At 44.0% G+C, this 65,408-nt stretch overlaps 1 protein-coding gene across 1 annotated transcript; it reads right to left on the bottom strand.

Moving 5' to 3' along the window:
- Positions 1 to 426: 426 nt before the first annotated feature.
- On the bottom strand, positions 427 to 29,698 carry C2H8orf74 (chromosome 2 C8orf74 homolog). Its single transcript, XM_047719880.1, has 4 exons — positions 29,613 to 29,698; positions 27,950 to 28,142; positions 3,157 to 3,560; positions 427 to 798 (listed from the first exon to the last, which is right to left on the bottom strand). The coding sequence occupies exons 1-4, from the start codon at positions 29,658 to 29,660 to the stop codon at positions 559 to 561; spliced, it is 885 nt and encodes a 294-aa protein (XP_047575836.1). The 5' UTR covers positions 29,661 to 29,698; the 3' UTR covers positions 427 to 558.
- Between the last annotated feature and the right edge of the window lie 35,710 nt (positions 29,699 to 65,408).

Genomic DNA, 65,408 nt, shown 5'->3' on the forward strand with positions numbered 1-65,408 from the left:
GTGATGTAGGTTCTCACAAAAGGAAGAGTTTTGCATAGGTTCTAGGCAGCTCCAGGTCTTCTAGCAGAGAGACTGGCATGTGCATAACAGACTGTGGGCTGTCAGTCCTGTTGTACAAACTGCAGAATGGAAACAGAATCCTAGGTCCTGTTCCCACTCTAGCCAGAGAACCACTGTGTTAGCTGGAATTCCTTCCTGGTGTCTGGTGTCACCCTCACTCTTATCCACTTAAACCTACTGGTGGTGGTTCTATCTTTAGCATCTAAACTCAGCCTTAGTTAACAAGTGATGTTTGCCTGCCCATGCAACACAAATTCTGTGCTCAGCAGAGTAAGACAGCTTTCTTCCACCACGCAGGAAAAATCCTTTTGGGTTGGATTTTCATGGGGTAGAGGATAGAGGAAGACAGAAGAGGAAATCTGAGGACTGTTGTTTTATTTCTTTTAATTGCTAGAAACCTCTGATCTACTGGGTGCTGAGCACATCACATAATACTTCCAAAATTGTCAACGGCTTTTCCTCAGTCAGTGTCTTCAGTCAATGGACACCAATGGCTTTCTACTTCTTCTTTGCTTTTGCTTTCTTTCCTTTATTTACTTTATTGAACTTAAGAGATTCATCTTGCCCTTGCTGGCCAGTGATTGCAAGTGGGGAAGGAATAGGAGCATTGAGGTTCAAAGTCTTCTTCTGAAGTTTCAGATCCAAAATATCAAAAGTTATTTGTATCTCATACTGCAGCAGCTCCTTCAGGCATTCGATCTGGATGTGAATGGCCTCACTGATGAGATTTTCTAACTCCTGGAAGAAACGGAACATGGCTGGTGATCAGGGCCCTAGGAAAGGCTGAGGCCATCTGCAGATACAGTCCCCCCACAGGATCCAATGCTGAACACATCAGCTCCTTTTTCTGTATTCTAGAACTTTCCATTTCTCCCATGAGCTCTCTTGGCCACCATTCTCCACCCTACTCTGTGCTCTGAGAGTCTGACTTATAAAGGCTGTCTCAACTGGCTACCTTATCCCTCTGGTTTTAGGCTGAATTCAGCCAATGGGAGGCGCTGGTAGGAGATCCGAGGCTGGAAAGAGAATGAAGTCTCTCGCCTCCCTCCCAGTCTGCTGTGGGTTGGCCCTGACTCTGATCCTCTCCTTACACTACACCTCCTGTCCCATAGCCCTGTCCCATAGCTCTCTTTTTGGACTTTCTTCCCTTCTCGCTTCAGGACTACTATAGTAATAACCCTATTTGAGTGGGTCCTTTATTAATAATATTGTTCTAGGTCTATAGGCCAGTCCCATATTCCCATACCTTCTGATCAATGCGTGTTCCATTTGGATACTATGCCCCTTTCCTATCCTCCTGCCCTCATCTCATTTTTACATCTTGAAGTTCTAGTAGCAGGCTTCATCAGAAGGACAGAGCAAGTTGCTCAGAGAGTGGGCCTGTCCCTCAACCAGCCAGTCATGGAAAGAATAGAAACTCAGCCACCATCTACCATATTAAACAGGAGACACTACCTGTCATCTCAATCAGGACTATGGCATCATGGAATCCTGGAGACATGGACCATGTAACTGTGTTTCTCCAAATTCCCCGTTTGAACAACCAAACTGTAGAGGAGAATTCGTGCTTGTCTGGAGGGGACATACTTGGAGTATCTGATTGCCTAGAAGATATCTCTTTGCAATCTCATATTTTAACTTAAAAATTCATGTAAAATCTGACATTTGCCCTGTACTATCTCCTTGATTGTTTTTATATAAAAATAATATTCTTCCCCTAAGTCTGTGGGAAGGATCATGCTCCAAGAAGATGTATCATGTTTATCCTATGGTCTCCAGCTCAGACACAAGACTAAAGGCACACAGTGGAGGGGACTCTAGTCCATGAGCTCTACCAGGCAGGGACCAACAGCAAAGTAATGAGGGCTGGCAGGGGAGGTGGGAGGGGCAAAGAAGGACAACTGTGTGAACAAGAAGAAGCAAGAGTGTGAGGGAAGGCAGCCCCTCACATTTCTGGCCTTGTCCACATGTTCTAGAGTAAGGTCCCCCAGAGCGGGTGGAGACAAGCTGTTGCTTAGGATCTGCTGTGTTCTTGTTTGCTGGACATCTTAATGCTCTAAGATTGCATGGCAGCCTGACGTGTTATTTCTCTGGAAGACTTGACTTAACCTTAGAAGAGTAACATTTATTCTGTTGTGCTAATTTCTCTTTAAAGATTTTCCCCATATTTTATATATATTTAAGGGAATATTTCATAGGGCCATTCACTCTTTGGCTGATGATTTAGAGACCTTTTGAAATATATAGGCTCTGGGACTCTCTACCTCCACCTCAGCCCCAATCTCCCCAACACATATACACAATTGTGTATACACATACGAGGACAATTGTCTGTGTTTACAGATGATGTGACAGTGATGATATAAGTGCCTATGTCTAGATTAAAAAATGAATTTGGACTCTTCCAGACCCTTAAGAAGTTGGTGGCCCTGGGGCCATGCTAGTTACCATTAGTAAAGAGCTGATCATTGAGCCTCTGGCTCCTGGAGCCTCGGTGGTCTTAAGAGTGGTCAACAAAGGAGCCCAATTTCTTAGATCCATGCCAGACTCTTCTAGATTCTCTCTGACCCCCTAGCCCCACCCCTTTGCCTATCTCAGCATATCACCCACTTGGGCTATCCCCAGTGGCCCTTCCTGTATCATCTTCCCCCACTACGAGGCCTCAAAGAATGAAGAGCACTGAGAGAATCTGTGGTGATTCAGAGCCTAGGGTCTTCTTTAGTGGAATCTGTCACTGATGAATGTTGCAGTGGAAAGAACTTGGACTTTGGGGTCAGCCAAGCCTTAGCCTAAATGTAAACTCTACCCCTTGCTAGCTTGGTGACCCTGGATGAGTCCATTAAATTCCCTGAGCTCCACTCCTCTCATTACTAAAATGGGTACATGAATTACATCTCACAGATTGTTTCATGAAACATGCACACAAAACCTGTGGCCCATGTTCAGTGACTGTCTGTCCCCTTCTGCCCCATCCCATGTGTGCAGACAATGGGGTCCTCTCTGTGAGTCTGACTCCAGCCACCATGTTTTCTTGATAGGAATGGGCATTTGTATGTGACAGGTGAACATCTTTCCATCTCGCAGGCACAGCCTTACCTCTCTCTTCAGAACCCGACTGGGCTGCTCAGGCACCGCCGAGAACGTTCTCTGTAGCTTATGCTCTTGCTCCAGGTGCAACGCCTCCTTTAGGAGCAACATATTCGTGCGTTTCTGCACCTCAGCCATATTGAGTTCTGCCATCTGCTGCTCAAGCTGCCAGATGTCCCTGTCCATGCCCTCAGTCAGAGGGAGGGGATGGGGTGGCGCACACACTTCCAGGTGTGTGACAGTCAGGTTGACCTCCTGGTCCTGGCCCAGGACATACTGGTAGAGTTTGTAGTGGCGGATAAAAGTGTTGTGGAAGTAGTCACAGAGGGCCAGCAGGTGGGTGGTGTTGAACTGCCCCTGGTAATCTCTGAGCTTGTTCCCCAGAATTGTCACAGCCTCAGTGATGGAGCAACCTGCAAGCACAGAGAGGCCAGGCATTAAGTGTGAACAGAGGTAGAGCTGCATTGATAGCTCAGTATCCAGACCCTATGAACGTAGAGCCCACATCCTACCAGCTATTCTATATTACCATTTATTAGCTCTTAAAAACTATGGAGTGTATCACATTTTCCCTTTTGTCTTAGCTTCTAGGAAGCTCAGTGCCTATTTTATGCAATAGCTTATATTTATCTCATTTTATATGGTTATCTCACTCTTTACCTATATTTTGACTTTTAACTCTCATTTTTTTTTAAAGATTTTATTTATTTATTTGACAGAGAGAGAGAGATCACAAGTAGGCAGAGAGGCAGGCAGAGAGAGGAGGAAGCAGGCTCATTGCTGAGCAGAGAGCCCAATGCGGGGCTCGATCCCAGGACCCTGAGATCATGACCTGAGCTGAAGGCAGAGGCTTAACCCACTGAGCCACCCAGGCGCCCCTTAACTCTCATTTTAAAGGTTTACTTCAGCTGTGCTTTATATTGTTTCCACTTCAAAGCCCTCAGAAAGGAGATGAGGGTGTAAAAAAGGGATTCTGGTAAGAGTGGAGCATGAGATGACAAGAGACAGATGTCCAGGCAATCATTATGCTGTAGATGTGTGTCACAGAGTTAGGCAAATATTGTTTCTACCATGCAAAATTCTGCTCTGGAGTTACACCATAGGCAATGCCTTTCCTGAGCAAACCTCTTCTCTCATCTCCTCCCATTCACTCCTTTTTCTCACAACTCCATCAAAAGGTTGGTGTAGTGTTGTGGTTAAGGAGGTAGGACTCTTTGCAGCATATGATTGGATCTTAACACAGAGGGTGGTTCAGTAAATGGTCATTGCTAAGTGAGATGTAAGACCTGGTGAGCAGACATTAGGCAGAGAAAAAGACAAGGGAGAGAGAAAGAGCATGCCCTGGTGTAAGCATACCTGGGTCCTCACACAGATGCCTTCCCTGAAGTGCATTGTAAACTCAGTCAAGTGTCTCTTGTTCCCTGATTCAGTGTCTATGTACGACATATGGACATATGTCTATGGGAGCTTGGGCCAACTGACCACCAAGTCACATGCTTTTGGGGATTCCACAGTTTTATCCACTGAAGATAGAGACCAAGTGTTGGATGCAGGGAGCCTGGCTTTACTCCTGGAGTGGAGGTCCAACGTGTGTAGATCCCTTTCCTTGTCTTTCCTGTGTGAGCTCCCCATGGGGTCCTGGAAGAGTCTCTCACCTTTCCAGCCAGGGGTCTTCATGTTCTTTTAGGAGAGGCAGTCTCAGTCTTGTCCACATGGTTTTTGTAAAGTCCTCCTCACCCCACCCCCACTGTATGTTCATTTTGGCTCCTCACTCTTGGCTCTGTATGAGAATATTTACTTTAAATCTACCCAGAATACTAAGATGGTAAGGCATCACTGTTTTAGAAAAATAGTAGTAGATAAAGCACTACTCCACTTTGAGCCTCGTTAGAATGTGCTGGGAAGTGTTACTTGGATGTAGACTTCAGTCTCCTGCAAAAGGGATGAAGAGGGACCTCTCCCCTGTGCAGAATTGAAGGTTGTCGGGCTGTGTTTTCCCCTTCTTTCAAGGCAAATAAGCAGGTTCAGAGGCCCAAGAGAGTGCTTCTGTTCCAGAGTGGTATAGAGGGAAGGTTTGGAGGCCTGAGACAGCTCTGTCACTTGCTAGCTATAACACTTGGGTCTTCATTCCCACAGATATAAAATGGGATAATTATATTTAGTTGATAGGATTATTATGAGAATCAAATGGGATGATATGTCCAAGTGCCTTGCACAAAGCCTGCTACATGGTAGGAATTAATAAATGCTGTAGGAAAAGAAGAGTTTGTTTCTGCCCTCTGGGAAAAGTCTCTTCTAACCACATCTATAATTCCTTCCTTCTATCTCTCCATCTATTCATCCACCCACCCATCCATCCATCAATCTGTCCATCCATCCATCCACTCATCCATCCATCCATCCATCATCCATTCATCCATCCATTTGTCCATCCATCCATCATCCATCCACTCATCCACCCACGCACCTACACATCCATCCAAGATTAATTTGTCAACTGTTACTGAGTGCTTATTAATACTAAGCTCTATGCTAGGTCTGGCAGTACTATGACAAGACACATTCCTTGCCTTCAAAGTGCTCACAGGAGAGACACATAAGTAAATGTTACATGTATAAAGAGAAACAGAATCATATGAAGAGGAATGTTCAGCTGAGGACAGGGATTCCCCCCTGAGAAGATAATGCATGAGGTACACCTCAGAGACTTAGTGAGACTGAGCCAGTAAAGACAGTAAGAGGGGCACTTCATGGGTACAGCTGAGTGAGAGCATTGGGGCAAGAAGCTGCATGGCATGAGTGGAGAATAAGACTGGGTTTGTTGTTGGCACTTAGAGATGGAGGCAGCATATGGCAAGCATTGAGTGGAGAAGTAGGTGGGAAACAGATGGGAGGGCCTTGGAGGCTACATTCAGAATCCAAATATTTGCACTGTAGGCAGTGCAGGGTCAGCACAGTGTTGTAGGCAGGTTGTACACATGGCTACGGTTGCCTTGAATTAGATCGCATTGATGGTCATGTGGTGCTGGTGCATGGTGTGGCCCAGTCCAGATGAGAGTTACTGTGGCCTGAGAATGCCAGGTTAGCAGGTATGGGCAGGAGAAGATTTGAGTGGCAGGACTGATGATCAGATGTGGAGTGTGGTAGCAACCTGCACAACTCCCACGTGCTCACTCTGGGACAGTTGGAGGGTGGCAGGGCCACCAATAGAATATGTTATAGGTGAGACATTTACCTCTGACATGACCTCTGCCCTCAGAGAGCTTCCAGTTTGTAGAAAAGGGGACAATTACACAAATGCTTAGCCCCTAGCACAGGACTTTGTGCACAGTAGGAGCCGATGAGTACCTAGCGAGTAAATGGACAAATTCTGATGCTAAGTGCGGTGACAGAACTGTTCATTTAACCACCCAGCAAGTATTAGGGGCCTTCCATGTGTCAAGAGCTCATCTGGCTTCCAGAGAGGCAATGAAGGCCTAGGGAGGAAATACACAGAGTATAACCCTCCTCAGAGCTACACAGGTTGGCTGCGCACAGAATAGGAAGAAGTGACTTTGTCAGGGAAGGTGGGGAGCAATTCTCTGAGGAGGTGATGAAAGAGATGAGATGAGCAGTGTCAGAGGAGTTACTTGGCAAAGAGAGGTAGGAAAGAGTGAAGCAAGCAGGGGTAACATTGTGTACAAAGGCCCTGTGGTTGAAGAAAGCATGGCCTATTTGAGGAACTAAAAGGCTGGGGATGAGGGGTTGGCAGGCTAGAAGGCAGCTGGTAAAAGATGAGGTTGGATTCTAGATGATGTTGGGAGATGGGCAGTGGCCTGGAGGTGCTGGACCTCCTAAGCCCCTATGGGAGGAATTTGGTCTTCAGTCCTTAATAGTGGTATTGTTAAAACAATGCCCCTTCCACAACATGGTCAGATCATGATCCTCCTCCTTCTCCCTCTCCCTCGGCTCCTGCCTGGCACACTGGCTTTTCCCTATTTTTCCACCATACTCTGTATACCCTTGTGCCAGGCCTTGGCCTAGGATGCCCTCTCTGGCTGTGGACGTACTCCTCACTCCCAGGATGCCAGCTTCCCACAGACCCCTCCTGGGCCACTCCATCCCCACCCCATTTTCCCTATAAACTAGTTATTTACTGTATGAAGCAAAAGTGAAAGAGCTGAGATGCCCTTCAACAGACAAATGGATAAAGAAGATGTGGTCCATATATACAGTGGAATATTATGCAGCCCTCAGAAAGGATGAATACCCAGCTTTTGCATCTATTTGGATGGGACTTGGAGGAGATAATACTGAGTGAAATAAGTCAGGCAGAGAAAGCCAATTGTCATATGGTTTCACTTACTTGTGAAACATAAGGAATAGCATGGAGGACATTAGGAGAAAGAAGGGAAAAATGAAGGGGGGAGATTAGAGGGGAAGATGAACCATGAGAGACTGTAGACTCTGAGAAACAAACTGAGGGTTTTAGAGGGGAGAGAGGTGGGGGGATGTGTTGGCCCAGTGATGTTAAGGAGGGAACGTATTGCATGGAGCACTGGGTGTTATGTGTAAAACAATGAGTCTTGGAACACTACATCAAAATCTAATGAATTGTTGGAGAGGATGTGGAGAAAGGGGAACCCTCTTACACTGTTGGTGTGAATGTAAGTTGGTGCAGCCACTTTGGAAAACAGTGTGGAGATTCCTCAAAAAATTAAATAAAGAGCTACCCCATGACCCTGCAATTGCACTACTGGGTATTTACCCCAAAGATATAGATGTAGTGAAAAGAAGAGCCATATGTATCCTAATGTTCATAGCAGCAATGGCCACAGTCACCAAACTGTGGAAAGAGACAAGAGGTCTTTCAATAGACGAATGGATAAAGAAGATATGGTCCATATATGCAATGGAATATTACGCCTCCATCAGAAAAGATGAATACCCAACTTTTGTATCAACATGGACAGGACTGGAGGAGATAATACTGAGTGAAATAATTCAAGCAGAAAGAGTCTATCATATGGTTTCACTTGTGGAGTATAAGGCATAACTTGAAGGATGTTAGGAGAAGGAAAGGAAAAGTGAAAATGGGGGACGTTGTAGGGGGAGATGAAGCCAGAGACTGTGGACTCTGAGAAACAAACTGAGGATTTTAGAGGAGAGGAGGGTATGTGGACAGGTGAACCTGGTGGTGGATATTAAGGAGGGCATGTATTGCAAGGAGCACTGGGTGTTGTGCATAAACAACGAAACTTGGAACACTGAAAAAATAAAATTACATAAAAAAAAAGAATGATGTACTGTATGGTGACTAACAGAACATAATAAAAAATAAAAAATAAAATAAAATACCCCCCAAAAGCTCTAAGTTTACTGAAAATAACTAAAACAATTAATTTTGTAAATTTTTTGTCAAAGAAATGGCACTTTTGCATGACATTTTAAGATTTGAAGCATTGTTATTATCATTATGTATATATATAAATTGCTTCTTTGAACATGTAATTTGATAATCACAATTTACATAAATAAATAAATTACATTAAAATTACTTAGAAGGTACAGTTGTAATGTTAATTTAGATGTTGACAGATTTTTATGTTTTATTTAAAAATTTTTTTATTGTTATGTTAGTCACCATAGAATTCTTCATTAGTTTTTGATTCAGTGTTCCAAGTTTTATTGGTTTTAAATTTTTTAAAGATTTATTTATTTATTTATTATTAGAGAGAGAGAGAGAGCATGAGTGGGGAGATAGGGAGGGGCAGATGGCAAGGGAAAGAGAAAATCCCCAAGCAGACTCTCCACTGAATATAGAACCAGATATGGGGCTCAAACCCAACCATGAGATCATGACTTGAGCCAAAATTAAGAGTCAGACACTTAACCAACTGACCCACCTAGGTGCTCCCACCCATTGACACCTTTTAAATTTTGAATTTAATTTAAAAATTTTAGTCACCTTTTAAAATTTTTTTAAAAATTTTTAAATTAAAATTCAATTAGCCAAGGTTTAGTACACCCCATTAGTTTTTGATATATATAATGTTTGGTGACTCATTAGTTTAACTCTAAATTAAATACAAAGAATAAGGTTTATATATATATAAAGCAGATGTACCTACAATATGTAATCAGAATATTTATGATGTTAAAACTTAAAAGGGGTGGATCATTAAGGAAAAATGTCTAAAATGCGTCCTCGGTATGACCCAGTGACTCCACTTTGGAGTATATATCCAAAGAAATGAAATCAGGAACTTGAAGAGCTATCTGTACTCCCTTGTTCATGGCAGCATTATTCACATTAGCCAAGACACTAAGTGTCTGTCGATGGATGAATGGTTAAAGATATTGTGAGATAGATAGATATAGAATATAGAGAGAGAATTCTATGTCTATAATATATATCTCTATGTAGAATATATATAAAGAATATCTATCTATATACATAGAATATTACTCAATCTTAAAAAAGAAGGAAATCCTGTCATTCCCAGCAACATTGAGGGACCTGGAGGACATTATGCTAATTGAAATGAGCAAGATACAGAAAGACAAATGCTGCATCATCCCACTTACATGTGAAATCTAAAAAAAGTGAAACAGAGTAGAATGACGGTTTCCAAGGACTGGGGGGAGGGGAAAATGGGGAGATGTTGGTCAAGGAGCATAAAGTTCTAGTTATGCAGGATGAATAAGTTCTGTAGATCTTCTGTACGGGATAGTGCCAAGAGCTAGCAATACTGTTTGCATATTTGAAAATAGCCAAGAGAGTAGATCTTAAATATTCTCACTGCACATAAAAGTGGTAACTGTGTGAAATAACTAATTAGCCTAATTGTGGTAATCATTTAAATATTTGTAAATATTTTTGTCAGTAATACCTCAATAAGGCTTGGGGTATTTCCCACAGAAAATATTCAGAAAATAAATAAAACAGCTTCTAGGGAAATGGATAATGCTTTAGTGTGCTGCAGTGTGTAAGGCCCTTTTTCTCCATTTTCTGTTTTGATTCTCAGAGCCTCTCACCTGTGTCACAGAGCCCCAGCAGGCCCTGGAACAATGGCCCATGTGTTCCTTGGCCCATCTCCTGTGCTGGGAACTATCTGTCCAGGCAGATGATCCTGGTGACCCCTTCATTCCTGAACTTGTGTCCCAGGTCCTCAGTGGGGAGGGGGGCGCGGGGCCAGTTGGAGCCCTGTGTTCCATAATCACTTGGAGCTTTCCAAAAATACACACACACACACACACACACACACACTCCACAAACCCCAGCCACACATACACACATCTCAAAAAAGGAAGTGCTGACCCAAGAGGGCTAGCTTGGGAATGACTGTTCCTCAGTTATGAGCCAGATTGAGCCCAAGAAACTCAGACACTGACATGCAGGCAGTCATGAAATTCTCACCTGGTAAAGGATAAAGCCAAAGCCCCCAGATGCCCCATTCTGCTAAGCGACCTTTACACACGGCACCTGTCTTCAGGACTTCAGTCCCCTCACCTGTCACATGGCCACTAGGTCCCTTCCTGCATAGATATAAGCTTTGTGCTGCTCGGATCCGGTGGGGCTGTCATTCTATTCTTTTTTTTTTTTTTTTTTTTGGTTTTGGAGAGGGCATGGAATATGACACAGAATATATAAGTCTCCATTTTTAAAAAACTTTTATTTATTTGACAGAGATCACAAGTAGGCAGAGAGGCAAGCAGAGAGAGGGAGGAGGAAGCAGGCTCCCTGCTGAGCAGAGAGCCTGATGTGGGGCTTGATCTCAGGACCCTGAGACCATGACCTGAGCCGAAGGCAGAGGCTTTAACCCACTGAGCCACGCAGGTGCCCCATCCATTTTTTAAAATAGTACTCCTGTACATTACATAATGACATGACAAGAGTTGAAGACTCCTCTAAAAGAAACATGCAAGCAAGTACCCCAGTGGAGGCAAACCCAGGCCCTGCAGTGTGGCAAGGAGGAAGGGGAAACATGAGGAGATGGGGTGGGTGCTTGCATGAGGAAGGCATCTTGATGCAGGATACTGGGGGCCAGGAGTCATGGAGGGCTTCCTACAAAAAGGATACTGGGAGCCCAGAGTGGAAGAATGGGGAGGTTGGCAGGAGATGGTGGGGAAGGGCACTCCTGGAGAAGGGACCACAGGGATAAAGGCCGGACGCAAGTAGGGTACAGCATGGGCATGTGCATGATCCACATGGCTCAGAGTTTCTGGGAGGAAAAGCCGGAGTCTGGGGGACTTGCCTGGGGGAACAGAAGGGCTTTGTGTCTTCAGTTTGCAAAGGGCAAGCTTGTGTATGTCACAGGAAAAAGCTGGACTTCAAAACAGAAGCTGGGCTCCTCAACCAGAATTTGTGGACCCCAAGGATGGGCCACGAGGCTGACTAGCACTTCTAAAATTGCATCCAGAATTTCACATGCATTTCCCCCCGCCGGGGGAGTGTGTGCAAAGAAAGAACCATCACATTTCTGAAAGGAAATGAACTGTGGCTGAGAGCTGCAGAGCCACTCAGAGGTCTGAAGACGGGAAGGGAGAGGTCAGCTGGGCATTTCAGAAGTGTGGCAGTGATGTGCAGAGGATGGCAGGTACGATCAGTAAAGGAATCTCAGAGGCTGGGGGACCAGGGTGAGGTCATTGGTTTCTGATCATCAAAGCCAGACTCCAGATTGGTGTAGCGGTGACTGAAATTCACGAGGTGAGTCATTGCATCTTCTCTGAGCTCCACGCAGCCAAAAGAACATCCTGGCAAGTGCCCTTTCTCTCCTCCAGCCTGGTCTGGAGTACATGGGGCTGGGATCACTTGCATCTTCCAGACGTGTGGTTGGCCACAACTGCCTGGTTTGTCAAGGCCGGCCCCTGGTCTTCTTTATTCAGCTCCCGGCACAGAGCCCAGATTTGAATCAAGAAGTCTGAGGGCCAGGGTACCTGGGTGTCTCAGTAGGTTAAGACTCTCCCTTCAGCTCAGGTCATGATCCCAGGGTCCTTGGATTAAGCCCTGCCTCTGTCGGGCTCCCTGCCTAGTGGGGAGCCTGCTTCTCCCTCTCCCTCTGCAGCTCCCTCTGCTTGTGCTCGCTCATGCTCTCTCCCTCCCTCCTTCTCTCTCAAATAAATAAATAAATTCTTTAAAAAAAAACAAGAGGTCTGAAGGTCCAGTCATGTTGAATGACCTCAGCAAATGCTGGCAAGTGCTCCCAGCTACCTGTCATCCTTGCAGGTGCCCTCTTATGGGCATAACTATGGCCTTAGTCTTAAGGTCGTAAAACCCAAGTATGGACCTCCTCCATGGTCACAGGAGAAGGAGTCCCTGGGCTGGATTTTAACTTCCAGCCCCAAGACTCTTTTGACCAGCTCTGGTTTTCAGCAAAGATCATCCCAAGCTGGCTCAGGAGACACACTTTCTTGGCCCTCAGACCATTCTCCATTTGCTGCAGGTTGAGGAGGTTCTGATGACTCAGAAAGCCAAGGATTAAGTCTCAGAGAGAAGCCTCTAGCTGCCAGGGAGACAGATCTGTACGTGCAAGTTGCTCTTCAAAAACAGGGAGGGGCCTTCATTTGCATTGGCTGCTGGGAACTTCCTGAAGACGGTCCCCAAGCCCCTGGAGGCCAGCACCTGCATGGGGATGGAGGCACAGCAGTGGAGGAGAGCAATAAACTGGGAAAGAGCGGGGGTGGGGTGAAAACACCAGATGCTCCAGAATTAGGGCAAAAAGCCACTGGGCTTGGACTAGTCACTGTGGGTGTCCTCCTCCCAGTGCCCCTCATATGTGGAGTTTGAGGCTGGGTAAAAGCAAGGGAGATGTGCCACGTCCCAGAAGGGTTGGGAACAGTGAAGAGGTGCTGCTCCTTCTGGGTGGGAGTGAGGGGGAGGATCCAGGTGCCACCAGTGCCCCCTGACAAACCAGTTTGTTTGCCCCTGCCTTGGCTCAAAGGGGAGGAGCCAAGTCAGGCTGCAGCCTGGATGGCTTACCTTTTTGAGCACCGACGGGGCTGGCATGGGACAGTGGGAAGCAGACAAAAGCACAGGACACACATCTCCACCCTCATCCTGCATCCTCGAATGCTGTCCCCTGCCCATCTCTCTGCTCATGGTAAGGTTCTGCCAAACTCATTTATACCAGGTGCCAACGACAGTGACAGCTCAGAAGACAGGGTATGCTTTCCTTGAGGGAGCAGAGGACTCTTGTTCGGGGAGTTCCCACTGGGTCATCTCAGTCTCCACCCAATCCCTCCCAGCTCTGTGAGACAAGTGTAGGCACTTTACCATGAGAGAAACTGAGGCTCAAGGAGTAAAGAAATTTGCTTAAGGTCACATAGCTGGTGGGGTGGGGAAGTCAGAATTCAAAGCCCAGCCTGACCCACCACCCACTTTCAACCAGCCATGGGCTCTCTCTGTAGACCCTTGGAGGTGGACACTGGAAGGAGCCCCCAATCCTCTCTGTCATGGTTTTCCAAAGGATGTTCTGCAATCTGTATTACATAGAAATGAACGCTCTGCAGCCAGAGACCTTGAAGACCAAAAGAAATTAAATGGAGCCCTTAATTTGCTGGTGGGCTCAGCGAATGGCCAAAAATGGTAGAGTATAGGCAATATTGCTCAAATTTATTTGAGGCAAATGCTCTCTCAGACCAAGGAGCACATTTTGACAGCTATTGGACTAGTCTAGTCCTCTCATGCTAGAGATGGGAAACTGAGACTCCTTTCTGCCTCCATGAGTCTGACTGCTCTAGATACCTCACACAAATACAATCCTACAGGACATGGCCTTTTGTAGCTGGCTTATGTCACTTAGCATAATGTCCTCAAAAGTTATCTAGAATTTCGGGGTGCCTGGGTGGCTCAGTAGGTTAAAGCCTCTGCCTTCGGCTCAGGTCATGATCCTAGGGTCCTGGGATCGAGCCCCGCATCAAGCCCCGCATAGGGCTCTCTGCTCAGCAGGGAGCCTGCTTCCTCCTCTCTCTGTGCCTGCCTCTCAGCCTACTTGTGATCTCTGTCTGTCAAATAAATAAATAAAATCTTAAAAAAAAAAGTTATCTAGAATTTCCTCCCTTTGTCAGGCCAAGTGACATTTCATTTTATGTATGCATTCCATTTTGTTTATCCATTCACATGCTGACGGACATGTAAATCCATATGGATGGGTTGCTTCTGCCTTTTGGCCATTGTGAACAAAGCTGCCATGAACATGGGAGGACACATATCTGTTCAAGTCCCTGTTTTCAGTTCTTTGAGTGGGGGGTGGGGTTAGACCCAGAAATGGCATTGCTAGGTCACATGGCAATACTATGTTTAATTTTTTGAGGAACCTCCCTACTATTCTCCTGCCTAATAGGTGCTTTGCTTTTGTTTTTAAGATAAAACAATAGTCACATTACAGAAAAAAACTACCCCAACAGCAGGATTAGAAAGACTTTGTTGACCTTGTAACTATTTCCTCATGGTTCACTCTCCTGGGATCAAAGGGCAAATACAGAGCCAAGTATTTTAGGTTGTCATGGGCTTTTGTCAGAACTCCTCTTTGCCACAGGTGGTCCCCCAACCTCATCTGCTTAGCACAGGCACCCCCTCACTGTTCCTCACCCCCATTCCTCAAGAAGTTGACTTTTTTCATTAAAAAGGAAGGTTTTTTATTTTTAAGTTTTTATTTAAATTCTAGTTAGTTAACATAGGTTGTTATATTAGTTTCAGGTGTGCAATATATTGAATCAACACTTCTATATATCACCCAGTGCTCAGTGCTCATCACAAGTGCCCTCCTTAATCCCCGTCCCCTATTTTATCCAAACCCCACCTACCTCCCCACCGATAACCATGAGTTTGTTTTCTATAGTTAGGAGTCTGTATAAGAAGTTTGCAAGCTTAATGCTGAAGAACTTTGGCAGGAAGAACAGAATCTGGGGCCAGAAGATCTCAAGGTTAGTGATGGTTCTGCCCTTTACTGTGTGATAATTTGTAAGTTACCTAACCTCTCTGAACCTCAGCTGCCTCATTTTGAAATGGGTACAGAGTAGCCACCCATCTACAATTGCTGTGAACATTAAAGGGATGATCTATGAGGAGAGCTCAGCACATAAGGAAGGCTCCATCCCCTCACACAGTGCCCTGGCAATGTTTGCTGGAGAATGGCTGTGTGAGGGGTGGATTGGACTGATTCAGGGAGGAGGCTTTGGAGGACGAACAGAAGTCTTCAGGCAGAAGGTTCAAAGCAACCCATTTCAATTCAGCAGCAGGAGGAACATTCTAGAAGCAAGAGCTTTATTAAAGGAGCAGTCTAGACTTGAGGAGTGAGGAGGTTTTTGGCTGGTGAGAGGATTTTTGAATAATGTGTGTGTGGTGGTGTTGGTGCGGCTGAAGTCAGGTGATCTCTTGGGTTCCTTTTTGATTGAGCTGACAGTCTTACAGCCACATCTAAGGGCACTGTGGGCCAAGCCCTGCAGCTGTCCCAAGTTTAGTGAAGGGAATCCTGACTTTGAATCTTCATCATCATCCTTGTTGTCATCATCCCTGAGTTGAAAATGACTAAGTAATCCCATGGCCTCAGGGACACGGAACTGTACCTAGACTAAAAACAGGCTATTCCATCCCCAGGCCTTGTCCCCGCTGATGTCCAGCTGGCTAGGGAAGGACATGGGAAGTTAGAGGTAGAGCATGAGCTCACTCCAAAGGGCCAGAGGTCAGGTTTGAGGGCACCAGTACGACCCGCCCACGCACAGGTGTCACATATGGGCCAGAACACATTAGCCAAAGGACATAGCTCCTCTTCTTAGCTGGGCCTGCACCACCCACCACCTTGGAGCCATCCTACTGAGGGGCAGGATCCCAGTCACATGCTGTAACTCCAGGTGACCCAGTTAGGAGCCCCACCCCCAGGTGTTCCACACCTTGTTCTTCCAGGTGCTCAGCTCTTCCTGCATGCCAGCAGTCTCATTCCACTTACCATGGGGTGCTCTCCCGGGTTTCATGCTTCTTAGACTCTCATGTAGCCCATGTACAGATCCCTTCAGTCAAGATGGAAGGTCACATGGCAGGACATGTGCTCTGCTGTCAGACGGACCTGGATTCAAATCCCAACTCCATCTACTGGAGGTGTGACCTGGGCCAAGTTATTTCAACTCTTCGGGCCTCAATTCCTCATCATTAAAATGATGTCTGTGATGCAAGATCACAGTGAGGCTTATAGATGTTACATGGGAAAATGCCAGGATCATAGAGTCCTCACTGTTCTTCCCTCTGCAGGGTGTATGTCCCTCAGGGAAGGCTGGGGGAGGTTTCTATGGCACAGTCTTGATTTCTGGCCTAACAGTCTCACGAGAGCTGTGACCTTAGTGTATGGGCTGAATTAACAGCATGTCCCCCGTAATTCATATGTTGAAATCCTAACCCCTGTGCCTCTAGACAGGATTGAACTTGGAAATAGAATCTTTGAAAGAGATAATTCAGGTTAAATGACGTCATGTGGATAGCCCTAATTCAATATGACTGGTGTCCTTGTGAAAATAGGACATTAGGACACACACACACACACACACACACACACACACACACACACACAGGAAAGGTCATGTGATACGCACAGGGAGAAGGTGACCATCTAAAAGCCAAGGAGAGAGGCCTCAGAGAGGCCTCAGAAGAAACCAACCCTGCCAATACCTCGATCTCGACTTCCTGCCTCCAGAATTGGGAGACAATAAATGTCTGTTGTTGAAACTGCCCAGTCTGTGGTACTTTGTTATGACAGCCCCAGCAGACTGACAGACTCACGGAGGTAGCTCTGAAAGGGCAATTGCCCATTTGTCCCAAGAAATGCTCTCTCAAGATTTCAATCAATGGCCTTTGTGGAAGCTTCCACTCTCCAGCAACAAATAAGTTGTCACCAAAGGCTCCTCCTCCAGGTCTAATGGGAGAGACATGGGGTTCAGGCCACCCTGGAGAAGGCTGCTGGACAAGCTACTTTCCAAGTCGAGTGAAAGTGCATTTTTTCTCAGCTTGTGCTAGTCCTGAATCACTGGAGGCTCCCTGACATGGGTTGGGGTACTCAGGGGGCTGGTGGTGTAGACCCTGGGCAAGGCCATAAGTGTTCTGGTAGGAAGTGCTTGCATAGGTTACCTTGGGGAAATAATGCCTCCTGCTAGCCCCAGGTTTCTGGAGACAAGTGGTATGGCTGCCTTCAATCCTATGTCTGCCAAGATGACATTTCCTGGAGAATCAGGAGTGGCCATGGATGGAACTACCAACAGGGGGCTATGACTGACTGAGCACTCACCGGCCTATCTCATGCTTCCACCAACTTATCATCAAGGCCCACTTCCTCAAAGCCCCAGGAAATGGGGCCAAACCAGAAGGAAAGAGGTTCTTCTAGCCCAGATGTGTAAGGAAAGCATCAGAGGGTGAAGTCTGAGGCAAGATAGGCTGTTCCCCTCACCCCTCACCTGCTGCAATGCGTCAGTCAAAGATAGGATGTATGGGCCTTCTGGGTACCCCAAATCTCTGCCACTCCCAGATGCAAAGTTGGACACCTCAAGGGTTCCGATATGCCCCAATACCTCTCTCTTCTCCTTTCCCAGAGACTCAACAGGGTGTGCAAAATATGCCCACTTCCTGCGATTTCTTCCCATTAAGACAGAGCAGCAGCTTGTTGTTTCTCTGTGCTGGGCCCGGTGACTTCCCTCCAGGCCCATGGAGACAGCAGGATGGGATCTGCCCAGGGCTTCCTGTAGGCTGGCAGTGGAGGTGAGGTCCACAGGACTCTCTCTTTTGGCCTGGGGTTGAGACTGGATCATCCTGGTGAGACATTTGCCAGGACAGAATCAGCTTGTGCTTTTGAATAAAGGGCAGCTCTTTCCCTCCTGGTAGCAAGGCCCGAATGGGCCAGGAAATAAGCCAGGCTGGCAGCTGTCCTGTCAAAGCTTTGAATCACTGTTGTACAAACATGAGCTTCCTTAAATACTATCAGCCAGATTTGTTATCTAGTATGCAAACAGAATTCAACCATCCTTAGCCTCAAATTAACAACAACAACAACAACAACAACAAGAAATCCCTGGAGAAGTTCCCTTCTGAGAAGAGTGACAGTCTCCTGTGGACATTAGTCGAAACAGAAGCTTGCATGTGAGCTGGCCAGCCAGGGGGACCCCACAGTCTGCATCCTGCACCTCTCCACCTGTGATGGGTGGGACGTAGATCCCTGAGCAGGGGCAGGGTGGGATGTGAGATGGGAAGCACTACAACTCTTTCCGGACCTGACCTGCTGTCTTGACAGCTCTTCCTGTCCCTTGCTGCTTGGATCCCCTAACAAGGGTAGTGAACAGATGCCTTCCCCCTTATGCTTTTGGGCAGTGGCACTTCTTCACACGTGTGCCCAAGGGCAGGTCATGGGTGTGGGGTGGCTCCATTAGGCACTGGGCTTGAGGTTGTCTGGACCTCCATTCTGCTGGCCTGTGACTGGAATACATCTGCAGTCCTGCTTGCAAGGTGAGGGGAAGACAAGAAATTTTGCAGACAGTAAGCCCTCTGAGGGATGTCAAGCAGCAGCTTCTAGTCCTGGACAGCCAGCACCTTCTGTTCATTCCATCTCCCGCCTGTGTGTCATGGGCACATGGGAGTTAACATTTATTGAGCATTTACTATGTGCCTGTCACTGTGCTATACATCTAGCAGGCCCTGTCTCATTTAATCTTCCCAACTACACTAGGAGTTAGAACTATTATGACCCTCATTTTAGAGCTGAGGAAATGAAGGTACAGACAGGTACAGTAACTTTCCAAGGTTACACAGTAATAAGTGGTGGAGGTGGAATTTCAACCCAAATCTTCTGACTGCGGAGTTTAGTGCTAATCCCCCTGACATCACCTGGACACACAACACTCAAGACAGTCACCCTGGACAAGTCAAGCACCCTAACCTCCTCTCTGCCTACAGGAAATATCATCTCCAGGGGTACCAATGGTTGGTTAATTAATTTTTTTCAGGTAGCACCTACTGTGTGCCACATGCTGCATTTGGCATGGGGGCACAGATAGAGGGAGAAAAGTGAAGTGGGTATAGACCCCTCTCCAGGAGATCCAGCCTCCTCAGGGTCTAGCCTTTCTTGCTGTCTAACCATGGCTCTTTGGGGGAAGAGTTTAGATCTGAATAGATAAAGAAGGAGGATACCTCCATGGACACAGGGTTTGAGAAGAATGAGGCAGCCACTGCTGGTGGCAGTGGCGGGGATGATTGCATGCATGTGCGTGCCCAGAGAGGATACAGCTGCAGAAATCCAGTTATGAAGTGTTGAGGACCTTGGGAAGGTGTGGCCATGGCTAGGAGAGAGGAGGCCAAACTTGGGCCTGATGTGGGAGGGTCTGAGACTGGCTCTGGGTGGCAAAGTCTGGGGACCTGGAGAGTGAGGGGATGGAATAGGGTGTGGGAGTGTGAGAGGCCCTGGGCTCTAAGATCAGCACAAGGGGCATCTCAGAGGTGATGCACAGGGCCTCGGCTGGGGCAGGTTGAACAGAGAGAACATTTGGAAACACCCTCCAGCAGATGGGGCTGATGTCGTGTCCCCCTTTGTCCACCTGGACATTGGCTCAGTTGGCCCCCACTGGCATTGTGTCCTGGATTAGGAGGGGAATCTACCCAGAGCTGGTAAGCACAAGAAGGAGCAAAGGGTACATGGACCAACTCCTTAGAGAATGTGGTCTAGACCTGGGTAGTGTGGCTCAAACAACACCAGGCGGTAGAGAAAGAATAGATTAAGGTCGGGTTGGGAATTGGGTTGAGTGGGAACAGAGCTAAGTAAGCAAAGACAGGGGTTTTGGGAACAAAGCCAAGAGGAGCAAACCAGGTACGTTCAATGAACAGTGCTATAGGGTTGCTTCCTGCTGCAGTGGTAAGACCTACACTTCTGGATGGACAACAGACCCCATGGGAGTGCCTGAAATCCCTGAGGAATGGGTATTATAATAATAATGGCTAACCAACTGCACATTCACAGGGCTTCCTTGTACCGGTCACTGTTCCAAGTGTTTTACATAAATGAACTCATCTAATCCTTGCAAGGATCCCATGAAGTTGGTGAGATTCCTGTCCTCCTCTTGTCCCTACAGTCATCTGAAGCAGAGAGAGGTTAAGGGATCCTCACAGGGTCACACAGCAAGGAAATGGCAGAACCAGGACTTGAACCAGGGCACCAGGAATGTTGAAGACCAGTCCAGCTTGAGACTGGTGTTGACTATAAAATGAGGAGGACACTCCCATGGAAGAAGGAAGCTTCAGCTGAAATTCTATCCCCTATCTCGGGAGAACTGATGAGCTTGTTCATGCTCTTGCAAGTGTCCCTGTACTGGATTTCCGAGAAGCTGTGTGGGTATGGCACGGAGGTCATCTGGGCCAGCCTGACCATCCTCAGGAGCAACAGGCATCATCCTGAATGGCACCATGGGGGACCTAAAATGAGCAGGACCTAGCTCAGGACGCCTGGTTCTAGAGTGGCTCCATATCCATGGGTGCTCCCACCACAACCCACTGTCACTCCCTGCAAATCACAGCCAGCACGTGGTATTACTCCCAAGAGTCAGCTCAAACAATGAGTCTGTTACCTGTGAGCGGAGCTGGGAACAGTCTTGCCTGCCTCTTTCTCGCCTCCCCACTTCCCAAACAAGTCTGCCAGTTTCCTTTACTTCCTTGGACTGCCTCTGGCTGAAGTGCCAGCCCCTTTGCACTCAGCCCATTGTCCTGCCCCACTCCCTGTGATGCAGGGTCAGCTGCGTTAGTGCTGGCGTCTGAGGAGAAAGGGCCTCAGATGATCTCTGCTGCCCTCGGGAGGAAGCTGATGCTGCTTCTGAACCTGTGGAGGCTGATCTGTCCTGGGTGCTGCATCCAAGTGCATGCAGCCATTTCTGATCATGCCATCTCTGAATCACATCATTCTCTCAAGTCTTCTGTCTTTGTCCCTATGGTCCCCTCCTAAGAATAATGGCTAACTCTCACTGAGTCCTTACTAGGCACCAAATTCACATTATGAGCTTTATGTATATAACCTCATTTAATCCTTAAAACAATCCCAGGAAGTGGGTATTCTTGCTTTTCCCATTTTCTAGATCTGTAACCAGAGGCTTGGAGGTGATGTGACTTGCCAAGGACCATATATCCAGTAAGGGACTGACATAAGATTGGAATGTTCCCTTTGGGTGCTGAGCCTTCTGATGGATTCTGATTTCAGTGAGTCAAATTTCAGGCATGAGAGGCCCACCCAAGAGCTTGTTTCTATTCTGTGTTTGTACCAACCATGTTTCTCAAATTTGGGGATAATTTAAAGGTAAGAGAAAGAACTCATAAACTGGAGAGCCCAGGATCAAGATTTAGAAGATGTCAGGAGGAAGGAAAGATGGCCAACACTGACAAGATGGAATCAGCGGGAATAATTGTGAAGTCTTGCATGAATAATCAAAATTGCCATTGCACAAGGGCAGGATGGGAAAAGTGGTTCCCATGTGGGACTGCCTGCCCTATATAAATCAATGTGACTTTGATGTTGATTAAGTAAACTTACCCATAGGCTATATAAACAGGAGCATCATCACCAGGACAGAGGAGGCGATAAAATCCCTAATCACTTCACTGATCAAATTGCAGGCTGTTTTGTGTTTGGATTTGGATGATATATTTTAAGAACAATATTGGCAATCACAAGTATGCCCTGCGAAGGGCAGGAAAGAAGATGGCAGTGGTGGGGAGTTAGGGGGAAAGGGTCTATGGAAATGATTTCATATTAAGAAAGACAAAAGTGACTGGGGATTTCTAGTCTAAACGTAAAGACATGATAGTCACATTTTATAAAGCAAATGAAATATCTGCCGGTCCTGCATTCTGGTTCTAGAGGACAGACTTTGATCATTTGAGTAAAAGGTGCAGAAGACAGATGTAGCTAAATATAAAGAGGAACTTCCAAATAAGAGGAGTGGTTGTACAATAGAATGAATTGTTTCAAAAGGAGAGAGCACCCTATAGCTTGGAGGGTGTCGGCAGAGGCTGGAAGAACCTTGTTGGCTGGTTGAAGGGGCTCCCCGCAGTAGAGGGAATTAAGTTCCTGGATCACCAAATGTCCTTCCAACTGCACGGTTTTAGAAATCCACAAGGCATAGCTAGGCTGTGCTGGCAAGTTATGCAATAACCAGAAATGCTGAAAGCACCAGTATGAGCTAATCTACCAAGTCTGAAGTTTGGTTTGCATCATCATTGACTGACTTTCACAGACTCAGCTTATGGAAGTCTCTGATGGAAACTTGAAAGAGCCCGAGTTCCCACCTGCTTGGGGCTGACATTCTTCTTCCTGCTCGTCAGTGTTTGTTCTGGCCATGAGCCACTACAGAGCTCAGCTGACAGGCTTGAACTCTGATACCTGTGCACTGCTGTGAGCAGCAGGGAACAGGACCAAGAGGGATACCAGGAAGGCTGCAGGGATGAGGGCTGAGTGGGGGGTTGGGTGGGATACAGTTACCAAGGATCTCTGAAGTCAGCCCAGAAGCAGGGCCATGTCTGGCTTAAGCCTTCAGACCGGGATCACTGGTTTGGAGGAGAGAAGGTAAGGAAGGGTACATGAGCAGTTTAATAAAAAGTCTAATCCACGTGCATATAAGATGTGTGATTCAGTGCCAGCCCCTAAATAGCTTGAAACGGAGGAGTGATGGGATTTTATTTGTGTCTGAACAAAATCACCATGCTGTTCAGTGAAAAGATGCAGTACGAGATTTGAAAACTGTGGGTTGGTCAAGAGATGGAGGTGGGTTAGAAACAGTGGTGGACAAGGAGCTGGTGAAAAGTAAGATTAAGGAGGGACATAGAGTTACTGTTGCTGGGACTGGTGGGTGAACTCTGGGCACATAAGGAATGGGGATATCATGTATGAAGGACAGGGTGTCTTGTGTCCTATTTGCTTGGCAGTGGTTGGAGGCCTTGGACAGAAGTCCAGCAGAGGACCTCAAATATGCCACATGTTAAAAAAATATTATACTGAGGGTCACCTGGGTGGCTCAGTGGGTTAAAGCCTCTGCCTTCGGCTCAGGTCATGATCTCAGGGCCCTGGGATTGAGCCCCACATTGGGCTCTCTGCTCGGCAGAAAGCCTGCTTCCCCCCCCCCCCCGCCTGCCTCTTTGCCTACTTGTGATATCTCTCTCTCTCTGTCAAATAAATAAATAAAATCTTTTTAAAAATATTATACTGAAAAAAATTTCAAAATAAAGAAATACAGAAAAGTTTCAAAAAGAGTATATAATCAAGGCAGTATGGTATCGGCAAAAGAATAGACGAACAGGGCAGACACAAGAGAGATCCCAGAAACAGACCCACACAAATATATGTGACTGATATTTAACAGAGGAGCAAAGGCAATATGATGGAGCCAAGATAATCTTTTCAACAAATAGTGCTGGAACAACTGGACATCCACATGTATAAAAATGGAATCTAGATACAGATCTCATACCTTTCCCAATAATTAACTCAAAATGGATCATAGGTCTAAATCTAAAATATAGTACTATTAAACCTCTAGAAGATAACATATATAAAAAACGTAGATGATCTTGGGTTTGGTGATGACTATTATAGATACAACACAAAGACATAGTCTATGAAAGAAGAGCTGGTAATTTGGACTTCTTTAAAATTTAAATTTTCTGCAAAAGACATTGTCAAGAAAAATAAGACAAGCCACAGACTGGGAGAAAATATTTGCAAAAGACATACCTGATAAAGGACTGTTATCTAACACAGACCAAGAACTTTAGAAATTCAACAAAAAGAAAACACCCTGCTTGAAAAATGGGTAAAAAACTTAATAGACACTTCATCAAAGAAGTTATATATGGATCTGTCTATCTATCTAGATGTCAAACAAGCATACGAAAAGGTGATCATTATTATATGTCTTCAGGAACATGCAAGATATCACTACACAGTTATTAGAATGGCTGAAGGTGAGAAAACGGACACTTACTACCAAATACTGGTGAGGATGTGGGGCAGTAGGAATTTTCATTCATTGCTGGTGGGAATGCAAAATGGCATAGCTACTCTGGAAGACAGTTTGGCAGTCTCCAGCAACACTAAACACATTCCTACCTTACAATCAAGCAGTCTCATTCCTTGTTATTTACCCAAAGGAGTTGAAAACTTATGTCCACATAAAAACCTGCACACAGATATTTATTGCAGCTCTAAATTGTCAAAATCCGTGAGCAATCAAGAAGTCCTTCAGTAGATTGAATGGATGCATAAACCTGGGTGCATCCAGACAATGGAATATTATTCAATCCTAAGAAGAAATGAGCTATCAAATCATGTAAAGACACGAAGGATACTTAAATGTATGTTACTAAGTGAAAGAATGCAATATGAAAAGACTATGACTTTTAACTGGAAAAGGCAAGAGTATGGAGATGGTAAAAAAAACTGTGGTTGCCAGGGATTGGCAGAGAAGGAGGAATTAATAGATGGACCACAGAAGATTTCTAGGGCAGTGAAATTACTCTGTGTGATACTTTCATGGTGAATACATGTCTCTATACATTAACTGAAATCCATAGACTGCACAAAACCAAGGATGAACCCTAATATAAACTACGAACTTTGGCTGATAATGATCTGTCAAGGTAGATTCATCAGTTGTAATAAATCTTCCACTCTGATGGGGTACATTGACAGTGGGGTGGCTGTGCATATGTGGGACGGGGTTTCTGTGGGAAATCTCTATACTTTCTGCTCTATTTTGCAGTGAGCCCAAAGCTGTGCTAAGAAATAGTCTACTAAAAAATAGCATAACTGAAGCCATAAAGCTCCTGCAAGAAAACAGGAGGAAACCTCCTTGACATGGGTCATTACCATGATTTTTTTTTTTTTTTGGATATAACACCTAAAGTATAAGCAACAAAAGCAAAAATAAACAAGTGTGTCTACATCAGAGTAAAAAGCTTCTGCACAGCGAAAGTAATTATCAAGAAAATGAAAAGGCATCTTATGAAATAGGAGAAAATATTTGCAGAACACATATCTGATAGGTGTTAATACAGTGAACTCATACAACTCAATAGCAAAACCCCATATAATCTAATCAAATGGATAATGGACCTAAATAGGCATTTTCCCAGAGAAGATATTCAAATGCCCGATATGTCCATGAAAACAACTTCTATATCACTCATCACCAGGGAAATGCAAATCAAAACCACAGTGAGATACCTCCTCACACATGTTAGAATGCCAGTATCAAAAAGACAAGAAATAAAGTTGGTGAGGATGTGGAGAAAAGGGAACCCTCATGCACTATTGGTGGGAATGAAAACTGGTGCAGCTACTGTGGAAAACAGTGTGGAGGTTCTTCCAAAAATTAAAAATAGAATTGCCATATGAACCACTTCTGGGCATATATGCAAAGGAAGTGATATTGCTATCTTGGGGGCGGGCGCCTGAGTGGCTCAGTCGTAAAGTGTCTGCCTTCGGCTCCCGTCATGATCCCAAGGTCCTGGGATTGAGCCCCACACTGGGCTCCCTGCTCAGCGGGAAGCCTGCTTCTCCTTCTCCCACTCCCCTTGGTTGTGTTCCTGCTCTCACTGTCTCTCTCTGTCAAATAAAAAAATAAATAAAGTCCTTAAAAAAATCGCCATCTTGAATTGATATCAGTACCTGCATGTTCCCTCCGGCATTATTCACAACAGCCAAGACATGTAAACAACCTACAGTCCATCAATGGATGAATGGATAAAGAAAATATGATATTTTGGCAGCAGCTCTTCCTGCCCATGGGTCCTGTCCCTATGCTTTAATAAACCAACATTTTGCACCAAAAAAAAAAAAATATGATATTTTTCAGCCATAAAAATATTACTCAGCTATAAAAAAGAACCTTGTGCAACAGTGTGGATAAACCAAAAGGGTATCAAGACAAATACTGTATGATCTCACAAGCGGAATTAAAAAGAAAAAAAAAAAAAACTGAACTCATGGAAATGAAACAGACTGGTGGTTGCCAGAGGTGGGTGGGCAAAAAGGATGAAGGTGTTCAAACAGTACACACTTCCAATTATAAGATAATTAAGCCCTGGGAATTAATGTACAGCATGGTGACTGTAGTTAACATAATTCTGTTGTATATTTGAAAGGTGTTAAGAGAGTAGATCTTAAACATTTTCACCACAAGAAAAAAACTGTCACTATGTGAGGTGATGGATGTTAACTCACCTTACTTTGGTAATCATTTTGCAATATGTTCATATGTCACATCATTATGCCACACACCTTAAACTTATACGATGGTATATGTCAATTATATCTCAATAAAACTGGAAAAACATAGTACAAAGAAATTTTCCCCAAACTACTTAAAGAATAAGCAGCCCACAAAATGCCCCATCATCAGATTGTTTTCATGTACATTACCTAACACAGGGCATTCATAACCACACTCATCAGAATCAGGAGATTTCCCTTGACACAGCACTATTGCTTAATCTCCAGACCTCATTTGCATCTTCCCCGTTGTCCCCTTTTTACATCCTTTACATCCTTTTTACTCTGATGTAAAGACCCAAACTGAGGCCACATGTCAAGTTTAGTGGCCACATCTCTGTGTCTTTTCAGTTTAAAACAGCTCCTCTGTCTTACCTTGGCTCTCAGGACCTTAATATTTTTGAAGCTCACAGGAGAGGGACTTTGTTCAGTGCCACTAATTCAGTGTTTACTTGTGATTAGATCATGTTTTGAGTCCTTCCTAGAACCATCACTGAAGGATGCTGGGTTCTCCTTTTGCATTCTACCAGGTGGAACATGATTCACAATGTGTACTTTTACTGATGATGTTGACTGGATCATTTGATGAAGGAGATGTCTGCCAGGCTCCCTCACATAGAAGTATTCTTTTCCCCTTTATAATCAGCAAGAATGTTGTGGGGAGGAAATATGTAAATATCCCATTTCTCATCAAGCATTCAGCCACTGGTTTTAGCATTTATTAGTGACTCTTGGCTGAGTGTTACAATGATGGTGGCCCAAGAGGGGCTGTTTCAGATATTTGCTTAATGAATGAATCTGCTGCTCACAGCCCAAGAGATAGATGGGTGTGATCACATTCCCTTGTGCACTAGAGTCCCAGGGGGCGATGGCTCTTCTCATGAAGCCAGGGCAGTGGTGGGAGAGATGCTCCCTCTTTAAACTCACTTGACTGCTTTTACCCCATCCCTGCCAACAAGCTGATGCCTGTAAAGAATTTCTCCAAGACATTCAGCAGACCAAAACCTGATATGTGGAACAATTTGCTGTCCTTCAGGAATGCAATGGGGAATCAGTGAAGGGTTTTAAACAGAGGAGTCACATGTTTATGTAAGTAAAAACAAAATGAAACCAAACAGAAGGTATGAATCATGGACCCTACTCCCTTCCCCAAAATAAAACCTGACTCCTCTCTGAGCCTACTCTCAGCCAGCTGACCCAGTGGTATTGATCTGATAATGAGAGTCACACTAAAGTGTAAATGACTGACCAAGAGACAAACACCCTGACTTTTATGTGAACAGCTTGGAGTAGTGCAAAATTTTCAGCCAGAGAGATGGAGTGAAAAGACCCAGGAAGGACATTCAGTTTGCTTTGCTTTCCAGAAACCTAGACAGGAATATTATCTATGAGCATGTGAGGATACTAAATGTTGGAGGAAGAAAGGAAGGGGCTTCCAGTTCCTCAGAGGATTCCTGAGACTATGGACCTTGGTGGTGGGTGGGGGGACTTTGACCCCTATTCCCCAGAAAGCCTCTCTGACTCCTGCTCCAGATGTCCCATACCTTTGGTTTCCTTGAGCAGCTCTTCTGTGAACTTGACCACCTTGGTCACTTCCACCCATGGGAAGCCTTTGCCTACGGCAAAGATGATGCTTTCGTAGAGGGTATCCAGCAGAATGCTTCGGCGGGAGTCTCTCACTTCATCAAACTCCTCCCAGTTCAGCAGTCTCCGTAGGTGTTCCCTACCTTTTGGTTTCTGCAGGGCATGATATGAGGGATGGTGGGTGAGACTGAGGAATCAAGATGCCAACCTCATTGAGCAAAACACTACTGGGTCTTCAGGGCTCCCCATCATCCCGAAGAGTAACCAGGAATGTAGGTATGCCTGGGCAGAATTATGCTTTTATTTCTGGACAGCTTTTCCTCTCCTTTCTGGGAATGTGTTCTTTTTTCTAACACCTCTCCTTCCTCTGAGAGTTCTCGTGCTAGACACTGTAGCTTTCAGGCTTGTATGCCTCCAGCAGGCTTCAAGTCCTGATTTAGTGTCCCTCCTCCTCTTCCTGAAGACAAAATTTGACTTCTCTCTGTATCTATTCTCAACTAGCTGTCCTGGAGGTATTGATCTGATAATGAAATTTATGCTAAGGTGTAAATGACTGCAAAGAGGCTTGGTGAGGCTATGCTGTAGGAGAAGGAATGTGTCTTACTTAGTGAAAATTCAGGCATTTTAGTAGACTAGTGCTGGGGTGGGGGGGAGCTTGATCAGAGTCCTAACTGTAAGAACCCAATTCACCTGAGAGTTTGTCTTGCTTTTCCAGAAAGGTTCCTGTAGAAAGTCAACAGATGTAGGAGAAGCAAGTGCCTTTTAAAGACGGGGTAAGTCAAGGTGCAGCATGAAGTAGAGACCCACCAAAAATGGGAGTGTTGCAGCTCTGGCTGGGGGAATCAGAGCTCCCTGGGAGATCTCCAGCTGCTGGTGAGAGCACATGCCCCAGGATGGGGAGGGAGACCCCACCAAAAGCCTTTACCTGGTGCCTGCCCATCAGCTCATGGCTGCAGGTCAGAAGCTGATCTGTGCTTGGGGTCCTCTTGCCTGATCTCTAGAGCAGTGCCCTGAGACACCTCTGTGGACAGCCCTTTTCTGTAAGGAGCTTGCAGAGAACTCCAGGTCCTGCACTTGGTCCTCATTACTCCAAAAGGCCATCCCCATTTGCTCATGTCTTTTGGCCTCAGAATTGGCTCTGAGAAATCAACAAAATCTGCCCTCTCCCGGCATTAAAGAAAGAACCCTCTCCAGTCCCCACCCCACAACCACACACACACAACCACACACATTGACATACAAGCCCAAAGGGCTCACAGGGCCCTGAGTTTATCTGGTGAGAGGTGGCATCCCATGGTAACAAGCCCCAGGGACCTCCCTGGCCCTCCTCAGAGTAGAGGGAGGTACAGTGTCTTTGTGCTCGTCTCCTCCATTGCTCCAGCCAGGCTCTGTTCCTGTAGGCTGGGAAAACAACCTCCAAGCTCCAAAGGCTGCTAAAACTTTGGCCTGGCATTCCAGCTGACACAAACTGATTGGGGGGCTCACAGGTGGTGTGCTAGGAAAGGAGTCATGTCCAAGGTAGACACCTTGAGGAAGAACCATCAAGGGGCCACTTCTCACACACACAACACACCATTTTACCAATCTGAGCAAACTCTTTTAAAAGCTGTCTTTTCTCTTCACCTGAAATTGGAAGACTTTTTTTACTCCCTGTGGTGTTAAGAGTGCCATGGCCCCTGCATCCAGTTGCTAGGAGACCTAGCCAGGACTGACTCAGAGTTTCTGGAACCCTGGAGGTGAGTGTGCCAGCTTTGTGAGGTCATGAAGACCTGCTTTGAGGTGGCTTTTTCCAGGCTTCTTTCCTCATGGCCCCTCCTCTCCAACTGAGTTCTGGGTTTCATTCCCCCACACCTGTTTCAGGGGTCTTGATCCATTTCCTACAATGTCCAACCTCTCCTTCACAGGAGGTGAGCTTTCTCATGCTTTCCTGTGAACACTCACAAATGTCCCCCCTCCTACATCTCCTTTATCCCAAGTCCCCCCACTTCTCTCCTTCCTTTCACAGTCAAGGATTTGTCTCCATGTTTTCATGGAGTTGTTGTCTTCATGTCTTCATTGACTTTCCTCCAATCAAGATCTGGTTTTAGATTCATTCTTCTTGGCTGGCCAGTAGTATCTGTGACTCCCAGTTTCCTGCATCCTGACTTCTCTTCAGGGTGCAGAAAAAAGGTTTGTAGGGGTGTCCCCTAGTTCAGTGCCCAAGCAGCCACAGCCAAGATGAGTAGGGATTGAGTCTCTTCTCTTGGGGTTGGTAGTTGTGCCATCTGATCATGGGGCTGCCTCCATTGGTACCTTCCCAGACTTCATTGTCTCTTTTGGTTTGGGCCTGGCAAGGGAATTTCTGGCCTGAAGTGAGAGCTCACAGGTCATAGCTCTACCCTGTGCCAGAGAAGAAGTAAGAGCTCCCAAGTTTCCAGCATCCACCACTTTAACATTAAAGGTCATTATTCTTATCAGACCCATGGCTTCATCAAGCTGGGTGGGTTTCATAACCCACCTTTCCTACCCTCATGGACTTCAGGACCCTTGCTACCTTTTCTTCCATGAGGTAGAACTTGGTTAGGACCACTTAGTTACACTCCTGCAAATTACTAGGGACAAAGGGATGGGGAAGTGGTGCCCTTCTTTCCCATGAGGCCCTCAGGCTCCTCATGCCAACTTACCCATTCTCTTTTCAGCAACCCTTGCATTCTTGTTTATCTCATGGAGGGTATCCCTTTTCAATGTGTGGTTCCTTCATAATGGATCCCTTTTCATCATCATCATCCTTGGCTGATGCTTCTTGACTTCATTTCATTTCATTTCTTTTTTTGTTTGTTTTATTTAAATTCAAGTTAGTTAATATATAGTGTATTATTAATTTAAGGATAGAATTTAGGGATTCATCAATTGCATATAATACCCAGTGCTCAATTACACCAAGTGCCCTCTTTAATGCCCATCACCCAATTACCCCATTCTTCCACCCTCCATGAACTGTTTTCTCCCAAAGGATCTCTCTATCCTTCTCCTCGCCGCCTTCTCTGAAGACTTCTCTTCCTCTATTTTTTCCTTACATGTTGGTGCTGTCCATTGCTCTATCTAACCCTGTTATCCTTCTAAGCCACATATTCTTTTTAAAAACTCTAGTATGGTAGCACTTAACACAAGATCTACCCTCAATACATTGTTAAGTGCATAAGACAGTCTTGTTAACTATAGGCAGTATGTTGTATGGTAGGTCTCTAGAACTTATCCACTTTGTGTAACTGAAACAACATATCCATTGATGAGCAAACCTCCACACTCCTCTCCTAGACCCTAGCAACCACCATTCTACATGCTGACTCTAGGAGGTTGACTACTTTAGATACCTCATATAGGCAGAATCACATGTACTTGCCCTTTTGTGATGGGCTTCTTTCACTCAGCATAATGTTCACAGCTCATGTATTCTTGAGGGATTTTTTTTTTCCAGTTGCATGACTTTAATGTCCATCCATAGAAAATGACTTCCAAATTCATGCAATGAATGTGTCCAGTCTCCTCTGTCCCCAGCTTGGATTGTGCTGTTGTGCTGTCTCTTCCCTGAGAAAGGATGACGGGTAGCTCTGCTAATTGTTAGGTTTGAGGGGGATCACAGGGTCTCAGGGCTTCTCTGGGGTAGAATCCTGATGCAGGTGTTTGGAGGAGTCAGTCCCCAAGTCTAGTGCTACTCGTTGGGTGCTGTCCCTGTCTATAGTTCTGGGGTAAGTGATGCAGGCCAGCCTCTGATACTCTTCCTTGACTTTTCTCCCAAGTAGTGTTGGGCTGGGTCTCCATATCCCAGACCCAGAGCCCCTTCTCATCTCCTTTCCCATCCCTCTCAATTTTCTCTTTATGGTCACAACTCTCTTTGTTACATCAGAAACTCAAACAGGATTAGAAATGAGATTTTATTGTTGCACATAACTAAAATGTCTTGGGGTATGTTTAAGAAGAAGCTACATCCAGGTGTGCCCATCTCTATTCATTCTCAGGATCTTCCCTGAGATTTTCCTTTACCATCTCTTTCCTAAAATGTAATTTTCACTTCTCTCACCTGGCTAACTCTCATGGATTTTGCAAAATCCAGCCTGCACATCAGCTCTTCTAGTCTTTCAGTCTTTCAGATCCTTCATCCCCAGGCTTGTTAAGCATCTCTCCAACTGTTCAAGCCAGCAATCTGTGGGACATTCCTTACTGCTCCTCCCCCTGTTCCTTTGCAGATACTCCAAGCTTTACCAACTTTACCTCCTAAATATTTATTGAGCTCCTTCTCTTCTCTTCATCCCCATTGCTACTTACCCAAGTAGAGTCCCATTAATTCTTGCCCCCAATCCCTTCACCTATTCTCCATATTGTTGCCAGAGTAAACAAACAAACAAATTTGATTATGGGCTGGAAACTGGCAAAGGGGAACTTGCTGGGGTGTTCATAATGTTCTGCATCTTGTTTTGGGGGTTGGTTACTCAAGCTTATATCTTCACTTATGATCTCTGAATTCTATTTTATATAAATTACATTTTCCCCTTTGTCTACACATGCAAATACATTCACACGTAAAATTGGATTATGTCAATTCCTTGCTTCAAAACTTTTAATGGTTGCTCATAGAGTAAGTTCCAAAGCCTTCATGGGGCTTAAAAGTCCCTATAATGATCTGGATCCTTCTTCCTTGTCCAGTCCATCCTGGCCACTCTGCCCCTGGCCACTTTTCCAGTCCTCCTCTGTCCTCCCTCCAGAACTTTGTACACACTATCTTCTCTCCTGGAACACTCTCTTTTCCCTCAGTCTGCATCCAACATTCTAATATCTCACATCTCAACCTTATCATCTCTTTCCTGGGGAAACCTTTCCTGAATCCCTGTGACATGGTCTTTTAGTACTAAATGCATCACTGGCAGCACTTTGGTCATCGTAATTTTTCACTTTGATCAAACATTTTGATGATTTGTGTTTTTTATAAATTTAATTTTATTTTTTCAGTGTTCCAATTCATTGTTTACGCATCACACCATGCATGTTTCCATCTAGATCGTAAGGCAAGGTGGCATTTTATTTTCTTAAAATATTTTATTTATTTATTTGACAGAGTGTACGAGAGCACAAGCAGGGGCATCAGAGGGTGAGGGAGAAGCAGGCTCCCTGCTGAGCAGGGAGCTGGATGCTATGCGAGGCTCAATCCTAGGACCCTGGGATCATGACCTGAGCCGAAGGCAGATGCTTAACCAACTGAGCCACCCAAGCACCCCAGCATTTCATTTTATTGATGACAATTTTATTTCCTGCTCTACAAACCATAGTAGGCAGAGCTGCTTGTTGACTGGATGCGACTATCATAACAACAGGATATTTCACCTGTTTATTGAGAACTTCTCCCTCAGCCCGCTTTTCCCATGACAATATGAACATGTCTTCCTCTCTGGGGCCCTGCTACCTTACATAGGGCCTGAATGGTAGCTGGCACTCAGTAAGTGTTTTCTAGTTGAATAACTGGAAGCATCACAAGGTGATATTGACAGGAGGAAAACAAGTTATACCTGCCTTTGCACTTGACTCATTTTGACCACTGCCAATGTTCTTTAGTAATTCGTGGACTTTCTCAGATCTCCTCTGCAATCCATACAAAACCACAAAGTCCAGCACTCTTAAACTTAATGGTATTTGAGGTACCTTTTCCTTTTTACTGTATGTGTATATCAACTCACCTATGTTAAAGATCTGTTTGTTCATAAGAATAATTTCATATACTTACCAAGCAATGCTTAAGAGTGTTTTTAGTTAGTAAATAGTGAGCACTATGTTTCAGGAACTTTAACTATCTCTTTGAATCCTTGCAATAATTCCATAGGATAGATATATTAATGATCATTCCTTTTTGGCATATGAGGAAACTGAAGCTTAGAGAGATTAAGTATCTTGTATAAGATCTCACAAAACTAGTATTGGAACCCTGACCTTAACACTTGGCCATACTAACCACTATTGCAGGATTCAAGAGTTTTCTAGATAAGATCTGGACATTTGGGTTCATGGACTCCAGTTAGTGCTCAAGTAGAGATTATGTAACTTCTCACTTTGGGCTACAGTATACCTTTGAATGATTCAGGGGAGATCTGACCAATATTTTTCTTTTTCTTTTTTTTTTTTTTTTGTTTTGTTTTAATTTTATTTTTTATAAACATATATTTTTATCCCCAGGGGTACAGGTCTGTGAATCGCCAGGTTTACACACTTCACAGCACTCACCATAGCACATACCCTCCCCAATATCCATAACCCCACCCCCCCCTCCCAACCCCCCTCCCCCCATCAACCCTCAGTTTGTTTTGTGAGATTAAGAGTCACTTATGGTTTGTCTCCCTCCCAATCCCATCTTGTTTCATTTACTCTTCTCCTACCCCCTTAACCCCCCATGTTGCATCTCCTCTCCCTCATATCAGGGAGATCATATGATAGTTGTCTTTCTCCGATTGACTTATTTCGCTAAGCATGATACCCTCTAGTTCCATCCACGTCGTCGCAAATGGCAAGATTTCATTTCTTTTGATGGCTGCATAGTATTCCACTGTGTATATATACCACATCTACTTTATCCATTCGTCTGTACAAACGTAGTGATCCGAAGGGGCATGTGCACCCGAATGTTTATAGCAGCAATGTATACAATAGCCAAACTATGGAAAGAACCTAGATGTCCATCAACAGATGAATATTTTTCTTTTTATCCTTTATCATCATCAACAACTTTTTTGTAGCAGTCATCGTGTTACCCATTAGATCCTCAGACCTTATTCATCTTGTAACTGGAAGTTTGTTCCCTTTTACCAACCTCTCCTTATTTCTATTTCCCAGCCCCAACCAATGACAACCAACAACTTTTGAACTCTGTTTCAATGAGTTTGACTTTTTTTTTTTTTTAAGATTCCACAAATAAGTGAGATAGTTTTTGTGATGGGCTTATAATGTCATCATAGTTCATCCACGTTGTAGCCCGTGCCAGATTTTCCTTTTTAAGGCAGAATAATATTCTATCATATGGGTAGACCACATTTTGTTTATCCATTCATCCACTGGTGGACACTTGGGCTGTTTCTACCTGTTGGCTTTTTTTTTTAAGATTTTATTTATTTATTTGACAGACAGAGATCATAAGTAGGCAGAGAGGCAGGCAGAGAGAGAGAGGAGGAAGCAGGCTCCCTGCCAAGCAGAGAGCCCAATGTGGGGCTCAATCCCAGAACCCTGGGATCATGACCCGAGCCGAAGGTAGAGGCTTTAACCCACTGAGCCACTCAGGTGCCCCATACCTGTTGGCTTTTGAGAATACTACTGCTATGACCATGGGTGTTCAAAGAGATCATTGTAATTTGGAGTCTTACAGGATCAAAAATAAAACTGCTTCTATACTTCATACTGAACAATTTATAAATAGTGGCTTAAAAATGACAGCCACATTAGGTAAAGACTGCTATCTCACTAGGCAAAGATAATGATCTCCTAATAAAGGTAAGATTAAACCTTCCAAACAGAGCATTGTTGGAAATTACCTCAAGTCCATAGTCCTATTTTATGGGCTAAAGTATTATGCTGTGGACAATAGAAAAAGGTCAGCAGCCTTAAAAATTAAGTCTAGATAGGATCTTTGGTTCTGTGTGGTTGGTTGCACATGGAATCAGTAGGAACCAATGAGAACAAAAGTCACCTAAGTTTTGAGAGAATAATGTTACCATCGAAACCCAATCTGACTTGCAATATCCCATGACTCTTAAAACAAAACTACTCCGATACCTCCAACCCCAAACAAATGAGAGGTAAACTTTAAGGGTTGTGAATTTCTAAGAAAAGTCTCCCAAGCACCATTCTGAGATGGAGCTTGGAAAATAATGGATGAGGAAAAACTTCCCAGAGGGGAGAACTATGAGGAAAATGCTTAAAGGAAATTCTCTCAGAGGTTGAAGCAACTGTCCAGGAATATGATCCATGGCCAAGACAAAGAGCCTACACTGGTTCTATTCTAGAGTATTCCAGGATTGCCATGAATCAATGAATGCTGTGGGTTTCCCATTACTCATTTTCTCTCTCTCTCTCTCTCTTTAAATTATCTCTCTTTTATGGGAGTTTTAAAGACAGTTATCTTTCCTTTCTGTCATTGCATATGAGGGCTGCTGGGGCAGATTCTTTGACTTAATGGTTTTCAGACCTTAGGCCACAGGGACCATAGTTATTTTTATTTTTTTTAATTTAATTTTATTTTTTCAGTGTTCCAAGATTCAGTGTTTATGCACCACACCCAGTGCTCCATGCAATACGTGCTCTCCTTAATACCCACCACCAGGCTCATCCATCCCCCCATCCCCCATCCTCTCCAAGACCTTCAGTTTGTTTCTCAGAGTCCACAGTCTCTCATGATCCATCTGCCCCTCTGATTTATCCCAATTCACTTTTCCTTTCCTTCTCCTAATGTTCTCCTTGTTATTCCTTATGCTCCACAAGTAAGTGAAACCATATGATAATTGACTTTCTCTGCTTGACTTACTTCACTCAGCATAATCTCCTCCAGTCTCGTCCATATGATACAAAAGTTGGGTATTCATCCTTTCTGAAGGCTGAGTAATAGTCCATTGTTTATATGGGCCACATCTTCTTTATCCATTCGTCTATTGAAGGGCATCTTTGTTCTTTCACACTTTGGCAATTGTGGACGTTGCTGCTATGGGCACATATGGGCCTTCTTTTCACTACATCTGTATCTTTGGGATAAATATCCAATAGTGCAATTGCAGGGTCATGGGGTAGCTCTATTTTTAATTTTTTTTTTAAAGATTTTATTTACTTATTTGCCAGAGAGAGAGAGAGAGAGAGAGAGTGAGCACAGGCAGGCAGAGTGGCAGCAGAGGCAGAGGGAGAAGCAGGCTCCCCGCCGAGCAAGGAGCCTGATGTGGGACTCTATCCCAGGACGCTGGGATCATGACCTGAGCCGAAGGCAGTTGCTTAACCAACTGAGCCACCCAGGCATCCCCATTTTTAATTTTTTGAGGAATCTCTACACTGTTTTCCAAAGTGGCTGCACTAACTTGCATTCCTACCAACAGTGTAAGAGGCTTTTCCTTTCTCCACATCCTCTCCAACATTTGTTGTATCCTGTCCTGTTAATCTTTCCCATTCTAACTGGTGTAAGGTGGTATCTCAATGTGATTTTGATTTGAATTTCTATAGAGACCATATTTAGATATGATAGAAAAGAGAGCATCACTCTAAGTGGGCATGAATATGAATATGAAGAAGGGTATTTATGGATGATAGGTAGTTCAAGGGGCTGGATCTTTGTGGTTTGTCCAGTATTTATTCTCCCCTAGTCATACCAATAGGACTCCAATCCTCTTAAGATTGCAATGTATGCAACTGAAAAATATTTACCTGCCTCCCTTGCATATTGGAAAGATTATGTGACATTTACCCTGGACAGATTTTCTGGACTTTGGAAATCCTTCTTGCCCTTTATCCCTTTCTTTCTTCCAATTTGGAATGTAGAGATGATCACAGGAGCAATAGCAGTCACGTTGCAAACACATGAGTGAGAATCCCATCCTGGAGTCTCTGATGATAGCTGAGGCTACTGCACCAGCCGCTGACTACAGAAATATGAACTCTTGTGGTATGAGAGAAAAAAAACACCCACTTCTTAAGCCACTGTTATTTGGGTTTAGAGTGATGTGTATCTACACTCAGTCTCTCAGTATTGCAGGAACTAATTTCTGAGGGCCAAGTTGGGTCAAACCAGGTCATAAGATGGATCCGGCAATGGGGGTTTCTTGTTCACAGAAATAAAGTGATTTGCCAGAACCAGGAAGTGGGGGTGTTTAGGTTGCAGGATATCTCCCCTGGTCACCAATGTGCATTGCACGTCCTACTTCCTGTCAGGGCCCTGAGAAAGAGACACTCATCAGTCATCTTGGAAGACTTTTCCATGGCTGGGGGTGGGGTGGGCAGGAAGTCTGCTCATTAACATAAAAGGAGTCCCGTTAAGGACAAATTATTATGAAAAGCCAAAGGTCTACTGTGTTTTGGACTCTACTCAGAAGGTAAATTTAGGCTTTTGAGCATGCAACCTGTTAGACCTTAGTTTCCCTGGGCAAGGACCCCTGAAATTGAGATGGGGGAGGTACACAATAAAGAAAGGTCAGTTTTAGGACCCAGTAAACCTCAGCATGTTTCTAAGCATTCATTCATTCATTCATTCACTCAAAAATGTTTATGAAGCATGTAAGAGAAACCATTTTGCCACAAATGTGAGATACAGAGATAACCTGTAAATTTCTCTATGATGTGGCCCCTCCCCCAGCCCTGCCTTGGGGCATGCTCCTTCTTGAGGATTTTGAGCCTTTTCTTGCCTCTATCCAGAAGGCTCTTCTCTCAGGTTTGGCCTGGGAGAGAAACAGGGAAGATCCTGTTTGACCAGCTCTTTCCACTCAGGACTGGACCAATGTCACATCCTCAGAGATGCTTTCCTCTCACTCTCTGTACCCTCATCCTGCTTTATTTTCCTTCACAGCACTAATTACCACCTGCCATATATTTATTTGCTATATGTTTGTCTTTTCCTCACTAGAAAGTAATGTCCATGAGAGCAGAGTCTTCTCGTTGCTCACCGCAGGAACTATGTGCCCACAACAGTGTCTGACACAGAGCACACACTTCATATTATTTGAATGAATGAACAGAGGCCTTGTCCCCAGGATGCCTCCAGTTTGAGAGAGGAGCAGATCAAGTCACCAATAGAGCTGTCTAAATGTAAGAACAACACTCAGGAGGCTGTGAGGGAAGAGAGGAAGGGCACCCGGACCAGACAGGAATGGATGTCTGGAGAAAATGACTCTGCAGAGACAGAGCAGAACTAACAGGGGACTCAGGGTCAGGGCAGAGAAAGAGGATGGAGTCTGGGTGGTTAGCCATGTAAGACAGGTTGGGGAACATTTCTTCCTCTAAGAAGAAATGGGTGGATGATAAAAGAAGGACAAATACTATATAATTTCACTCATATGTGGAATTTAAGAAACAAAGCAGATGAACATAGAGGAAGGGAAGGAAATGTAAAACAAGAAGGGAGGCAAACCATTAGAAACTCTTAACTCTAGAAAACAAACTGAGGGTTGTTGGAGGGGAGATGGGTGTGGGGATGACATAACTGGGTGATGAGCATTAAGGAGGGCATGTGATGTGATGAGCACTGGGTTTTATATACAATTGATGAATCACTAAACTCTACACTGCAAGTAATAATACAGTGTGTTAACTAAATTGAATTTAAATTGGAAATTAAAAATAATGGTAAGGTGGGGGTGTGGGGTCATAATGGAAAGGTGAGAAAGGCCATTGTAAGACATGATCCTAGCTTCAATGTAGGAAAGAGATATATGGAAGTTATCTCTAGGGTCAGGGGAGACACTATTCTAGGGAGAGATTTTTTTTTTTTTTAGAATAATTTAATAGGCTTCTTTTGTTGTGCCAAGATGGCTTTTGGGGAATACTGGAGCAGAGGGCAGAAGGCTACATAAATGGCTCTGCATAAAAAGTGGATAGAAAATTCAGTATTTGACCTCAAAATGGGGGTTCTTACTGGCAGTGAAGAAAGTAGGCATGGCAGTTAGGTAGGCAATCAACCTCACCTACCCCAACAACAAAGCTTTTCTGCCTAGGAATAATAAAGCACTTCTTGGGATAAAAGAAGGGGCAGGGCCTTGGGTGTAGAAGAGGTGAAGAAACAAGGGACTCTAAAGAGGACCTTGAAGAATAGGATACAATGAAGGAAGCTGGGACCCAAGAAGAGGGGCCACCATGAGAAGTCCTCACTGGTGGGGAAGGTGTGATGACCAAGGACTTTGGCACACAGGGACGTGTCAGAGTCACTTTAAAGTGTCCTCCTTCACTGGGCTATGACATAACCCCATCTGCTCTTCTTTACCCCTGAAATCACAGACATCTATTATGTACAATGGTCTGGTTATGAAGAAATTAAGACCAATGTGGGGCAAAGAATGGTAACAGCTCAAAAGCTACCAGGTGAGAGAGTGGGAATTTAGCAGTATGAAAGTTCTAGTCCCACCAAATCCCTCCAAAGACATGGGGAAGGGGTGGCGTTTCCTATCAACATGGGATGGGGCTGGATTCTATTTACCTTCTTCTTTAAGAAGAGAGTGACCCCAATCTGATTTCTACTTTACAATAGTAGGGCATAGATGATGCTGTTGCTAAGGGTGAGGGGGCATGAATGGGGTTTGGTCAGGTGGGGAAAGCAGAGATTTGGAAGAGCAACTGTAGAGGATAGCCTTATATCCCCCAAACTGTAGAAAACATAATTTAAATAAAAAGATTTACCACACTTGGTGAATACATATTAGTCCAGGTCTAAAGTTTCCTTGAGGGCCTCTCTTGGAGAGGAGGGGGTGGTAGAGAGATCAAAATCCAGGGAAGGGTAAGTAGCAGAGGAAAAATTTTAATCCTATGATCAGAGAGCCCAATTCCTATTGTCCTGGTCAGAGGTCTGTTGAGACAGTAACCTGGAGAAATTGGTCATGATTTGGAATAGCTAGAGTGAGGACTGACCTGACCAGAGAATGGCAGAAGCACTGAGTAGCAGCACTGGATGCTCAGATAATGTTGATAACATGAATTGGCAGAAACTTCAATCCACAGGAATGAGCGAATTCCTCCAGAAGGAATTTCTACCCCTGAGTGTAGAAAAGAAAAAGGATGTGGCAGGATGGATCAGAAAGACAGTGACTGAAGTAACATCCCATGAGCACTGGGTTGGAGGCAAAGTGATCAGGTGCCAGGAAGGGGGCAAAGGAATCTGAGGAGGGTGACTAAGTTCTGGTGAGTATGAAGAACAGATATAGTGGGGGCGGGAAGAGAGAAAGAGAGCCAGAGGTAGAAGACCATGGCCTGACAACGATCTCATAGAATTAAAATTTCCAGAACCAAGAATGTCCTGGGTGACCAGACCGAGGAATGGACATGGGTTTTCACAGTGCTACACCCCTCCCATTTCATGACTCTTCTCTCCTCATTCCCTTTTTGAAACTTCATGCTCTTTTTTTATTCTTCTAATAAAATCATTCCTTTTCTTGGCCTATGCTGTTCTCCCCATAAAAAGCATAGTAGAGTGGGAGGCTGATACCAAGCAGCCTGAATCTAAATTCTGGCTCCATTGCATACCAGCCAAATGACTTTTGGAAAGTTAACCTTTCCAGGACTCAGTTTCTCTATTCAAAAAGTGTGATAATAATATCTACCCCATAGACTAGATGAATCAGCATTTCTTGAATATCACTGAATGTTGTACACTTTTCAGGTATTCAGTGAGCCAATACACACCATCTGAAATTTCTTTGTGTTGCTTATGGTCCACAGTTGGCATGAAGAATCTGGATTTCAGTCAATGATTATTGCATTGGACAATTGCCTGTTCTGACTTACTACAATTATCTGGGGAAGCCTGGAGTGACGATTAATTTAAGGTATCAACTTGGCTGGGCCAAGGGATGCCCAGATAGCTGGTAAAATATTATTTCTGGTTGTGTCTGTGAAGGTGTTTCTGAAAGATATTCACATTCAAATCGGTAGACTCAATAAAGCAGATTGCCCTCCCCAATGTGGGTGGGTGCCATGCGATCTGTTGAGGGCCCCCCAAAGATTAAGAAGGCAGAGGAAAGGTGAATTTGTTCTCTTTATTTGAGCTGAGACACCCATCTTCAACTGCCACATCAGTGTTCCTCAGTCTTGGGCCTTTGGACTCAGACTGGGACTTATACCATCAGCTCCTCTGGTTCTCAGGCCTTCTGGCTGGGACAGGAACTACACCACAAGCTATCCTCACTCTCCAACTTGCAGATGTGGGACTTCTCAGCCTCCGTAACTGCATGGGACAATTCCTTATAACCTCTTTCTATATATCTAAATCTCTCTATATTCTACTCATTCTGTTTTACTTGAGAACCTTGACTAATACACCTAGTTTTCAAATACAGAGTGATCTCCACTCTGCAGCCCACGCATATGCACATCTGATTGGATTGAATCCCACACCTGTCAACCAGAGGCAAGCCTTGAGTGATTTTGTGGAACTGATCAGTCATGTTGATATTGAACGTACATTGCTTAAGTTGTCACCTCGTGATGGCAATGCATTCACAGTCCCCATCGTTTCTGCAGCTGGCTCTTTCACCTCATTAAATTCCAGTGAGGAAGCCACCAAGTGTTAGATCATGTAGTTCACTCCTACTTCTAAGAAACTCTTCACCTAAATGTGAATATTCTAAGAAAGGATAGTTTTCTGCTCTCAGAGAGAGTGGATTTGATAATTCCAGGCTTCAGTATTTCCCCAGAAGTGTTGCCAACATAAAGCCAAAACAATCAATTCAGTCTAAAGTCAGTAAGTGGGGCCCTCCAAGACTTGGTAGAGAGAATAGATGGTTGATGGTTTTACCCATCAGCTGGTTCTTTTAGGCCTTTATACACCTAATTCCTATCTCATACAATGACACTCTATTTCCTTTTCTGATTCGTTCAGGGAGATGGGAACCAGCCAGCCACCTCTCCCCTAGTGTCCCTGACTCAGGACTTGTGCTTCCATGGAGCAACCCCTGCCAGCACAGGCTGCTTGTGGCCCACCCAGGTGGCTGGAATCAGGCGGGAGCCCTGGTGCTGGGAGGGTGCCCCTGAAAGCCCATGGGGTCTGTGTTTAACAGTCTTGAAGAGTGCACCCTTGGGCAGAGGGCCAGGAACAATCTGTGTAAACCACTAAGCTAATTATTCTTTCTGCAGATGGTGTCCCCCACTAATCCTCTCTTGGTTTGTCATAATCCAGTTCTTTTCTGAGGCGAGCTGCTGGGTGCCCGGCTTTTGTGCAAAAGGGCTATCTGCTAAAGCAGAGGAGATAGGGTGACTGCTTTGTGGGACTGGGGTTCTGGGCTCTTGAGCCAAGGAAAGTGGCTACAAGTACTGTCCAGAAGAAGGCCACAAACCCTGTGACCAGAGCTGAACCAGCTTCAGAGAGTGGGGCAAACACCCCCACTGGCCTGACTTTCCACCGCTGGCCATCTCCTTGGGGCTCAGATTGCTCAGAGGAGCTGGCCATGACCTTTTGCTCTGCAGAGGACGGTGAGTCTGTAGGTCTGTATCCCTTGGGGTCAGCCGCCCCAGGGGTAGAGTATCTTAGCTCTGAGAAGTCAGAGCCAACAGGGCGGCCATTTCAGCCTGAGACTCTGGGAGGGACGTCTTGAGTGGGATGCTTGTGGTGATGCAAGATTGGGTCTCTTACCCAGTCTGCTGGGGTGTTTGGAGTAGGTCATGTTTAAACACGGTGCTGCTGAGATTCAGGTTCCTGCTCGTTGATTTACAGGATAATAATATTATAGCCTGTCTGGTTCTCCCACCCATCCCGGGAGAGTGAACAATGCAGTTACTGGAGCCAGAGAGGGAGAAATCCCTCCTGAGGACCCTCCTCAAACTCTTAGAGTGGAGGGGGCACTGCCCTTCAACTTCTATAAGGTGAAGATGGCCCATGGTGGGATGGTTCAGGGGTTACCCTTGGTTCTCAGAGGATCAAGACTTCAAGGGAAGGCTATAAAGAGCCAGGGTGAATATAAAGATTGGCAGGGAAAAGGGTTGGGAGTCCCTAGGAATTACATAATTGAATTTTCTCTACTGGTTTAGAGTTAGCACCCATTCCTACAGAAGAAAGTGGGATATGGAGAGATTAAATTATAAAAGGGCCACAAAGCCAAACCCAGTTTCATCCTCAAACCTCTTTCCTCCTTGTTGCTCTTTCTATGGTCATTCCTGGTTAAAGACAAATGCCATCCTCCTATCCCAGGTTTACTGATGAAGAGACTGAGACTTGGGGTAGCTGGGTGATTTGCAGAGGGCACACAGTCAGCGAGGGCAGACTGTTAGCCAAGTCCAGTGTGACTGCCACTAATTGTCTCTGTGCCTCAGTTCTGTACCTTCCTGCAGGGCTCCACCCTACTGCTGACTCATCCCCTACTTGGAGGAGGAAGTCCACTCCATAGTGTGGGGCAGGGGGCACAAGCCACTGCCGCCCTGTTGTGTAACCATGGAGGAGGAGGCCTGGGAAGGGATCTGGTCCCTTCTCACAGTCAAGAAGTGCACCTCAGAGAGTGAGAATATCCTCTGCTAGGGACAATTTTTAGAGAAGTACAACCTGCATCAGTCTCTATTTACCCTCTTAGATATACGGATGTCATCCAGAAATCCTCTTATTACAGTGACGTAAGATAGGCCTGCTTTCCTTATTCAAGCTTGGGGGAAAGAGAAGAGCTGGTTGCCATTTTCAATACCTTCATGCTTCAATGTATGTTTGGCTATGTGTATGTGGGGGTGTATGCCTATATGTTTGTGTCTGTGTGTGTACATGTCTGCATGTGTAAATGTACATGCCTATAAGTTGTGTATATGTGAATGGGTATTTCTTTGTGCATGTGTATGCACCTGGGTGTGTGTGTGTGTGTGCACATGCTGGTACAGGAGAGCTGGAGGTGCTGAGATACCACTGGACTAGCAGTCAGAATGTCTAGACCTGCTCTGGCTGGCTGCGTGGTACTCCTGCTCTCTAGGTCTTGGTTTTCCAGGTAGAAAGAGAGCAGGATGGACTAAAGGAGCCATCTCTTCTTTACAGGGCAACAGCCTATGCCTGCAGTGTTCACCCGCTTTCTCAGCTCCAAGTCAAATAACCCCAGTCCCTATAACCTTTCCCTGTAAAGCACATTTTCCAATCCTTTAATCATCTTGGTTATTTTCCTCTGAACTCCCTCCAAGATACCTATGTCATTGGATAAGTATGTCATATAAATTAGTCAGTGAATCAATCTGTCAACAATATCTCTTGAGCAACCACCCTGTGGCTTGCAGGAGGTGCAGGGCTGATACAATCCAACCACACAGGAACAGAAAGAGTTTTCACTGTGGCTCAGACCAAGGGTTCATTTGTCCAACAGTGGTCTGGGGGCACTGTGGACATGCTGGGAAGATATTGTTCCTTTTAATACCACCATCTCTTGAAGGTCAGGGTTGTGCCTCAACATCAATATCTGAAAATGTTTAAGTAAACATTTAAGGGCACCTGCTTTGTTCAGAGCCCTATGATAGGCACGTTAAGAGTTAGGAAAATGAGCATGATGCAGTCCCTGACCACTAGGAGGAGAGGCAGGTGCAAGACATAGAGAGTAAAGGGTAGGTATGGAAGCAAAGAGGAATAAGTGTGTCCTAAGAGAGAACTTGCCAACTTCAAGGCTGCAGATAGGACATTGGTATTCAATGTGGGCTGCTTTGAAAGCTTTTCTCCCAGATGCAGCATGGTCAATAATAAAGTGAAGTAGCCAAAAAAATTCAGAATTTGGAGTAAACCAAACCTTTATTTGAATAATGATTTCACCCTTCATTAGCTGGGTTAACCTCAGGCAAGTTGATAAAGGTTTCTGAGTTTCAGGTTCCCTACATGGAAGAATAATACCTACTAGGAAGGATTGTTTGAACTTAGATGACATCATATTTGTAAAGTGTCTGGTGCATAGTAGGTGATTAGTATTATAATCTCCCTTCCCCTGTCAATTCACTAAGGATCATTTGCTGAAAAGTCTTCAGCTCTTCTGGATGGATAAATGTTGGTCATATCACCAGTTGGGGTTCTAAATTCTGTGAGTTTATTATATGAGTTGACCTTTCTGAGCCTGGTTCTTTATTTATAAACTTCTACCTCACAGATCAGATTTAAAGGTAATAATTAGAAAAATTATGATGAGCAAAGCACTTCATAAACTATAAAACACAATATAACTATTAATGGCTTGATATTACCCATCAACTTTAGCTTACTCACCCATAAAATGAGTATAATAATAGTAATTTCTATGAAGATGAAGTGAGATGACCGATATAAAAGTAATTTGTGAAATTATAAAGAACTGTGAAGTCTTGTTCTTATAACTTTCCTAAGCTTCAAATTCCTCATCCATAATTCGACAGGATGGCTAATGGGTTCATCTTATGTGCCAACCTTGGTCATGTAGTAGCTCATTAGTTTACATGTGGATAGTATAAATTTCTAGTTAATACCCTGCTGCTGTTGCCTTTTGTCCCATTGGCCCCTTTGGTCAAAGCTACATATTGGGCCACTGTTATGTTAGGATGCTTCTGGCTATAAGAAACAGAATTCCCAGCTAAAAGTGGTTTTAAGGTAAGGGATTTGTGTCTCATCTAACAAGAAGTCCAGAGGCAGGGTAATTTCAGCGTTGATTAGTTCAGTGGTTTGACCAAGTTAAGACTGGAATTCTCTTGGCTTTCTTTTCATGGTCACATGGTGGCTGTAGCAGTGTCAACAATCACATCTACATAATGACAACAATCTGAAACAGGAAGAGATGAACCCTTTTAATGTACAAAACAAATTCTTGGAAGCCTCTTATTTTCCAGGGTTGTATCACATGCCCTTTGATAGGGGGAATGGATTGCATGATTGAATGTGACTAGTCAATATTCAACCTCTGTGGCTGGAAGAGGCTCATGAAACACGTGGTCACCCAATCAGGCCTCTGTTAGCAATGGAGAAAGTCCGCAAGTGCAAAGAGGGAGGTGACCAGCAATGTCTCTTTCCAATTAGAACCAGATCCATAGGGCTTTACTTGCACACCTCCCCACAATGTTGTGAGGTTTTCCTGTAGCTGGGGTCACAACTAGAAAGGGCCCCCACCACAATCCTGAAAAGCAGTTTAAACAGATATTCGCCACCCTTCATGACAGAAATTGAGCTTTCTGGGAACCAGTGGGAGCAATCCAGCCTCCTATCTTGGCAGGAAGATTACTGGTTTAGAGGGTCAGGGCAAGATCATAGCCTTGTGGACTCAGTGGCCACAGAGTCTTTCCCAGGCAAAGTGCTTGACCCTGAGAATTACAAATCAGCATTGCAACATTACTACTGTGTGTGGTATTTCCTTCTGAATCTAGCATAGTGCTAGTACCTAGAGCATGTGCCTGAAAAACACCCAAGGTGCTTAAGAAAGGCACTCTAATTGCCACAATTTAAGCAGTTCGATCAGCAAGTGGGTTTTTTTTTTTTTAAGGATTTTATTTATTTATTTGAGAGAGAGAAAGGGAGAGCATGAGCAGGGTGAGGGGCAGAGGGAGAAGCAGGCTGTCCACTGAGCATGGAACCAAGAGCAGGGCTCTATCCTGGGACTTCAGGATCATGACCTGAGCCTAAGGCAGACACTTCAGCAACTGAGCCACCCAGGCACCCCAAGAATGAAGTCTTTTATAGTGGAATAGGTTTTGCTGGCATTTTAAGAAAGTCATTTCTGTGGATTTAAAAAATCTCATTCTCTTCCTCTATAAGAGCTTTGTGAATCCATTGGAATGGTGGATACAGGGGCTTTCTGAGGGAAGAGGAAACCCCCACCAGGTATCTATTCTAAGGAACAGGCTCTGGTCTTGGCCCAGGGATGGTCATATAGCTCTGAAAGGAAGCAAATCTGGGAGGGAATGGGATGGCCACAGCCCTCACTGCCCTGGATCTTCATGCGCACTAGGTGGATGCCCTTGTTCTTGAAGCTCCCTATTTAACTCCTATTAAGTGTTGTGGGAAAGTTATGAGGTTGAGATCCCCAAGGGTATCTCTAGGGGAGATATGTGTAAGGCGGAGGAGGATAAACACTGAGAAGATAGAAGATTGTGTCTAATTCCCCTGTATGTATGGTATCTGTCCATGCTCAGCAAAAGTGATTTCTGTAAATGAGTTCTTACTTGGAACTCTAACACAAGAGCTGGATAATGGCAAAGCCAAATGGACCTTATTTCTCTTCCATTTTGAAGGTCTCATTTTACTGGCAAAGACAAGGAAGTCACTTCAAATAAGACAAAGAACCGAGGGCTTTGGATGTCAGGGTCCATGCCTATCCCACCATTCCTTGTGACTTGTCTTAAAAGTTTGGAGATTTATATCAGATCTGTGCAGGATCAGGATGCTATGAGTACTAGATTCCAGAGCTGTGGTTCTCAAATCTATTTGTGGCGAAACTGCCTGAAGCCCCTCTAGGACAAGGCCTGGAAACTTACATTGAAAAACAACTAGCAACCATTAGGCTGGCTACTATCAAAAAAAAAAAAAGAAGAAAGAAAAAAGAAATAACAAGGGTTAGTGAGGACGTGGAGAAACTGGAATCCTTGTGCACTGTTGGTGGAAATGCAAAATGGTGTAGTATCTATGGAAAACAGCATGGCAGTTCCTCAAAAAATTAAACATGCAATTACCATATGATCCAGCAATTTCACATCTGGGTATACACCCAAAATCATTGAAAGCAGGGTCTTGAACAGCTTTTTGTGCACCTGGGTTTATAGCAGAATCAGCCATTATCAGCCATTATACCCAAAGGATGGAAGTAACTCAAGTATCTACCAACAGATGAAAGCATAAGGAAAATGTGGTATACATATACAACAAGGAAGTTCTGACACAGTCTACAACATGGATGAACCTGGAGGGTGTCATGCTAAGTGAAATAACCCAGCCACAAAAGGACAAATGCTGAATTATTTCACTTATATTAGATTCTTAGAGGAGTCAAATTCATAGAGACAGAAATGGTGGTTCTATCAGAAATGGTAGAATGGTGGATGCTGGGTCTGGGTAAAGCAAGAATGGAGAGTTAGTGTTTAACATGGACAGTATTTTACTTTTGCCAAGATGAAGAGTGTCGTGGGTAGATGAGGGAGGGTGACAACTGCACAACAATGTGAGTGTATTTAATTTCATGGCACTGTACACTTATAAATGATTAAGATGGTACACTTTATGTTATGTGTACTTTACAACAACTGAAAATAACAGTAGCAGCAATGACAATGAAAAGATGCTCTCAGCCATCACAGATTAGGTTCCTTGGGAAGCAGAATCTGAGAGGCAGGTCAGGGTGCTAAAGTTTATTAGGAGGTGCCCTTGGACCAATCCCCATAGAGGAGGGGGAAGAAACAGGATTGACAGAGGGAAAAGTGGGCTGCCATGGAGTTTCAGTGGAAACTCAGACAATTTTGCAGGGAGTTCTGAAAGTAGACAGCTCTTTACTGCTGTTCCAATGTGGGGCGAGATGACCAGGTATTTATAGCTGGGCATGATCTGACATTGGATGTGTGGCCCTGGACAAGGCTATCTTCTGCTGAAGCAATTCCAAAGGGGGCTCAACCCTGATGTCTGTCATTTGAGAAGAGCAGATGCAAAGTGCCTATTAGCATGAGTACATACTAGGCTTCAACAACCATCCCTGAATCTTCTCAGCAATCTTTGTAGTACTTTCTGAGAAAAGCCTTATTTCCTTGTTCTGTATGTAGGGCATAGAGCAGTTAAGTCACTTGCCCAGCCACGTGGCTAGTAAGTAGCTGAGCTGGTTTAGAACTCCAACCTCTTGTCTGAGTCCAGGGCTTGGTCCACACCTGCCACCTGTAGATGCAGACAACAGTGGCTCTGCCTTGGATCCTGGACATTAGAGGGTCTGGCCCTAGCCCACCTCCACTGATATCCCTTCCTAGGGGATGAAGAGCCCAGAGGGACCAGCATATGTGTCCCACCTGGAGAACTCATTTTTCCCTCTCTTCTTGAGCAAACACTGGGGAGTTATGATTCTCTGGAAGTTACTAGGGCCTACATCACCTCTTCTCTGAGTCCATGCTCCCAAGGCTCCTAGTAAGGTATGCAAAATCCTTCAGTGGCTTGTAAGTGAAAGACAAGGTCTTCACATAGCACTAAGACACGTAGCCATTCAGAAAACAGTGCTAGTGTCCATGTTTTTGGGTTCAAACCCTAGCTTCCCTTTGCAGTTGCTGCCTGTCTCTAGGTATTTAAATCTCTAATTTCTTCATTTTCTCTACTACAAAATGCAGATGATAGTGGTGGGTCTTACAAGGTGTGTGGGGATCAGGTTGGCAGGGCAAGCGACTCATAAATGGGTGCTGGCATTAAGAGGTCCTCATCACATCCCAACGACATTGCTGAATCTGATTCACTCTTTGCTTCTCCTGACCCAGTGTGGTCCTCCTCACCTGTCTCTAGACAAGATTCTAAGTTCCAAGGTGCAGGGATGGCTTCTGTTGTGCTCTCCTTGGTGACCCCAGTGCCCAGCATGGGGAAGAGTTTTTATCTGCTGAGTGATAGAATGAAGATGGGGCAGGATGGCCTGCAGGGTGTTGAAGGAATCAAGACTATCTGAATGAGATAAAGTGCGAGCAGGAAGGAGAAGAAAGCCTACATCAGCAGGTACCTCCAGATTCCACAGTGTGGAATCTGTGTTCACTGGTAACCAAGATATGAATGTGTCCTCCACCCAGCCTGGTTGTGACATGGGACCTCTACTCCCTTGTGCAATGAGAAATAGCTTGTGAATTATGTCTCTGAGCATCTCCAGAGCCCATCATTTACTGGTGTCCCACTTCACAGCTGGGACCATGGAGGCCCAGTAAGCAAGCAGAGGCCGAAGGCTCAAGGGCACATGACTGCTTCCCTTTCCAGAGGCCTTCTTTCCTGGCAAGATGTGCCCATCCCAGAATGTGTTAGCAATGATTCTCTAAGCTGGCTGTGCTTCAGAATCACCTGAAATGATGGCTCATACCAATTCCCCACCCTTGAAGGTTTGGATTCAGTTCTAGGAAGCGGTGTTTGGAAAATCTGGGACTTAACCAAAACCTCTGGTGGTTGGGATAATTTGGTGTTGAAGACTGATGTTTGGGAACCACTGGTTTGGAGAAGACCTTTACAGAGATTAATTTAAGATTTTATTTCTTTTATTTGTTTGTTTCTTCATTCCCACAATAACATAAGCATTATAGAAAGCCAAGAGATCTGTTGTTAAAATAAATGGTCCTTACTACAAAAGTCAGTCAATTGGGTTGTTAGTGTTGTATAAGCTAAATAACTGTTGGCTGAATTATTTGCCTTTATTAGCAATAACATGTATTTATGCGGAGTCAGAGAGAAGTTGTTCTCATACTTGGCTATACATTAGAATTCCAAAGGGAACACTAGAAAAGAGCTGATTCAATAGGGATTTTTGAGGTGGGGCTCTAGGTAGAGTCTAACATTCAGCAAGGTTTGAGAACGCTGCTATGGCATTGCCAGAGCTCCCCCTAGTCACCAGCTTCATGGCATCCTCAGAACAAGCCTGTGAAATAGGCAGGGATTTTGTTTTTATTTTATTGATGAAAAAGAATGAAAAGGCTGAGGCCCAGAGAGGTGAATGAACCAGCAGGAAGCTAGAGAGGGAAAGAGCTGGTTCCGTGTCTTTGTTTATAGATGGCTGTAACCTCACTTTGACTCAGTCAACTCTTAGTAGTCATACTTTGCTGTATAGTTGAGAGCATGCATGAATCCAACCTGCATAGTCTTATGTTCATCTTCAAAGAGCAGGGGTAGCACAAGGATAGGCTGCTGTGGGCTGCATTTCTCTGAAAGCTACAATTTGGGAGAGCCTTTGGTTTCTTGTAGAATCATAGACTTTTAGGAGGAACAGCTTCTTTAGGGGCCACCTTGTCCAGCCTCCTCATTTTTTTGGAGAAGAAATCAGAAGTCCAGAGATATGGTGTGAATCCCCGAGTCCCCATTGCCCCAATGAGATAGCATCTCAGTCACCTGGTCCTAGTCCTGAGCACTCCCTGTAATTCCAGTTGCCCAGACCTTGAATGGAGCTTAGGTCCTCCTGAAGGAGGCCAGGGAGCAGAGCATAAGCTTTCACAGAGGGCAGAATTGGGCTGGGTGCTCTCAGGACCACACATGACCTTCTCATGTCCCAAACTTGTCCCTGGCAATATGCCCCCTTGTTGACAGATGCTGGAGGTTTCTTCTACCCTTCTTGACCACTTCCCAATCTCCTCCCACCCACCCTTTGCCACATTTGCCAGAATGACACAGACTGTACCCAGTTTTATTGTCTGGTGTTGTGAATCAGTTCCTTGTAACATACCAGTTGCTTCCATTCTCTGAATTTCCATGGATCCATCAACACGTTCTTGGAGCTGGGTGGTTTGCCACTTACCACCACCTGCCCAGGTGAGAGGTAGTCGGCAAGCCTCCAGGCGAGAAAGGAGTGTTTTTCCAGCACCCACATTAGGTTCTTGGCTGAATCAGGATCCTTTCTATCCTGGTGCAGGGATTGGCTTTTCTCTTCTAGGCAGGAAAGACCACATTCCAGCTTTTTCCAGGCTCTTTGTTACTTTGTTACCTGGCAGCAGAGACAGATGGAAAGACACTGTTTTTTCCTCCCTAGAAAATTAATCTCAGTGCTTTCCCTTCCTTTCTGAGAAGTCATGAATGTGTCCATCATCCATGAGTCTTTCAGAGAATGCACAGCAGACTGGCCATCACCCTATGGCAGAAGCTGGCTTGGGAACCATCAAAAGAGTAGAAGAGCTACCACCAGCACCTGCAGGGATCCAGGCATTCTCACACACATGATCTTATGTAGCATTTGGGGTAGTTTTTAGTTTCTTTTTCAGATGAGAAAACTGGGGCTTGGGCTACTACTTAATTTATCCCAAATCACATAACTAGTAAGTGGGGGAAAAAAATTTGACTACAGCTGTGTAACTGTAAGCTTCCTTGTGTCTTGCTTGAAGCTCTGCATTAAAGAGAGAGAGAGAAATAGGAGTGCTTGGGTGGCTCAGCCAGTTGGGCTTCCAACTCTTGATCTTGGCCCATTTTGTGACCTCATGGGTCATAGGATTGAGACCTGCCTCAGAATCTACACTGGGCAGAGAGTCTGCTGGAGGATTCTCTCCCTCTGTTCCTCCCCCCAACTTATGCACATACATGAACTCTCTCTAAAATAAATAAGTCTTCAAAAAAAAGGGAGAGAAATAGAACCTCTGTAACATTCTTCATCAAAAATATTTTTGTACTTTTTAAAAGTTGATCATGGTTTCGTTTGAGCCAATGTTCTCCTGCTTGTGACTCCTAAAAGGACCTAGCTTTCTTCTTATCTTTCCCCTAAGTTACTGAGCATCTAACTCAGGGAACCCTGGGTATATAGACAATTCTTGTGTAACCAAAATGCACCAGGGCTCTCTGTTGGCACTTCCCAGCAGCTAGGCAGAATCAGAGAAACTCATTCTGAAATTAAAAAGAAATTTTTTTTTCTCAAAAATCTAAATATTTACTAAAACTCCCCTAAGAGGCTGGAAGGCTCATTTCGAAGCAAAATATACAACAGCTCTTCTTCAGCTATCTTCCATCCACTACCCAGATTTTTCTAGTTTTTCCAAAAAATTTTCTCTCAGGATTTTAGCCAGTACTATTCTTTTATCTCTCACTTTCAACTTCCCAATTATTTTTGTTTTTCTTAAGTTTCTTGAGAGTTTTATTTTCTTTCTTTAAAAAAAAAAAACATTTATTTATTTATTTGAGAGAGAGGGAGAGAACACAAGTGTGCACATGGAGGGGAGGGGCAGAAGGAATGGGAGAGAGAGAATCTCCAGTAGACTCCCTGCTCAGCAAGGAGCTGGATGCGGAACTTGATCCCAAGACCCTGAGATCAAGACCTGAGCTGAAATCAAGAGACAGATGTTCAACTGACTGAGCCCTCCAGGCCCCTCAAGAGAGTTTTCTAATGTAAATGAATCAAAAGCTTTTTCTTCTTTCTCAATTCAATAGACTTACTCGTTCCTCTTAAGCACAAACACCTAACTCCAGACCAACAAGTCACTTTTCCGCTGTAGGGGCATGCATATGGTTGGGCCTGGGCAGGGGGAGATGAGGCACTGAGATATGTGGTGACTTGTATGGTGAGCCAATTAGGTTATATTTTACTGCAGGTAATGAAAAATCAAGTTTCAGTGGCTTAATTGAAAAACGTAGAGGCAGTCCAGTGCTGGTATTTCCATGGTCATTGGCATCTAGGCTCCATCTATCTCTCATCTTTATTACTGGATTCCATTCTGGTGGCAAAATGGTGCCTGTAGCTCCAGTCATTGCATATAAATTCCAGGCACCTTGAAAGATGTTTCCTAGAAGCTCCTCCAAATGACTTTAGCTTAAAAGTCATCTTTTAATCACTCTCATCTGAAAAGGAACTTGGGGAAATGTAATTTTATTAATTAGACATATTGCAGCCCCCAGTATATAGGATTTGGGGAGTAAGAAGAAAGGGAGAGTGGGTATTAACAATCTTTGCCACACATGGTAAAAATTTTGATCACTCTCCCTCTTGGGACTTTTAAAAAACTCTTTTAAAAGAAGTAAGCTTTTATTTTGAGAAATTTGTAGATTTGTAAATTTATATGCAGGTAAGAAATAATACAGAGAGATCTGTACCCTTACCCCATTTACCCCAATAGTAACATCTAATAGTACAATATCACAACCAAGATGTTGACATTCATACAGTCAAGATATAGACATCTCCTGTGCCACAAGGATCCCCCATTTTGCCTTTTTATAGCCACACCAACTTTCCTCCTTAACTCTGGCAACTATTCCTCTGTTCTCCATGTCCATAATTTTGTCATTTCAGGAAAGGTAGGTAAATGGAAAAGAATATGCAACATTTTGCATCGCAACTTGTGGTGTGCATCAATAGCTTGTTCCTTTTTCATTGTTGAATGGTATTCTATGAAATGGATATACCACCAGTCTGTTTAAGTATTCATTCATTGAAGGACATCTGAGCTGCTATGAGTATTTATGTACAGCCTTTGTGTATAGCTATGTTTTCATTTCTTTGGGATAAATGCCTAAGAGTGCAATTCCTGGGTCTTATGGTAGTTGCTCTTTTAGTTTTATAAGAAGCTGCCAAACTTTTTTCCATGGTGGCTGCAATAAATTACATTCTCACTGGCAATGTGGAAATGTAAAATTTTAGCCATTCTGATAGGTAAGTAAAGATTTCTCATGGTGATGTTAACTTGCATTTCCCAATGGCTAATGACGTTGGACATCTTTTCACTTGTTTATTTCCTATCCATATTTTCCCTTTGGTGAAGTGTCTGCTCATACCTTTTACCCCTTTTCTAATTGGATTCTTTTTGTGTTCCCTGTTGAATGTTGAGATTTCTTTATATATTCTAGATACCAATTCCTTGTTAGACATGTGATTTGCAAACATTTCCTCCCATTCTGTAGTTTGTCTTTTCATCTACTTAATGGCATCTTTTGCAGAACAAAAGATTTAGATTTTAATAAGGTTGAATTTAATAAATTTTTCTTTTTCTGGGTCATGTGTTTAAGTACTTTTACCAAGATACTGATTATTTTCTATTTTTTTCTGAGAGTTTTATTATTTTATGTTTTACATTTAAGTCTATAATTTTGAGTTACTTTTTGTATAAGATATGAGGTTTAGATTGATACTAATTTTCTTTCTTTCTTCCTTTTTTTACTCTGGATGTTCAGTTGCTCCACCATCATTTACTGAAAAAACTATCCTTTCTCATTTTGTATTTCTGTCAAAAATCAGTTGGACATTTTTGTGTGGGTTTATTTTAGGGGGTTACTCTCATTCTGTCCTGTCCATATACGTGTCTATCCCTCCACCAATAACTTTTGGGGCTTTTAAAAGATTTTTTTCACACTAAAAGTAGTATATTACAAGATAGAATATTGAAAATATACAAAAGTTTTTAACTTTTTGAGGAACCTCACTGTTTTCCAAAGTGGCTGCACCAACTTGCATTCCCACCAACAGTGTAAGAGGGTTTCCCTTCCTCCACAACCTCTCCAACATTTGTTGTTTCTTGCCTTGTCAATTTTTGCCATTCTAACGCGTATAAAGTGGTATCTCAAGGTGGTTTTGATTTGAATTTTCCTGATGGCTAATGATGATGAAAATTTTTTCCTGTGTCTGTTAGCCATTTGTATGTCTTCTTTGGAGAAGTGTCTGTTCATGTCTTCTGTCCATTTTTTTTTAACCTGATGATTTGGCTTTTGGGTGTTGAGTTTGAGTTCTTTATAAATTTTAGACATCTATCCTTTATCTGTAGTGTCATTTGCAAGTATCTTCTCCAATTCTGTGGGTTGCCTCTTTATTTTGTTGACTGTTTTCTTTGCTGTGCAGAAGCTTTTGATCTTGATGAAGTCCCAAAAGTTCATTTTCGCTTTTGTTTCCCTTGCCTTTGGAGATGTGTCTTGAAAGAAGTTGCTGTGGCCAATGTTGAGGAGGTTATTGCCTATGTTCTCCTCTAGGATTTTTGATGGATTCCTGTCTAATGTTGAGGTCTTTCATCCATTTAGAGTTTATGTTTGTGTATGGTGTAAGAGAATGGTCGAGTTTCATTTTTCTATATATAGCTGTCCAATTTTCCCAGCACAATTTATTGAAGAGACTGTCTTTTTTCATTTGAATATGTTTACCTGCTTTGTTGAGGATTAGTTGACCATAGAGTTGAGGGTCCATATCTGGGCTCTCTACTCTCTTCCATTGGTCTATGTGTCTGTTTTTGTGCCGGTGCCATGTTGTCCTGGTGATCACAGCTTTGTAAGAGCTTGAAATCAGGCAATGTGATGCCCCCAGCTTTGTTTTTCTTCTTCAACATTTCCTTGGTGATTTGGGGTCTTTTCTGGTTCTATACAAATTTTAGGATTGTTTGTTTCAGTACCTTGAAAAATGCCATTAGTATTTTGATCAGGATGGCATTGAAAGTATAGATTGCTCTGGGCAGCATAGACATATTAACAATGTTTATTCTTCTGACCCATGAGCATAGAATTTTTTCCCATCTTTTTGTGTCTTCTTCAGTTTCTTTCATAAGTGTTCTGGAGTTTCTAGATTATAGATACTTCGCCTCTTTGATTAGGTTTATTCCAAGGTATCTTATGGTTCTTGGTGCTATTGTAAATAGAATCAAGTCCCTAATTTCTCTTCTACAGTTACATTGTGAGTGTATAGAAAAGCAACTGATTTTGGTGCATTGATTTTGTATCCTGCCACATTACTGAAGTGCTGTATGAGTTCTGATACTTTAGGAGTGGAGTCTTTTGGGTTTTCCACATAAAGTATCATGTTGTCTGCAAAGAAAGAGAGTTTGACTTCTTTTTTTGTCAATTTGAATACCTTTTATTTCTTTTTGTTATCGATTGCTGTTGCTAGGACTTCTAGTACTATGTTGAACAATAGTGGCAAGAGTGGAGGTTTCTCAAAAAGTTAAAAATAGTGCTACCTTATGACCCAGAAATTGCACTACTGGGCAATTTACCCCAAAGATACAGATGTAGTGAAAAGAAGGGTTACATGCACCCCAATGTTCATAGCAGCAATGTCCACAACAGCCAAACTGTGGAAGGAGCTGAGAGGCCCTTCAACAGATGAATGGATAAAGAAGATGTGGTCCATATACAATGGAATATCACTCAGCCATCAGAAAGGACAAATACCCACCATTTGCATCAACAGGGGTGGAACTGGAGGGGATTATACTAAGTGAAATAAGTCAAGCAGAGAAAGACAATTATCACATTGTTTCACTTATTTGTGGAACAGAAGAAATAGCATGGAGGACATTAGGAGAAGGAAGGGAAAAATGAAGCGGGGAGAAGTCAGAGGTGGAGACAAACCATGAGAGGCTATGGACTCTGGAAAACAAACTGAGGGTTTCAGAGGGAAGGGTGTTGGAGGGATGGGGGAACTGGGTGATGGGTTTTAAGAAGGGCACATATTGCCTGGAACACTGAGTGTTATATACAAACAATGAATCATGGAAAACTACATCAAAAACTAATGATGTACTATATGGTGACTAACATAACATAATAAAATTTTAAAAAGGCAAAAAAAATTGAGTGATTTACAGCATAGAAAAGAACCTTGGTATTATGTGAAGAAAACCTGCTGTTATTTGGAAAGTTGAAATATGCAAAATGGCTCATTTTCCAACTATGTGAAGTATATGAGACCTCACAGTCAAAACAGTATCATTGTTGAAGTCAAATCAAATTCAAATCATTCAGCTTTCCCGGGCCAGCTGAAGGCTCCTCAGATCTTACAGTTTTTGTAGTTTCTTTCCTATGACTGGTATCATTCCGATGGAGCTTTATTTTTCATTTTATTTTTTAGTAGATTAAAGTACAACCAAAAGATAAATGAGCAACAACAGCAACAAACCCTGACCATTCAGAACCCTGTGATAAATACATCCCATGCAACATTCTGCCAACATCATCTCCGAAAAAGAGGCAAATGCTACAAGAATTCTTTTGCCCAGGCTGTTCCTTCTACTTGAAATGGTTTTCATCCATCTTCATTAAGTAAAATGTCATTCATCTTTTAGTTCTGTCATGTGGTGGATACCTTGATGCATTGGTAGGTCTGAATAGAGTTTGGCCAAGCTTTCTCTGTGGTCATGAAACAAAAAGGCTCACAATTGGATGCTCAAATTGCATGGTTTCTTTTTATTTATTTATTTATTTACATCATTTACCCCAGGGGTACAGATCTGTGAATCATCAGGCTTACACATTTCACAGCACTCACCATAGCACATACCCTCCCCAAAGTCCATAACCCAGCCACCCTCTCCCTACCCCTCCACCCACTCAGCAACCCTCAGTTTGTTTCGTGAGATCAAGAGTCTTTTATGGTTTGTCTCCCTCCCAATCCCATCTTGTTTCATTTATTCCTTCCCTACCCCCCAAAACCCCTGCCCTGCCTCTCAAAATTGGTTTCTTAAATAAATTGAAAACATCATCAAGAAGCAAAGAGAAAGAGGTAGGTCAGATTAACACACTTAGAATTGTATTATCTGCATCCTTGAAAACATAATTTCCGTATGTCCTATTTCTCTTTCTCTCTCTGCTGCACTCTCTCTTCTGCTGATGATGGGGTTACAAGAACCAGAACTGAGACTGAGCAAAGGGGCTCAGAGTAGTAATGTGTGCTTGAGCTGTCAGAAAGCAGAGGCAAGAACACCTGGCTCCAGTTGCCTCTCTATAGTTCTTCCATTAATCTGTTGAGCAGCTAATGGTTTTAATACAGTTTCTTCTGTCTGGTGATCCCCTTTATTTGTCTCAGCTCTAGTCTGAATAATTCCAATTCTCAAACAATTTGAATTGAAATTTTTATTGATATTTTAAGAAAAAATCATAGGAATGGATTACTTAAATTCTTCCTTTAATTTTTTATTTCCATGTGACACTGTCTTATTTCTGCTTAAGTTCCAGCATCCATGGAAAGTTCCTATTTCAGTGCTTCCATTTGTACTTTGATCATTAAGACTAAACAAACTATATACAAATGGCTAACAAACACATGAAAAATGTTCATTATCATTAGCCAGCAGGGAAATTCAAATCAAAACCACATTGAGATACCACCATACACTAGTTGGAATGGCCAAAATTAACAGGACAGGAAAGGACAAGTGTTGGAGAGGATGTGGAGAAAGGGAAACTCTCTTACACTATTGGTGGAAATGTAAGTTAGTGCAGCCACTTTGGAAAATAGTGTGGAGATTCCTCAAAAAGCTAAATATAGAGCTACCCTATGACCCTGCAATTGCACTACTGGGTCTTTATCCCAAAGATATAGATGTAGTGAAAAGAAAGGCCACCTGTACCTCAGTGTTCATAGCAGCAATGGCCACAATCATCAAACCATGCAAAGAGCCAAGATGCCCTTCAATAGACAAATGGATAAAGAAGATATGGTCCATATATATGATGGAGTATTATGCCTCCATCAGAAAGGATGAATACCCAACTTTTGTATCAGCATGGATGGGACTGGAGGAGATTGTGCTGAGTGAAATCAATTAAGCAGAGAAAGACAATTATCGTATAGTTTCACTTACTTGTAGAGCATAAGGAATAACATGGAGGGCATTAGGAGAAGGAAAAGAAAAGTAAAGTGGGGCAAATCGGTGGAGGAGACAAAGCATGAGAGACTGTGGACTCTGAGAAACAAACTGAGGGTTTTGGAGGGGTAAGGGGATGGGTGAGCCTGGTGGTGGGTATTGAGGAGGGCATGTATTGCATGGAGCACTGGGTGTGGTGCATAAACAATGAATCTTGGAACACTGAAAAAAAAAAGTGACTTGGTTTCAAAATTTAAAAAAAAAAGACTAACAAAACTGTTTTAGTATTTGGTTAGACTTCAGTGAGAATCACTAATGTCTATAAATAAGTGGAAATGTGTTTGAATGTGTTTAATTTGCATAGGCAAGCTTAGCCCATATTTTTGTGGTCCCATGTGTAATTGCCATAAGCCATACCTGAAACTAACAGAATATTGTCCAATCTTTCTTTCCTGTCACAGGTTTAGGGGATTTTCTCCAGGTCTGTGTCTGCTCTGGCATCTCTGGTCACCAGCTCCAGGAATAGGTGCCATTGCCTGCTCTTGCTGGAGAGTGGACGGGGCCCCGGGGCTGTAGACAGGAGCGTGGAGCTATCCCAAGATTTTGTTCCTTATCAGGAGGATACAGAGTCCTGAAAAATCCCCCCACCCCCAGAGTTCGTATTTCCTTTTGGATCCCTGAGCATCTTTTGATCTTGAAATGAACCCATTTTTCCTCTCTCTCTTCCTATTTCCCCCCGTCTCTCTCCCCTCCTGTCTCAACCAACTTAGGGAAATAAAGACTATATGGGAGATAAGTTACTACAAATAACATCTACATTAACTCTTTCTTTGCAGAAAAGCTCAACTGAGCACATTAACTAGAGCATCTGATATATTATCAAGTGGGTCAACTGACCAAGGGGGAGTTCTTTGGACTATACTTTTTACTTCTATATTCATTTCTCCATTTAATACCAAAAAGACCTAGAGGAGTCTTCCAGTTGCTGTATAACATCACACAAAGTAAATTTATTACCTAATTAAATTTACCACCTACCTGGCTTGATTTCAGTACATTAGATGAGTACTGAAGGAGATAATGTACTCTCCCCAGGAGGTGGAAGAAGGCACAGTCACTCATCTTCTGTGATAAGTGAGGATGGTTGGGGAATGTAAAGCTGATGTCCTGTGTGAGCCTTGATTTTGGGTCCAGACTCAAACTGCTTTCCCCTTACCTGTTCCTTGGGCCCTGAGCGGACCCTTCTCCTCTCTGGGCCCCAATCTCTTGCTCTAAATGCTCTCCAAGGATAGCTGAGAGCAGGTGAAATTTCTTTGTGCTCCACAAAAGACCTTTGTTCCACAAAAGGTCCTCTAACAGGGACCTTTTATCATGACTTGTGGTCCTAAAGCTGGTGGCCTAGGAGCTGTCTCAGGGAACCGTGTGGACAGGCTGACGCTTGCCCTGGTCACTCCCGCTCCTTCTGGGTGGCAGATAGCTTCCCAAGGGGCACTGTGCCCAGGCAGCCTGAGTGACAACAAGGATAGGTTGGTTGGGACCTGCTGCGGGGCATAACGCCCAGCTCTGAATTACCTAATCCCAACTAAAAGCATTCTGATTGCTTGACCGCTGACCTCCTGCAGCTGGATTATCAAATGTGGCTTTGGGGAATAAGCTTGTTTATAATGCCAGAGACAAAGGGAGGAAACGCAGAGCAGTTAAAACAACAGTCCTTCCTGTTGCCCTAGCGCCTGTCATCCAAGGAGGTCATTATGAAGCAGGCTCCTTGGAGCTGGCGGGGCCCTGAGATGCATTTCAAAGGGGAAGGGGAAGAAGAGAGGCATTGACTCTGCAGGGCAGGTGTTGATGTCTCTATTTTACACAGGAACAATGACCAGGCTCAGATAGGTTGATTCATTAGTCCAAGTCAAGACTTTTAGCTGCTAGAGGGTAGTGCTAGGACTTTGAGGGGGATCTGGCTGACTGCAAAACTACCCCTCTTTCCTTTGCCTCCTGTTGCCATTATCATGAAAGAGAAAGCAAGCCTTAACCTATCCCAAATGCCCTCAGTGCCCCTCTTCAAGGCCCAGATGAGAAGCATCCTAGAGTCCTCATTACAGACTCAAGAAGGATGAGCACTGAAAGGACCCATATGCATCACTGAATCCAAATAGCCCATTTTACAGATGAGAAAACTGAGACACAGAGAGATGAAGCAAATCCTCCACACCACATGGCATTTAACACTGCATGGCAGAAGGAAGGTTGTCCACAGGGAGTTGTTGACTAAATGATGGAATTGGTGGTGGGACGACATAAACTCAAGTCCCATTCCCATGTAGTTCTCATTCTGTGCCAGCATCTTCAAATGGACCTTTGTCCATAGGTCCACAGAGCTTGATCTGGGGGATCTTCTCCTGCTACCTCCAAGCATTCCACCCACTGGCCTCCAGCTGACCCTGAGTCCCCACTATTCATGCTTTTTAAGTAACTAATATTTATTTTAAAGTAGTTCCAAATGTACTGAAAGGTTGCAGGAATGATACAAAAAACTCCCATATTCTCCACCATCTCTGTAGGTACCCCAACACCCTTACCAATGGCTCCTTCAACCAACAGCTCTGTGCCAGGCAGGGAAGGGAAGAGAAATGTGGAGGAAATGGGAAGCTCTTAGTGTTATTTAAGTCAAAAGGTTTTCCTTTTCTCAGTTTCATGGTTGCCCAGAGAGTAGAACATTGAAGAACTCTGTCCTAAGAAGTTATTTAGTCTTTCTTGATAATGTCCAGAATTCGTTAGATATTCAGTAGGTATTTCTAGAACAAAGGAATGAATTGGTCTCATAGACTAACATGAGTTTTATTAATTATGTTCCCTTAGGACATCCAAGAGAAAACAGAAAGTACATGAGGAACTGAGTATCTAGGGATGGGCCGGGAGTAAAAAGGCAAGGTGTGAAGAAGATCCAGAGATTAACATGAGGGGTTTTGGATGCCTAGAAGGGGTTCCTCTTGGAGGAGTTAATAGAATCCAGGCTACTGATGCTTAAAGGGTCACTTGGAAAGCACCTGGGCTTCTATATCCTACCCCATTTGTACCCAGTGAGGTAAACTGACTTCCTCAAGGATGAATGTTGGTCCATGGTGGGATTAGGATGAAGACCTAGTCTTCTGACTCCTAATATATGCACTCCTGTGCACATATTATTGGCTGACATTAATGTAGGGAAGAGGAGGCAAAAGCTCACAAACACTACATATTTTCAGCTATGCATGGCAGAAAAACTGATCAAGAAGGCTCAACAGTACCTATGGTCTGGATGGATGCATTCCTGAGGGAGGTGGGTCCCTAATTCTTGGTGAAAAGTATCCCAAGGAGACTGGAGAGGCCATGTCTATTGGTGCCCCTTAAGGAGGGGGTATCCCACTTGGAGGTTGGTGAAAGAGTCATAAGGCCTGGAGGTATATTTGCTCTGCCCACAGATGGGATGGAGCCCCCTGGCCTAGTGGGTTCTGTGTGGTGCTTCAGTAATGTTGATAGTAGTAGAAAATGTAGCAGCTACCACCATGCCTGTAGACTCAATTCCTGTTGGTGTGTCCCTGAATCCCTTGGACGGCCTCCTAATCCAGCAAGAGCCAAGGGAATTGGAACTCTTCTGCCAGCTTCCCTGCTAAACCCAGAACATCCTTCAGCTCCAGAAAGCAGTACCCAAGTAATGTCAGTAACTCTGAGGGTAGACCTGGATAGTCTGGAACCAAGTTCTCTTCATGCAGTAACACTGGACCCAATACCCCACTTCTGTGCTTTGTTTTGCTTTCTTTGATTTTCTGTTCCTCAATTATGGCAATCACAAAGGATCAGTTCACATGCTTGTAGAAACCTTGAAGATGACAGTGAAGATGAGGTTGTACAGCAGGGTGCATCTTGTCCTGTGGTCCATGTACTGAGCATCTTGCTGCTTGTGCCCAAAGTCACAGTTGCTGCTACTTCTTGGATACTGTGAGAGCATATATTCTGTACTATCTGCATAAGAATGAGTGAGTGGGGTTCAGAGAGGAATCAAATGTACCTTCTTTCCTCTGTAGGTGCTCTGTGGCATGAGCACTCCACACCCATTTCACGCCCCAGTCATCTCTCTTCCTGCTCAGACAACTGTGTTGTGGTCCAGCCTGACCCTCTGGGCCCTATCTTCTCCTCTTCAGGGGTCTGAGGCTACCTCCAGCCTACAGCTGGGAGGCAGGGTGAGTTTGGGAACCTGGTTAGCCACCCTTCTTTACAGTAAGAGGGCAGGGTTTCTAGAGTCATGAGGATCAGGTTCCCTTTACATCTACCAATCAGTTTTCTCATCCGAGAAAAAAAAAACAAAATGCGGAGGGTAGAAAGGACTATTTTTCATTCCTCATGGTACCAGGTGAAGATTATCTACATAACTATGAAAATGCCTTGTAAACAGTGACCCATCATGAAATAGTGGCTACTGAAGTTCATATGAACTTGATGGAGGTCTGGGGAACTTTTGTAACTGGGTTACAGTCTGGAGGTTTGAAGCCCCTCCAGCTACTCTAGGTTGATACCAAATTCAAACTTGGTTGATACAAAAAAAAAAAAAAAAGACATTTTGCTTCCTGCCAGGACCTTGGACTCCTCTGAGCAGGCTTATGACTCCACAGTGACTCTCTGGTGCCTGGCACATAGAAGAGATGTGGAGTGGATCTTTGGAGTTAAAGGGCACTATGGTCTCAAGCATGTTACTGGTGTCCCTGCCCAAGGTTTCCTTTGTCTGGAAGCTGATGTCATTTGGGATATTTGGTTTGTTAAATCTCTGTCTGCCCCTCCACATCTATTCTTAGTCCTTTGACTTCTACGGATTGCCTCACAGTTTCCCCTGCCTTCTGGCTTCTAGTTGGGTTTGGGCAATGGCAGTGTGAGAAGACAGACATTGGCAATATTTGTTTTCCCATCCACTGCCAGGACACAGTTTTGGCAATGTCTACATTTTTCTATTCAAGGCTGTCAGGTGCTTTCTCTGTAGTTTTACCCCTCCCTGGTCCAGCAATGCTCTTTTACCTCTCTCACCCCTTCAGTCACAGGGGCAGTAACAACTTCCCTCTGTTGTCATCTCATAGGCACATCACCATCCCTTGTTGGATACACAGCGTTGGACATTCTATCCATGTTTCCTCCCTAAACTCTCAAAATCCACCCTTTGATTATGCCCTGTGTTTCTCAAAGGAGCCCTGACTGACCGAGGTAGGTACAATTAGATGCTGACCCTCACTCTCAGAGTGACTCCTTGGGTTCAGTGGCTCCAGATCCAACCTTCGGTGGCGGGGAACCCAGCCTAGCATAACAGATAAGCAGGGGAAGTGCCTGGCGTGTTGCTCATTATATGTCAGTCTTACCCAAGGAAGAGTGAATATAAACTTTTATTTATTTTAAGTCTGAGTATGGGCTGAGCAGTCTCAAAGAGTACTGAGGCTCCCTTCCCAGTCTTCTTGTGATGATGTGAGATGCTGAAAAATTGGCATGTCGAGATGAAGTAAGGTGAATGATGCAGGCACTGTGATGTAGTGTTAGACTACTGCTTGCCTTCTGACAATAGGTCAGAAG

Source organism: Lutra lutra, chromosome 2, assembly GCF_902655055.1.
Source record: "Lutra lutra chromosome 2, mLutLut1.2, whole genome shotgun sequence".
Lineage (NCBI taxonomy): Eukaryota > Metazoa > Chordata > Mammalia > Carnivora > Mustelidae > Lutra > Lutra lutra.

What these genes read in the sequence shown, in the direction of transcription:
- C2H8orf74 (XM_047719880.1), bottom strand. Translation starts at nt 29,660, where the DNA reads ATGGCACTCTTAACACCACAGGGAGTAAAAAAAGTCTTCCAATTTCAG. An exon ending in AAAAAGTCTTCCAATTTCAG is followed by an intron (nt 28,143 to 29,612) that starts GTGAAGAGAAAA and finishes CATGCCCTGCAG; the next exon opens with AAACCAAAAGGTAGGGAACA. An exon ending in GTCGGGTTCTGAAGAGAGAG is followed by an intron (nt 799 to 3,156) that starts GTAAGGCTGTGC and finishes CGTTTCTTCCAG; the next exon opens with GAGTTAGAAAATCTCATCAG.